General features: G+C 42.8%; 2 protein-coding genes across 3 annotated transcripts; both read left to right on the forward strand.

The window, feature by feature from the left end:
* Positions 1 to 10,176: 10,176 nt before the first annotated feature.
* On the forward strand, positions 10,177 to 20,238 carry LOC139412901 (sodium/potassium-transporting ATPase subunit alpha-1-like). Of its 2 annotated transcripts, XM_071159740.1 has the most exons (21): positions 10,177 to 10,337; positions 10,590 to 10,715; positions 11,433 to 11,492; positions 12,475 to 12,678; positions 12,817 to 12,930; positions 13,020 to 13,154; positions 13,689 to 13,806; positions 13,914 to 14,182; positions 14,280 to 14,723; positions 14,992 to 15,184; positions 15,891 to 16,066; positions 16,158 to 16,294; positions 16,449 to 16,599; positions 16,705 to 16,873; positions 16,975 to 17,129; positions 17,294 to 17,417; positions 17,570 to 17,715; positions 18,328 to 18,458; positions 19,346 to 19,447; positions 19,741 to 19,832; positions 20,023 to 20,238. In XM_071159740.1, exons 1-21 carry the CDS (start codon positions 10,326 to 10,328, stop codon positions 20,049 to 20,051), a joined length of 3,087 nt encoding a protein of 1,028 aa, XP_071015841.1. In that variant the 5' UTR covers positions 10,177 to 10,325; the 3' UTR covers positions 20,052 to 20,238. The 2 variants fall into 2 exon arrangements, with proteins under 2 accessions (XP_071015841.1, XP_071015840.1); XM_071159739.1 differs by lacking the exon at positions 10,177 to 10,337 and having other exon boundaries at positions 10,390 to 10,715.
* A 4,560-nt stretch (positions 20,239 to 24,798) lies between these two features.
* Positions 24,799 to 38,653, forward strand: LOC139412902 (sodium/potassium-transporting ATPase subunit alpha-1). The gene is made up of 22 exons (XM_071159741.1): positions 24,799 to 25,021; positions 30,460 to 30,576; positions 30,781 to 30,840; positions 31,772 to 31,975; positions 32,128 to 32,241; positions 32,339 to 32,473; positions 32,570 to 32,687; positions 32,991 to 33,259; positions 33,383 to 33,691; positions 34,140 to 34,274; positions 34,428 to 34,620; positions 34,768 to 34,943; positions 35,035 to 35,171; positions 35,390 to 35,540; positions 35,691 to 35,859; positions 35,950 to 36,104; positions 36,199 to 36,322; positions 37,024 to 37,169; positions 37,286 to 37,416; positions 37,513 to 37,614; positions 37,814 to 37,905; positions 38,396 to 38,653. The coding sequence occupies exons 1-22, from the start codon at positions 25,010 to 25,012 to the stop codon at positions 38,422 to 38,424; spliced, it is 3,078 nt and encodes a 1,025-aa protein (XP_071015842.1). The 5' UTR covers positions 24,799 to 25,009; the 3' UTR covers positions 38,425 to 38,653.
* Positions 38,654 to 72,089: the final 33,436 nt, after the last annotated feature.

Genomic DNA, 72,089 nt, shown 5'->3' on the forward strand with positions numbered 1-72,089 from the left:
CCATGAGTGCTGTGTGCATCTAATCAGCCCCAGCTTCTAACAAACAGGAAGTGTACCATGTCCAGGTGCCCTGTGTGTGTGGACATGAGGAACAATGATAAACAGTGCTCTGGGTGCTTCTTCCCTACAATGACATTTCCTGTTTAACATTCACTCGATGTCAACAGAAGTGACAACATTAGATCACTAATGCAATGCGTCAGATGTCTCCCGTGTGGTTCTGTGTTATACAGGGAGGGAGCAGAGGCACACATTTGATGATTAGAAACTGTACAGTACTCTGGCTGCATTCATCACCTCCCTCCGATTCATGTTCCTGAAAGACAAACAGGAAGACAGACTGAAAGACAGGAGTGAGTAAAGTGGACACACGGAAACACACGAGCAGCAATGTATCCCGAGATAAATGGCATAGGTAGCATGTGCATGACTGATTACATTAAAGGTGCTATACATTTAATTTCTCAGAATCTCCCTTACAGTTTGTGGAAGCTAGTTGAATTGCATCAGCACTAGGTTGCAATCTAAACAAATCTCCCCCGTAACATGGCAGAAACTTCCGGTTTTGGTCCTCCAGCTTCAAACAGCTATAAAAACTATATTGTTATTGAAAATATATTTCACAGATGGTACAATGATTCCCTGCACTATTCCGCGCTTGTTTTCTTACATAAACAGAAATCGAGCGAACGGTGTCGAATTTTACCAACCAGGAAATGACAGTGATTTATTTCTACATTGACCGTTTGCCCTACGTTGGCCACTTGCCCCAGTTTCCACTAGATAAAACAGCTTATTTTGCCAGTGGGAGAAGTCGACAGGCCTATATCATAGCCAATCACAACACTGAAGTGACACTGTCAAACACTATTATTCCAGTATTACTGCAGATATATTATGGACATTCTGAAATTACAATGCAAAAATTATTTTTTTGCTCACAAGCTATGTCAGCTAACCTGAGGTCAGAGTAGGCTAGCTAGGTAGCTACAGCAGCTATGGATAAGGGAAATGCTCAACACAACAAAGAATGACTATGATTAAATTAATGGAGCTTACTGTCTAATTAGCAAGTTGTGTTCACTAATATATATATATATATATATATATATATATCACAAAAGTGAGTACACCCCTCACATTTTTGTAAATATTTGAGTATATATTTTCATGTGACAACACTGAAGAAATGACACTTTGCTACAATGTAAAGTAGTGAGTGTACAGCTTGTATAACAGTGTAAATTTGCTGTCCCCTCAAAATAACTCAAACACACAGCCATTAATGTCTAAACCGCTGGCAACAAAAGTGAGTACACCCCTAAGTGAAAATGTCCAAATTGGGCCCAAAGTGTCAATATTTTGTGTGGCCACCATCATTTTCCAGCACTGCCTTAACCCTCTTGGGCATGGAGTTCATCAGAGCTTCACAGGTTGCCACTGGAGTCCTCTTCCACATGACATCACGGAGCTGATGGATGTTAGAGACCTTGCACTCCTCCACCTTCCGTTTGAGGATGCCCCACAGATGCTCAATAGGGTTTAGGTCTGGAGACATGCATGGCCAGTCCATCACCTTTACCCTCAGCTTCGTTAGCAAGGCAGTGGTCGTCTTGGAGGTGTGTTTGGGGTCGTTATCATGTTGGAATTCTGCCCTGCGGCCCAGTCTCCGAAGGGAGTGGGATCATGCTCTGCTTCAGTATGTCACAGTACATGTTGGCATTCATGGTTCCCTCAATGAACTGTAGCTCCCCAGTGCCGGCAGCACTCATGCAGCCCCAGACCATGACACTCCCACCACCATGCTTGACTGTAGTCAAGACACACTTGTCTTTGTACTCATCACCTGGTTGCCGCCACACACGCTTGACACCATCTGAACCAAATAAGTTTATCTTGGTCTCATCAGACCACAGGACATGGTTACAGTAATCCATGTCCTTAGTCTGCTTGTCTTCAGCAAGCTGTGTGCAGGCTTTCTTGTGCATCATCTTTAGAAGAGGCTTCCTTCTGGGACGACAGCCATGCAGACCAATTTGATGCGGTGTACGACGTATGGTCTGAGCACTGACCGGCTGACCCCCCACCCCTTCAACCTCTGCAACAATGCTGGCAGCACTCACGTGTCTATTTCCCAAAGACAACCTCTGGATATGACGCTGAGCACGTGCACTCAACTTCTTCAGGCGACCATGGCGAGGCCTGTTCTGAGTGGAACCTGTCCAGTTAAACCGCTGTATGGTCTTGGCCACCGTGCTGCAACTCAGTTTCAGGGTCTTGGCAAACTTCTTATAGCCCAGGCCATCTTTATGTAGAGCAACAATTATTTTTTTCAGATCCTCAGAGAGTTCTTTGCCATGAGGTGCCATGTTGAACTTCCAGTGACCAGTCAGTATGAGTGAGTGTGAGAGCGATGACACCAAACACACCTGCTCCCCATTCACACTTGAGACCTTGTAACACTAACGAGTCACATGACACCGGGGAGGTAAAATGGCTAATTGGGCCCAATTTGGACATTTTCACTTAGGGGTGTACACACTTTTGTTGCCAGCGGATTAGACATTAATGGCTGTGTGTTGAGTTATTTTGAGGGGACAGCAAATTTACACTATTATACAAGCTGTACACTCACTACTTTACATTGTAGCAAAGTGTCACATGAAAAGATATACTCAAATATTTACAAAAATGTGAGGGGTGTACTCACTTTTGTGATATACTGTGATATACACATACACAAAAGTATGTGGACACCGCTTCAGATTAGTGGATTTGGCTATTTCAGCCACACCCCTTGCTGACAAGCACACAGCCATGCAATCTCCATAAACAAACACTGGCAGTAAAATGGCCTTAATGAAGAGCTCAGTGACCTTCAACATGGCACCGTCATAGAGGAGGCCACCTTTCTAACAATTCAGTTAGTCAGATTTCTGCCCTGCTGGAGCTGCCCTGGTCATCTGTAAGTGGTGTTATTGTGAAGTGGAAACGTCTAGAAGCAACAACAGCTCAACCACGAAGTGGTAGGCCACACAAGCTCACAGAATGGGACTGCCGAGTGCTGAAGCGCGTAGCCCGTAAAATGTGTCTGTCCTCGTTTGCAACACTCATTTTGAAGTTCCAAACTGCCTCTGGAAGCAATGTCAGCACAATAATTGTTCGTCAGGAGCTTGCCTTTCTTTGATTGCTGAAAGCCAAACTTTTTCAATAAACATTAATCAAATACAACCCCAGACTGTTTGCTCATTGCTGTTGCTCTAAGAAGGCAACTGTGCCAATTTAATCTCAAAAAGGAAACAGTGAGTGGTTGTATTTGATTAACGTTTATTGGAAAAGTATGGATTTCAGAAAATGAAGAAAGGCACACCACTGCAGAGGACACTTTTGTAAAAGTTAAACGAGTATATTTATATAATGAATATGAGTTTGGAGGGCTAAAACGATTACATATCAAAGCATTACACCTGTCTCCTAAAGCTTCTATTATTCTGAAACTGTAACTAAATGCAAACTGGTTTTCCAGTAGTCTACTAAGAGAGGCACATCCAATGTTAAACAGAGGCTCTTTGCTCTTATAAAGATTAAAACTATCAATTTCCGGTGGATTGACAATGGAACCCTCTTTAAATTATCCCCCTTCTTAAAGGAGGAAGCCATGTTGGCTACATTTCCAATTTTATCCTCCAGAAGAGGCAGAATATATATTACTACAAATATCTGTATTTATTGAACCTTTATTTAACTAGGCAAGTCAGTTAGGAACTAATTCTTATTTACAATGATGGCCTAGGAACAGTGGGTTAACTGCCTTGTTCAGGGGCAGAACGGCAGATTTTTACCTTGTCAACTCTGGGATTTGATCTAGCAATCTTTCGGTTACTGGCCCACTAGGCTAACTGCCATCCCTAATATTAATATAATAATATGGCTAAACTCCTGATGTACTGATGGAGGATAAACCAGAGAGAATGTATATGAGTATTATGTTTATGAATGACATTGTTTACAACGATGGTAAAATGATGTCATACAAGCAATTCATCAAGGTGTATGGAGATGTGTGCTCAATACAAAATGATAACCAACCAAAAATGGAAGATGCAATTACTTAAAAGAGAAAGTAATGAATTAGTTTGTTTGCCTCCAATTAAAAATGTCTTAAAATGACCAACATAAATCGTAAAATGTATCAGTTTCACTTACAGTCAAGAGGTTTGACAACTATGCAGCATAAAATTAAAGATTTTCCTCGTCTCAATACCATGGCATCGGGTTTATGAACTGATACACAAAACAACAATTGATGCATCAATCCATTATTTTCAATTTAAGCTATTATACAAAAACAATGCTCAGTTTATGGGGCATTGAACAGTCAGACCAGTGCAGACTACCACGTGGAAACAGAATCAATAGAGCATCTCTTCTGGTACTGTCCATCGCTGGCTTGTTTTTGGAGTCCGGTCCAGGAATGGTTGTAAAAAATGTTAGTTTTGGAGATGGGGAGGTTCAAGTCACAAGTGAGACACCATGGTAGAATGGAGGGATGTATTGCAAGAGGAAACGGTAGAATGATGATTTACTGGGAAAGATGGGTTGATCTGAAGGTTGGAATTAATGAGGGTTGTAAATATAAACACACATGCACAGAATCAAGTTTAGGTTGGAGGTCCTCCAATCAGGAGTGAGGGTGGGGATGTTTTGTGTTTAGTTATGTATGTTTGGTGTTTTGGTTTCACACTGTGAGCGATGTGTGTGTGAACAGTGTGTGTGCTGGTCCTGTTGGTTAATGCGTGCGCTCACCCGGTCATCGGGCGTGACTTGGTCCATCCCGCCCTTGGAAAATCCCTTTTGGGCCGGGGGCGGGGGCTTCGGCCTGACGGCGTTTCGGGCGGGGGCGAGAGCACCTTTTGACCAGACCTCTGACGGTAGCGGCTATTCATATTGTTTTTGTGTTGTTGTTTTAATAAAACAGTGATATATTTCTTCACAATCGGCCAAACGTTACACTTTGAATATCTCTATTTTACTAGCCATGCACAATAACAAATGTGTTCTAAATCGTGTGTGAAATGTTTGCTACAGTTGTTTCTGAATTTAAAAGTAATCCAAGAAGTAATCATCTAGTTTTTCAAAAGCAGGTGTGTGTGTGTGTGAGGTCTCAGTGTTACCCAGGACTCAGTGATGATTAAAGAGAAAGACTTCTGCTGTCTGACTCCCCATGACATCCCCAGAGTGTTCCCCTGCTGTTCCATACACTCAGCAGGCCACCAAGTGTGTGTGTGCATGTGTGTGACTGTGTATGTGACTGTGTGTGTGTGTTTGTTTGTGTGCCCTCTCTGGATTTGGACAGAGGCTCTTTGTTTGTGGTGCCAAGTCTCAGCTCAGGCGAGGAGGCTGGCACTGGCAGAGCCCTGTTACACTCTCTCCTTTATTTCATTCTTTGTTTTTTACTTTCTGGACTAAACTTTCGGTCTTTCTCTTTCCTGTTTACTTCCCTTCTTTATGTTTTTCCACTTATTGCTTCTTCCGTTCTCTTTTAAACTTTCTTTAGTTATTTCCCTCCCTTTCCTGCCCCTTTGTGATGATGGATGTGATCCTGCGGTAGAAAAACATGAGAGGCGCTGAGCTTGGTCACATGACAGCTTCACCAGGAGACAGGGACACCCACCAGAGACCAGTAGACATGATTCAATAAAACCTGTAGTATCTCTCTTTCTTTCTGTCATTCTTTCTCTCTTCCTCGCATTCTCTCGTTTTCTCCACCATCTCTTTCTTCAGTCTCACTCTCTTTCTCTCACACCTGAGTCTCTCTCTCACCTCTCTTCCCTAACGAATGTCTCTCTACTCTACCCACATCCTTTAATTCCCCCTCCTCTTCCTCACTTGCTTCTGATCAAGACAGTAAACTGTATCTGGGTTGATCAGATGGAAAGATTGTGAATGGCCGATGGGATGATTGCTCAGACCTCTAGGCCAGGATATGAATGACCCTGGTTTAGGTATTTGACACAGGTACGAATGCATGGCGGTTAAACCTTGTGTAATCCACAATAATTCTACATAATCAAAGAGGCTGTTTATGTGCAGTTGTGTGTGTTTCCTTTCTCTCTCCCCCTCTCTCTCTAGTCAGTGAGTGTTGGAATTCCACAGGTGTTGAGGGATTATTACAGTTTCCTTGTTGAGATTCAATTGGCACAGTGGTCAATTTAGGGCAACAGAAATGAGTTCCCTCTCAAAACAAAACCTATTCACCATTGGGATATTAAACATATGAAAACAGGCCCCTGTGCTAATGCCCCAGAATCATACACTTCCGCTTTGATTGTCAGTTTTCCAAGAACTTACCTCTTTTGCAGTTATCTGGGTAGCAACAAATGGAACGGTGAGAACGGATGGGGCTCAAGCATTTCAAATACAGGTGCCAGTTACATTTTGTGTTTGTTTGTCCACAATCGTTTTTTTAATGCAGGGAGTGGTCACCTCTAAAAAGTGTAAACACTGGTCATGTTTGCTCTAAATAAGGACCACACACATAGACACACACAGTTTATCTCCATATTTATCTCCTCCCTTGTCTCTGTAGCCAGTTGCACCTATGGGCTGGTATGAGATGAGGTGAGCGATGCCATAAATACCTTTGTTTGGGATCTTTGCTTCCACCCCGGAGGACAAGAGACGGTGCACTTCACTGTTCACCCATCCATGCTGGCTGTGTTTGTCAAAGTTAGTCGAACTTTGGGTAAGCTAACTTTTGTTTGTTGTTCTGTGAATGTTTTACCGCTTGTTAAAGTATACGACAGCCATGTAAAACAATGATTTGTGTTTCAGTGACGGGTTCTGCGCAGGTTTGAAACGGGATCAACGCTGTCTGCGAGACGCAGCATTGACACCGTTTTGTTGGCTGTGTATGCCTGGAGAGTTAGCGATATGTGAATTCGTCTATAGTTGCCAATATATCTTGGCTAGTAGAAAGGGTTGGAAGCAATTGTTCAACTAACCAGGGCCTCGTTTCCCAGAGCCTTTGTAGCGTTAATATCATCGTTAGAACCTTCTTACGATGTAGCTTTAGTAGCCCAGGTGTTTCCCATAGCCATCGTTAGTTAAACAGCTCTGAAAAACCTTTGCACATCTCTGAGTGATCCAGACCAGTCGTAGAGCAGCCAAGGTGCACCGTTAGATGCTTTTTTTTGCCATTCCGCGTCACTGTATTCATAGAGGATCTCCGCTAAACATAGAATCAACATTCTATCTGTCTGACTGCGACTGCCGATAACTATAGAACCAAGTTGACTACAAATACAAAGTATCCAAAGTATTTGCAATTGTTACAAACAAGTGAAGGATAAATGAATGCTTCAAATGAAAACCGAGATGACTGCATTAAAAGATATATAGGCTGCACGGGCCTCTATAGGCTAGTTCAGTTATACTGAAATCTATTTCATGTTCAATCAATGGAGTTCTATTTTGCGACTAGGCTACTGTCTGTAAAAAAAAATGTTTTGCCTCAATGTGTTTCATGATGTGTGACAACATGTGCCCAATCTGTGATTTTGTGCATTATTATTAGGGAAGCATAATGAACCACCTCAATAACCTTCTTGCAGCCATAGGTGGTAATTTCTCTCTAGGAGCTGATCCGTTGTCACTATTGTGAAATAGTTCTAATGTTAAGGTAAGATTTGAATGGACAAAGCTGACCCGAGAGCAGCGCTGCCTTTCTTTTGATCCTATCAGTAACGACACATGGTCTAACGACGCACTTAGTGAACGTTGGCTACGTGCTTGTTTGGGGAAACACTTCAAAAGTTGGCTCATAAATAACGTAAATAAAGATGCATCTGGTTACATCGCAACTGGCAAACGAGGACCTGTTCTTGCCCATACTTTCTTCGTTCGGAAGAAAGGTGTATCTTATCAATGTCCATGTTCAGTTGCAGGTGGTTCTCCAAAAACCAGAGAAGATTCAGAAAGATAGTAAAAATCGAAGTTTCGTATCGAGAGAGAAATGCCTCATGTATGTGTTTGGATCTTTGTTTTGGTCGCACTGTGTGATGCGCTGTCATCTATTTTTACACGTGGCCATGGGCGCGTCGCATAGAAATGACTAGTTCCTGTAAAGATGTTGGGAAATGCAAGATGTCTGGCAGCAAATATAGCGAGGGAACTCCTCACTTGGTGCAAAACGTGGATTTTTACAAACCTTTTCAAATATTCTCTGGTTTTGGGAGAACCACGTGCAACTGAACACAGACATTTATAAGATAGACTTTACTTCCGAATCAAGAATGAAGAAAGTATTAGCAAAACGTTACTTATTGTTAGTTTGTGTCCCTTATATTAGGTAGGTAGGATAAAAAAAAAATTGAGTCTGCCCTAAGTGAATGAGCTGGTATTCAGGCAAAATATTTGGTGTTGCTTTGGCAGTCAAACTAGTTGAATTTTCTTTGTTATATGTTTTGTTTGTATATTTGTCTTATTTTGTTACCACTTCCCCAGAGCCTTCCAGGGATTGTTGTCTTTTTGGGGGTTATTTTGGTTAGAGAGCAGTGGCAAGTCTTAAGAATTCATGTGTGTGCTTTAGCATGCTAATTATCACAAGTGTGTTATCTTTCAAAGAATGTTTCATATTGAGTATGCTATCTAACAAATAATGTTTCATATTGAGTATGATATCTAACAAAGAATGTTTCATCAGGTATGCCGTCTTACAAATATTTTTTAATCACAAGTATATTATCTTACAATGATTGTGAATATACTCTATCTAAGTTTGCATGATATTCTCCTTGAAGTGTTTTACATGCAAGGTTTGAGTCTTGGAGATTTGGTAGTATTTCTTGCCCTGCTGCTAATCCATTGTTTGTGCCCACTATGTTAATAAACCTTGGCACTTTGGTTAACTATTGTTCATCTCAATCATTTGACAGACCTGTGCTTAACTTGTCCCGAGGACCTCCCATCGTGTATACATAAAGGTGGCGCAGTACAGTTTACATATCTCTAAAAACACACACTATCTTTCAGAAACTCTCACCTTTTCTGTCTACTCATCTCTCTTTTCTGTCTACTCATCTCTCTTTTCTATCTACCCATCTCTATTTTCTATCTATCCATCTATCATGTCATTATTTCCCTCTCTAAATCTCCATCTACACTCCACAAGGTATAACAGCTACTATGGAAGAATTGACATATTGCCGATTTAAGAGAGTATGGCTTACCAACTTTAAAGGTTTACACTTTTTTGTAAAATGAATCAAGTCTATTTGATTATGTTGGGTTTTTAATAAAGTATGAAAGTTTTTATGTTGCTATTATTTAAATAAACTGGTGTTACACACCCCCCACCCCCCCCTATCTCTCTTACCGCCCGCCTCTCCCCACAGACTGACAACCACAAACAGCCAGACGTTTACTAAACAGACACCCGCGGCACTACACTCTGCCTCCTGAAGTACAACCTCTCCCTGAGTGTGTCAAGGTTACGCACTCTTCCCCACGGCCTCCATCTTAACCTGTGGATTTACATGTGACAGCAAAGGTCAAGGAATGAATGTGCTGTGACGTTGTCCAGTTGGAAGGCAGATAAAATGGCCTCTGGGTCAAAGTCAGTATTGTTTGTTATAATTGCAACAACCAACACGCCACCGAACAAAGGCTCATGGCCTTGGTTTCTATACTGGCAACTTATGTTTCAAATGTGAGAATAAATGTACAAACACAGTTGTTTATGCTCGCTTCAACAGCTTTTCGTGATATTATTTAGCTTCAAAGGTGCAGGATTTCTTTCAAATCAACCAACAAGTGAGAAAGTAAGTGCAGCAGAGAGAAAGAAAATGATCTTTATTCATTCATTGTCCTCGTTCTTTTCCATTCCACTCCACACTGTTATTACTGTCAACTTCTTTTCCATTCCACTACACACTGTTATTACCGTCAACGTCAGACGGATTCTTTCTTTCAGGGGCCTTGTCGTCAAAATGACCAAGCTGTATAGGTGAAGGTTGAATAAATAAATAAATGACATTTCACAGATCCCCCCTCCTCCTCCCCAACCCCTCCCATCCTCAGCCCCCTCTCCACTCACCTGCCTCATTCCTCCTGTGTACCTCCCCTTGGGCAGGTAAACCAGTCGGGTATATAAATATATTCAAACCTCAGTTAGCTATCCAGGGAGCTCTGGGGTGACTCGAGACGTCGAGAAAGTGAGAGAGAGAAGTGTAAACGTGTAACAGGTGGAGTTTCTCAGGATAAGGAGCAAGTATATTCTCTTTACAAACCACTGGGATTGAGAGTCCTAGAACAGCAGTGCAAGGATGGGGCTTGGAGTAAGTCTGTATTTCACTTTTAAGTATCAGGATTTACTTATATTGTGTTCTTTCAACTTTAAAAAATATGTCATTTTTTTTGCAGTTCATATTAAAAGTTTAGCCCTCGGGTCATGGCTGCTTCTTAGTTTTTAAAATAAAGTTCTATATTTGATAAAGTTCTGAATGCACTGCTTATCTAAGCCCTCATTAGGAAAGAGGCACATCGATAGTTCACACTTTCTCATCGTTAACGTACCTTCTGATATACAGAAGGGGAAAGATGATTATAAGCTGGCGGCAACCTCCGAGGACAATGGAAATAAAAAAAGCAAAAAGGAGGTGAAGAAAGCAAAGGAGAAGAAGGACATGGACGATCTGAAAAAGGAAGTTGACCTGGTGAGGAAAACTGATTATTTATTAATTTACTAATTATATTCATCTAATGTAGTTGACATGAACAATGCACATTTATCCATATGCAATTTACACATCAAAGCACTGGAATTTGCTGTAAAAATGTTAATCCGTAGCCCCAGAGATGATTTAAATAGTGTGATATAGCATCAAAACTATTTTCAGGAAGAAAAGACTAAGATAAACAGTAAGCCTATTCATCTCTATGGATCAGAAAAGGTACAACACACAACGTTTCAAATGTGCATCAAGCTCATTAGCATTTTAATTGACTTACTATTACTCTGCAGTGAGCCTTGGGAGCAGTTTCAAAACCCCAATGGCCTGCGTTTAAACTTCAGAGGAACAGTAGCATATCTTTGGAAACGGCTTTTTTAAATACAAGGAGCAGAATAAAAACGTGTGTGCCCTGTGCAGAACTTTTTCAGTGTGAAATGTGAACCAGACAATTCCATCCATCATAAAGAAACACATGACTTATCTTTGGTTTATATTGAAACCGATGCAGCATAACCTCATCATACCTGGGATCATTTCAAATTGTCAGAGGAATGTGTTTCATAACTATGCATGTGCTGCATATACTTTCGCCATGGGGGAAAAGTTGAGAGAACTCCCTAGTTCAACTAGCAACTGTTTCTTTATTTCTCAATCTCTCTATCTCTCCCTCCCCCCTCTCTCTCCCTCTCTCTTATTTAGGATGACCACAAGTTGACCTTGGATGAACTTCATAGGAAATACGGCACAGACTTAGCCAGGGTGAGTGAGTGAATATGTGTGTGCCTCTGTTTTTTAAAACTGACAACCAGTTGTATCAGCTGCTCCTACGGATGATTTCTGACTGTAATTTGAAGCGCATTGAGGTCGTGGAGGTTACGGCACCAGGTCATATCGCAGGTAGAACTTCATCTGCCTTCTAAGTCATGATCACATCACTCTCTACCACTGAATCTTTGAACATGAAACACATCTATATCTTCCTAAAGTTTACACAGAGTTTGGAGTCAAATATATATTTTCCGATTGTGTGACTCCCATTACATTCTTTTCATTTTATTTTTTGAATCCTTTATTTAACCAGAGAGGTCACTTTGAGATGTACATCTCTTTTACAAGTGAGCCCTGGCCGTAAAAGCGGCATACATAGTAAACACAGCATAAAAACACAACATTAGACATGACAGTGAGTGGAAGTTAAAACGCTGCATAGAACACATGGATGAGACTTTCTCCATTTGTGTGACAGCAAGTCAGATACACATGAACAATTTTTAACAAGCCATAGGGTAGGTCTAATGCAGGGGACACAATATCTGCAATATCAGCTTTGTGTGGAGTACAATTAGGACAGGCCTAAACATTGTCTTGTGTGGAAAGGATAACAGTTAAACACTATTTTGGTGAATGCGCACAGATAATGATCTGTTGATATTTGATCCAGGGATTAAGCAGAATTTCCACAACAAGGGCCACATTCACACGGGAACATTGAAAGCACTATGTAGTGATGAGGGGCGGGGCGGGGCGGGGCGAGGTATGGTGGGGGAGGGGGGGGGGGGGGGGCTCGTTTGACAGATTTTCTTGCTGACAAAAGGGGAGGGGAAGGTTTTGAGTTCCATAGGTAATCACTCTACTGCCTTTTACTCTGCCTCTTGCTCTTCCCTCTTCCTGCTTTCCTCCCTCCTCCTTTCTCTTCACTCTACCTTTTCCCTCTCTCCTTTTCTCTCACCCCCCCATCCAGGGTCTAACCTCAGCTCGGGCTAAGGAGATCCTTCTTCGTGATGGCCCCAACACCCTGACCCCTCCTCCCACTACCCCTGAGTGGGTGAAGTTCTGCAGGCAGCTCTTTGGTGGGTTCTCTATGCTCCTATGGATTGGTGCAATGCTCTGCTTCCTGGCCTACGGAATCCAGGCCGCCTCCGAGGATGAGCCAGCTAATGATAATGTGAGAATTATAGAATTCTGAGCTAATTTGAGACTTAACAAAAACTACAATGCCTCTAGTGCATGAAAGGGTTTTCTAACTTAACTGTAACGTAATAGTCTCATAGTCTTTCTCCCTCTTCGTTTCTGTCCCTCACAGTTGTACCTGGGTGTTGTGCTCTCTGTTGTCGTCATTGTCACTGGCTGTTTCTCCTACTACCAAGAGGCCAAGAGCTCAAAGATCATGGACTCCTTCAAGAACCTGGTCCCACAGGTTAGACTTCTGCCTTTTCAAACACCTCTGAGAAGAACTTGATTGTATTGTCATGTCTACGGATTGTAATCCTGTCACCTGCCTTGTAGCAAGCCCTGGTTGTCCGTGACGGTGAGAAGAAGAACATCAACGCTGAAGAAGTGGTGGTTGGAGATCTGGTGGAGGTGAAAGGAGGAGATAGGATCCCAGCTGATTTGCGTATTGTCTCTGCCAGCGGCTGCAAGGTGAGTACTTTACAATCCAAGATCATGGGTCAGATATGTAGCCTAAGGGTTCCGCATACTTCGGTTTGGCTGGCCTACTCCCTTAAAAGACCTTTGCTTGAAAAAGTGACAATAGTACTGTTTGTCCATTTTGAGATGCCACAGCCAGTATACACTTTCTCAAAATAGGCAGAATGAATCTAAGATAATTCAAGAAATATGTCATAAATGTTGATGTTTTTGCTAAGGAGATCTTAGTTGCGCAATCTAAATAAGATGTTTGGTGCAGTATTTCTCTAGTGAAAAATGTGAATGAAAACAAATCGTCTATCGTTGAATGACAACAAACACTTAATTGAGCACTACTGTTGACCAATGATAGACGAAGGGGCAAAGACTTCGGCTCCTGAAGTTTTTTGTGTGTGCACCAACAGCCCCCAAAAAATGTTGTCATATTTTATGACAAACTGTCCTGAACTGTTTCGGATGGGATGCATGCGGACGCCTTTAGTGTCATTCAATGTTGTATTAATGCAATTCTCTTTCCCCACTCAGGTGGACAACTCCTCCCTCACTGGTGAATCTGAGCCCCAGACACGTACCCCGGATTTCTCCAATGACAACCCCCTGGAGACAAGGAACATTGCCTTCTTCTCTACCAACTGTGTTGAAGGTAAATACCTTCAGTAACTAGCCGTAGTGATTGAATAGTTCAAATAACTTGAAATGTATCACTTAGCCATTTTGTGATTCTAAACCATATTCTCCATGTTTTGTCAGGAACTGCCAGAGGTATCGTCATCAACACTGGTGACCACACTGTCATGGGTCGTATCGCCACCTTGGCCACGAGTCTGGAGGGTGGGAAGACGCCTATAGCCAAAGAGATTGAGCACTTTATCCACATCATCACCGGTGTGGCCGTCTTCCTGGGCGTGTCTTTCTTCGTCCTCTCCCTCATTCTGGGATATGGTTGGCTGGAAGCTGTCATCTTCCTCATCGGAATCATCGTTGCTAATGTGCCAGAGGGTCTCCTGGCTACTGTAACTGTGAGTACTGATGAAAAGTCATGTTTAACAAAAACTTCAGTCCTAACAACAAAACTTGTTGATTATGTAACTGTATAATATGTCTTTCTATCATCAGGTGTGTTTAACTCTGACTGCCAAGCGTATGGCCAAGAAGAACTGCCTGGTGAAGAATCTTGAAGCTGTTGAGACCCTTGGCTCCACCTCCACCATTTGCTCTGACAAGACCGGAACCCTGACTCAGAACAGAATGACCGTGGCTCACATGTGGTTCGACAACCAGATCCATGAGGCTGACACCACAGAGAATCAGAGTGGTACCTGCTTCGACAAAAGCTCTGCCACCTGGGCTTCCCTGGCTAGAGTCGCTGGCCTGTGCAACCGCGCCGTCTTCCTGGCAGAACAGAACAACGTACCTATCCTCAAGAGAGATGTGGCTGGTGATGCTTCAGAGTCTGCCCTGCTGAAGTGTATCGAGCTGTGCTGCGGGTCTGTCAAAGACATGAGAGAAAAGTACAGCAAGATCGCTGAGATTCCCTTCAACTCCACCAACAAATATCAGGTAACCACATGCACTCTCTGTGGTATCTGTGGGTTAACATGGGTTAAACTGAGTTGTAGAAGGTGGTGTGATAGACTCAAAATCAGGATGGATGGATGGCTTTTCTCAATCAGCTTGGAAATGCCACTTTGTATCGACATCCAATAAGTTGCCAGAACTTTCGTTTTCCTGGCACTGTAGGCTACTTACTGGTCATTTCCTGCTAATTTAAATTTAAACTCTCTTGATGGTGTCGTCTGATCAAAAACCAATTCATTTCGCCCCCTAGCTCTCCATTCATAAGAACATCGTGGCCGGAGAGTCCAATCACCTGCTGGTGATGAAGGGAGCCCCTGAGAGGATTCTGGACCGCTGCTCCACCATTTTGATCCAGGGCAAAGAACAGACTCTCAATGACGAGTTGAAGGAAGCCTTCCAGAACGCTTATGAAGAGCTGGGAGGGCTGGGAGAGAGAGTGCTGGGTAAGAGGGCACCAATATTGGACTGAATGAAAAGTCTAGAACAGTGGTATTCAGAATTTTTCAGTGGGGACCCCATTTCTTCAACCAGAATTTCTTGCGACCCCACCCCAAATCTAATGACATAACCTTAATGAGGCAATCTGGATTTGCTACATCTTTTATCCTCAATTTTTGGACTTATTGATAAGTACCAATTGATTCTTGAAGAATATAACTGAATAAATGCCTAATTAGTTAAACTGTCGTAAACCATCATAACCCGAAACATAAGCTTTTTTTTACTCCAATGTTTGTTAACAAAGTAAATGTAAAACAACACTGAATAGCCTCAAAATGTGGTTAAACTATGATTTTGATATCATGGATGGTCAATCCTTGCATCCATAGCTCTGTCTATGAGGGGTATAATTTCTCCAGCCCCATCCCTCAGCTTTTTACCGAACCAGCTGTGGGGAGCCCGCTTTGTTATTGTTTCAACTGCTGATTGCCACTTTAAATTTTAACATCAACAAATAACCTTCAATTCATTTTCAAAATTAAAAGAAACCAATAACAAAATTATCTTTCTTAAAACATTTTGTATATTGTCCCATCATAATCTGTACTCTTAATTTATTTATTTGTGACCGCAATCCAGTTCGACCCTGACTGGTCTAGAACATGAAGAATTTGTTGTGGCGTGTCTCTGACTCTGTGTCTTTTTCAGGTTTCTGTCATTTCCAGCTCCCTGATGACCAGTTCGCTGAGGGCTTCCAGTTTGATTGTGAAGAGGTGAACTTCCCAACTGAGAATCTGTGCTTCGTTGGCCTAATGTCCATGATTGACCCTCCCCGTGCTGCTGTGCCTGATGCTGTGGGAAAGTGCAGGAGTGCTGGAATCAAGGTATGGCAATGTAATACTTGACACTACTCTTCAGTCAATCCACATAGCAGCCACTGTGATCAGACCACTCCTCTTCCCTTCCTTCCCATAGGTTATCATGGTCACTGGTGATCATCCCATCACTGCGAAAGCCATTGCCAAGGGTGTGGGCATCATTTCTGAAGGAAATGAGACTGTTGAGGACATCGCTGCTCGTCTGAAAATCCCTGTTTCTGAGGTCAATCCAAGGTATGTTGCAATTTTTTGGGATCATTTCCGTGTACGTCATCACACCGTCTACACTTAAAGTGGAGTGACAGCAACATTTATTTAGCCTTTTTGGGGCATCATCAGAACAGACCCGTACAAGCCCCTATATTTAGCTTATATTTGTACCCTCCAGAGATGCCAAGGCCTGTGTTGTCCACGGTGGAGAGCTGAAGGACCTGTCAGCCGAACAGTTGGATGACATTTTGGCCCATCACACTGAGATTGTGTTTGCCAGAACATCTCCTCAGCAGAAGCTGATCATTGTGGAGGGTTGCCAGCGCCAGGTACTATTTTATTGAAATAATTCATGCTCATGAGTCAGTCAGGATGATTTCATCTCACTTCTGGAGTTTCTAACATCTGTAAACACCTCTCTTACTTATCCACAGGGTGCTATTGTAGCTGTGACAGGTGACGGTGTGAACGATTCTCCTGCTCTGAAGAAGGCTGACATCGGTGTTGCAATGGGTATCTCTGGATCTGACGTCTCCAAGCAGGCTGCAGACATGATCCTCCTGGATGACAACTTTGCCTCCATCGTGACTGGTGTTGAAGAGGGTAAGAGAAGCTCTGGCAACGACCATCAATCTGCTGGGTTTTTCCATCCTTCTCTCATCACCCTGACTATTCCTTCCCCCCCATCCTCTATTTCCCCTCAGGCCGTCTGATCTTTGACAACTTGAAGAAGTCCATCGCCTACACCCTGACCAGTAATATTCCAGAAATCTCACCCTTCCTCCTCTTCATCATCGCCAACATTCCACTGCCCCTAGGAACCGTCACCATCCTCTGTATTGACCTGGGAACTGATATGGTGGGTCTTTCAGATGTGGATACTCCTCCTTTGTGAACAATCTGATCATGTGTTCTGCTGCGTTATGAAGAACAATGTACATGATAATTTTAGAGTTTGTTTGGAAGGTCTTTGAACTAACTTCAAAGTTACCAACAACGATCTTTCCCATCATTACCTTCAAGGTCCCAGCTATCTCCCTGGCCTATGAAGAAGCTGAGAATGACATCATGAAGCGACAGCCCAGAAACCCCAAAACTGACAAACTGGTGAACGAGAGGCTCATTAGCATAGCCTACGGTCAAATTGGTAAGGAGTAAATTTGGCCCTTCTTCTGTTTTGCCTGCCTTTACCGTGTCTTGTTGCGTTGTATGTTGGCCAGTCAGTTTCATAGCAAATGAACAATCTGATCAATGTCTCTTCACTGACAAAAATACTCTCCTCATTTTTACTCTTCACAGGTATGATGCAGGCCACAGCCGGTTTCTTCACATACTTTGTTATCCTGGCTGAGAACGGGTTCTTGCCCATGGATTTGCTGGGTATGCGTGTGGACTGGGACAACAAGATAATGAACGACATGGAGGACAGCTACGGCCAGCAGTGGGTAAGTACACAAACACCACTCTGATTTTTGTTGTACTAACGGATTAGCATTGGCCTTGTTTTGATCTGATCTGAAGTTCTCGATAAGAGCTTTTTCAATCTCTCTCCCAATTTTTTTGTTTAGTTTATTCCAGCATACATGGCAGCTGAAAGCTGACTTGCGTATATATCTGGAAATTCAAGATAACAAAATAAATCAATAAATCTGATACAGTATCAAGAAAGTTGAGAAGTCATGGATGGGATCACGGATCAGGGTTGTTGCACAGCTTGCATTTCGGGTAGTCAGCAGAGGAAATATCGATGGTCTTGAGAAAGAAGGAGCATCTCAGTCACAGCCAGGGATTCATACATACAGGTCCGTAGCCTCAACAGTCCTCTCCGTTATTTTGGGCTTCGTCAATAGCTTGCTACTATTCCTCCAGAACTACCATTTGTGAATGCCACTGCTGCCGCCGGCACACAGGTTCACCACACATTTGGTAACAGAGTAGTCAGTAATCTTCACTACTGTAATGTACCAATGTAATAAACATATGTTCTCTCAATCTTCTTTTTTCCATATGTCTCTCTACACACTCTCTCTTTCTATGGTCTATGATGCATCCTTCAGACATATGAGCGCAGAAAGATTGTGGAGTTCACCTGCCACACAGCATTCTTCGCCAGTATTGTAGTTGTACAGTGGGCTGATTTGATCATCTGTAAGACCAGGAGGAACTCCATCCTTCAGCAGGGAATGAAGTGAGTACACACATTGATCTGTGTGGTCTTGGTCTAGGTCTGGGTCCTAAGAGTTTTTTTCTGAAGCTTGATCTTCACTGCTCTGGTCTTGACTTACACATCACCAGAATCAGAATCACCTTTATTCACCAAGTACATTTACACATACTCACAATTGTACTTGTGATATGGTGCTGCTAGCAATAGACAACATTAAAGGCCAGAATACAGACAGAGCAATTTACACAAAGTTTAAATACATTATATACAAAATTGATCAAATACACATATACAGTATAAATATATTGTAGAGAATTCAGGGGTAGCCCCGACCGGGACTTGAACCCAGGTCCAGCAACTGTCAAGCCAACACCTTAATAATTACACCAAACCGCTCGATGAGGTTGCTAGGTGTTGGGTTAAGGTCGCTACATTACCCCCTTCCTTTGGGAGAGTGTGTCCCCACGTTTCTCTATACCATGTCCCTGACATGTACACACCTCTCCGGTGACCTCATGGCCACCATCCCATTTCTGACACCAATGTAGCAAATTCAGGGGGTAGCCCCAACCGGGACTCGAAACCAGGTCCAGTGACTGTCAAGCCAACACCTATACCATTACACCAAGAGGCCAGAACCTCTAGACAAGGTCACTAAGTGTTGGATACTTGATGCAGTGTACATCACAGATTGCATAGTGCCGTGGTCACTACTGACCAGTTGGTGAGGGCCACAGGACGGGGAAATAAACTGTTCAGGTGGGGGGTGGTTTTGGTCATGATGAAGCTGAACTGTTTGCCAGAGGGGAGTTAATGTGCATACAGCCCTGCAACTGACTTCTAAATCAATATCCACCCTGTTGGTATCAAATCCATGATTTTTTCCCCTTTTTTTTCTCCCATCTCAGGAACCGTATTCTCATCTTCGGACTGTTTGAGGAAACTGCCCTGGCTGTCTTCCTGTCCTACTGTCCTGGAATGGATGTCGCCCTCAGAATGTACCCCCTCAAGTGAGTAGACCCTTCTGATTCTCTTCTGTATATCAGCTTGGAACAAAAGCTCACCCGTTTTAAAGGATGAGTGGTAAAATGGATGGATATTACAATGAGTGGAGGAGACTACTGTGGCCATAGGGACAGTTGGGGTTGACTAGTTAGCTGAAGTGTAATGGCATTTACTGCCCAACCAAGAGAGAAAATAACATTTGACATTTAGGGGCCCTGTAAGCGCATTACCTCGCTGTTTTACGCTCAACTTAATCTCTTTATTATTTTCTTCTCTCTTTCCTTCTCTCTTTCCTCAGGCCTTGCTGGTGGTTCTGTGCCTTACCCTACTCTCTGCTCATCTTCCTCTATGATGAGGGTAGGAGATACATCCTGCGACGAAACCCAGGAGGTAAGTTCTCAGGGACTATGGACGAAAACAAGCTGTTAAGATAGCGTCGATAATTTTACATCAAAGTTAATTGTCAATGGCATGCAGTATTGGGAAGGACAAATTATTTAATTTGACTCATGGAGATTTTCAGTGACGAGATGAAATCTAACTAATTGTGTTCTTCTCTCTGAATGTTCTCTTCTTTAAGGTTGGGTGGAACAGGAGACCTACTACTGACAAAAAGAGGCTATCCCCAAGATCACTCAATGTCACTCTGCTGCTACATCTCAACCAACAACATTACACTACATTTCAATATGCTACATTACCATTACATCCAATGAACACTGTGATGGTGCACTCAGCTGCATTGAGGAGTTCTTGATTGTGATAATGCAAATTGAAATAAACATCACTTCAACACTAATGCTTAAGACTGTATTCATGTTTTGTTGTCTGAATTATTTTGATTTATTGGTTTGGATTTAATTTAAGACATGTAGGCTTAAACTGTGTTGCATCTATGGGAGAAGCAGGAGGTATATCCAGCAGGTATATCTCATTGGTCACCCCCAAAGCCAATTCCTCCTTTGGTTGTCTTTCCTTCCAGTTCTCTGCTGCCAATGACTGGAATTAACTGCAAAAATCTCTGAAGCTGGAGACTCATATCTCCCTCACTAGCTTTAAGCACCAGCTGTCAGAGCAGCTCACAGATCACTGCACCTGTACATAGCCCATCTGTAAACAGCCCATCTACCTACCTACCTACCTCATCCCCATACAGTATTTATTTATTTATATTGCTCCTTTGCACCCCAGTATCTCTACTTGCACATTCATCTTCTGCACATCTACCATTCCAGTGTTTAATTGCTATATTCTAATTACTTCGCACATGGCCTATTTATTGCCTTAACTCCCTTATCTTACCTCATTTGCACTCACTGTATATAGACTTTTTGTTTTCTTTTGTTCTACTGTATTATTGACTATGTTTTGTTTATTCCATGTGCAACTCTGTGTTGTTGTATGTGTCGAATTGCTATGCTTTATCTTGGCCAGATCGCAGCTGCGAGAACTGAGAACTCAACTTGCCTACCTGGTTAAATAAAGGTGAAATATATATATATATATATATATATATATATATATATATATATATATTTTTTTTTTTACCAAATGGTGTCACCAAGCAGGCCAAAATTCCATACCACCAAAACAGGCTGACATTTCAGGTATTCTTTTCAAACAGCTCTTAAACTTAAATTCACAGTATTATTCCAACCTAAAACAAAGGAATAAAACTAAGGAATATCTAGTTTTTGACTGCACTGGACCTTTAAGCACTTGATAATTTAGGATTGCACATTTTATACTCTGTTGAAATTCTGAACACTGTTATCCTTATTGAACCGTAGGATTCCAAAATAGAACACCTAAAATAACATTCTAAAACTCCCTCCCTATGGTTATAGATAGAAAACACAAGGCTTGTGACACAGATGGATTAGTTGTTTTGTTTTGATGCTGACAACAGCAAGGTTGAGGGAGGGTATGTGAGGTAGGTTTATGATTATATATGATTACTAGGCCAGACAAACAATGAGAAAATGGAAATATGAAAACACTTGCAAACAAACGTGAAATCCATTGAAGTCAAGCCAAATATGGCTTCAAAACAATGAGTCATACGGAACACATGCACACAATGGTGAAAAGGTATTGGTATGCCAAAGCTATTAGTCAAGGATTCCATCTGGCCGTATTTGATTACCCTCTCTCCTCTGTTTGAGCCCCTATCCTCAATTATCTTAAGGGCCTGTCTGACTGAATGGTATTCACTAAAAACTCCAAACTGGATACAGGCTTTATTATCCAGTTATGAATGAGACATGGGTTCATGGAACGTTTAGTGCTTTCTTAAAGGGCAATTACGCCCCTTTTCAACTTCATATTCATTATCTCCAGCACCATACCAGAGTCTACATACTGTATGTGAAAACGGTACATTTATATGGTCTGCGGTTAAAAAGATAAGAAGAAAGGTCCTGGAAAATGCTCTGTGACATCACAGTGTAGGATTACAAGTAGTGGTTGGAACCCGAAATTATTTTCCAATCGTTTGGTTCTGAACAAAAAAAAAAGAATCCGTTCCACTGTTCCGACCAGCAAAATAAAGTTCTGAACCGGTTCAAACCCCCAAAAAGTAACGGTTTACAATTGATTTAAAAAAACATTTAGCTCAACATTAAATTACTTCACCAATCAGTGCGGATAGAGGAGCTTGCTATGGAGGGGGCAAGCTATAGTTATTTACATGCATTGGACAGACAAGTGTAGGGTGCGAGATGTGACTGAAATTTTGCGGTTTAGGAGAGAGCGAGAGAGGGTGGAGAAGGAAGCTTAGCTTGAATCGTTTATACCTACGGAGGAGCAGCTTCTATGAAGGAACGTTGAATGTCTTTGAACTTCCGAGAGTTAGCTTAACGTTGGACCAGAGCTAGCTAGCTAGCCAACAAGCTTGTGTGTGCAGAGTGGAACCAGAATTCAAATAAAAACATGTGAAAGCTGATAACTATAGTATCCTTAACTAGCATTGAAAAAGTGAATACATTCTTCTCTAATTAAAATCTCTCTTCCCAATTTCAGAATCACGCTTGTAATGTCAGTAGGCTACAATGGCCTATGCTTCAGAGGGGGAGGGGAAGGTATCCTACACACACACACACACACACACACACACACACACACACACTGGAATAAGTTTGAGGGACAGAGTGAGGGCTTTGCAGAGGTGCTTTGTTACATTTTTTGTAGGACTCAAAATATACAGTACAGTACAGCATTGTACTCCGATTTATACCTCAACATAGTGTGAAATAAAAATATAAACAATAGCCCAAATGTAGGCAAAATTTTCCAGGGGGGAATGAGGAGATTCAGGATCTTTTCCTCACGGCATCTTTCCCCCATGCGTTTCCATGACTTTCCATTGTTTTGGTCGAGTTCCATTGACCTCTCTACCACATCTATTGCGCACACAGTGAGCAGCCAGTTTAGTTGGTGCAAAGTCAGATAGTCTTGTGTTCCAAAACAGTTTGTTTTTAGTAGCTTGAATCGTTCCTGCTCACATCGAGGTAAAGTGCGGAAGAATTGAAGGAATGAATCCGAGCCTCGGGCTTATCAGCTGTGGAAGCCGAGGCTTCTAGCGAGGCGCGGATTTCATTGGCCTTGTTAGCTGTGATTTTAATTCTTCAATCGAAGTCGCGAAAGTGCTACTCCCCATAGTTGTTTCACCAAAGGTACCGACTGAAAATGAACCTATTATCACCTGCTGTTTGAGGTATACAGTGAAAAGGGAGCAACTTCAACCAAAACAATGGTGCTGTTCTATGAAAGAGAGCCTATATTTTTTGGCCTGTGTTTGCATATGGGTCAAATGCAAAGCTGACCTTAGATCAGTCTATAGGCTTACTCTGAGACCAACTTGTTGACTGGTTTTTCTTCCCCACTAGGGGGCATTATGCAGATAAAGAGAGAGGCGCTTCCTCTCGCTTGCTCTGTGGGGACAGGAACGTGATAGTTTCCATGGTAACTCATTTATAGGATCGGGCTCACAGCTTGTATATACAATTTGAGATATTTTTAGTTCCGTCTTTGAAAATGCACACACACACACACACACACACACACACACACACACTCTGTGCCTAAGTGTTCCGCTGTCTGTCCATCTGTCCACCAATTCTCTCCAAGTAAAATTCATGCAAACGCATTCAAGCAGCTTCTTGGGTACAGCAAGTCCTAGATGATACTGTACATCGGCATGAATCATTAAGCAAAGTCTTGTGTATAAAAAATATTAAATTCAATATCATTAGCATTTCAAATAGTTTTCTTTGACTTTAGTTGACCTGTCGGTGGTGGGGGAAAAGTCAGTGTCTGAGTGAATGTGTTTTCATTAGAGTTTGTATGTAATGCTCATTATTAACACAATTTTCGATTGTCTTATTGTAGGGTGAAGCCAAAGGGAAAAGTTGATATGTGGGTGGACAATAAAGATGTGTTGTTCTATATCATTCTATTATATCTAACACAGGTAGAATGCTACACTAATTACAGTGACCTATAGACATGTGGTTGAATCCTAGACATGTGGTTGAATCTGCTTCTGTCTGGTTCTGCAGTGAAATACCTGGTCCCGTATCCACAAAGCACCTCAGAGTAGGAGTGCTGATCTAGGATCTGTCCATATAATATTATTCTCTATGATCTAAAAGACAAACTGATCCTAGATCAGCACTCCTAAAGGAGTCCAAACTGAAGGGTGAAGTTAAGACATAAAACAGAACCTTGAGACGGGGTTAATGGTTAGGATCCCTAAGTTAAAGAGTTAATAATTTGTAGATGCAACAAGCTGCCAGGCTTCCATTAATTCTGAGAAGGTCACATTGTCCACAAAGTGTTCATGACAGGGTCAGGAGGGGAAGTTTACATCCTACAGGGTTTAACGGCCTGGTTCGTTCAAGTTTAAACCTCCTAAAGACCAGTGATGGAGTTTACACAAAAAGTATCCCTTTCCATAAATGAGGTTAAAATAAGGAATGAAGAGAGAGAGTGATTGAGAGAGAGACAGAAATAGAGTGTGTTTGTGTGTGTTTAAATTATTTTCATTCCTAAATCTATGTGGAAATTAAGAGAAAAGAGACAAACAAAACACGCAGAGTATTCTTAAAGACGATTGAGGATAGGTTTAAAGAGAATTGAGGATGGGTTAGTATCCATTATGAATATGAGTGGTGAGAGATATCATCATAATATGAATAAGGCTGCACAGAAGAGACCAAGTGACTTTCCTTCATAAATATTTGAAGTTACAGAGACTAAAGTCCATTGTCACGCAATGGATTCAATCTACTTTATGAAGGCCGATAATCGTAAAACATTCAATAATGGGGACTCCGCCCCTCCATTCTATGTTACCATGGCAAAAAGTGCAGACGTCACGATCGAAAGAAACACTGTATATAAGTATTGTACCTTTTAATGAAACGGGGAGCTTGGATGCGTGTCCGGTAGGAGTGACACGTGTGGATAAGGGCACATCCAGGGGCAATACATTTTTCAATTAGTTTTTAAGTAAATTGGGATTTGATTGTTCAATAAGTTTATTTTTCCTCCACAAAACTGCAAACATGGGACGTGGAGTAAGTGCGCTTTTTCTTTCCATCTTCACATTCCAGCTCCTCCATGAAATGCTACTGTAGCCTAATTTACGCAATTCATAATGGTAGGCAATTTGTCAAAAGTGGTATCAATTAAAAAAAGATAATACGGTCGAAGTTGTTTTCAAATGATCACATGTACGTAGATGGCCGCATTTTTCTTTCAAAATGCCTGCGATGGGAAAGTGACTTCCGCATTTTGTAGGCTGAACAAAAGTTGCTTTCATAACGTGTCTTGATCGAGTGTCAATTAGGGTTAAAAATGTGTTGTTTTTACATTGATACTGAAGATCCACAGGTTGGTTAGCTTGGATCTAGTCGCCAATGAGAAAAGCTTGTAAGCGCTACGATGATAGAATTGGCGGCGTAAGACAAGTTTGAAGATTGATACAATGTTTATTTTCATCCAAGTAAACTGCCGGGAAGGTGGCTACAAATATAGCGTGGTCTGTTTAAATTCGAGTTGCGGGAAGTGGAGGCAGACATGCTATATTGTGACTTGTGTTACTTTGAGATACACGGCCATACAGAGCCTGTAGCCCACTTCTGAATATAAGTGATGGTCTTTGTTTCAATGAGTATTGCATGGTGACTTGTAACCCGCTTGACTGAATTTTGTTCCCCAATGAGAAATATAGGTAATATTCAGATTCGTAATCAATTGGTTAAATGTAGTTGCGACTGTAGGCTGTTGCGAAAGTCTGTTCTTCATAAATTGAATAATAACCCTAGTCCACCCCATTCACAATATCAACCATGCGCCAAAGTCGTCGGTGTTTATTTGTTTTTGTCATGCTCGTTGAATATAGTTTTTATGTAGATGGCCTAATTTGGAATAATGCACTTTGGTTGCTTAAAATGATAGTTCTGGATTTGAGCAGGATGCCCTTATCTAGTTCCCCAGAGTTAACTAGCGTTAGCGCAATGACTTGAAGTATATGGGAACACGCTAACACTAGTTAGCATTGGCTCACGAAAATACCTTTAATAACTTTCGTAATACTGGACGCAGAGACCCAACAATGGTGTCCACGAGGTCATCTGATTCTGGGGAAAATACAGAACGGTTCCTTGATAACATTTGAGCACCTGCAAAATCGATTAAAAAAAAAAAATTAATGTATTCCACATAAAGCTTAATTGTTGTATATGGATTTGGCATATGGTTGTGTATGACATTTCTTGTGTAGCCCACATTCTGCGAATGTTCAGATAGGCCTACAATGTGTCTTTGGGAAGACCTACATCAACTACAGCCCCCTCATGTATTAATGAAAGTAATCGCTTTTCCAAAAAACAATCGTTTTTATTAAATTTGATACAAATCGGTCCAAGACAAATTAAATCTCCTAGTTGCTCCAATGCTGTTCAATACACTAGATTTGTTGTATATTCATCTCATATCGAGGCATATTGTTCTAGACTTGTAGAATTAAGTGTCTTTTTTTTATGGGCAATCCTTAGTCAATAGGGTTTTTGTCATCACACCTGTCTAAATAACTACCTGATGGGGATGGAAAATGTATCAATTATTGGGGTGATTTTTATTTGATGTTTTATATATATTTTACAGCTACCTACCTGTGACTCCTGTATTTGGGTACTGTATGGCAGACTGGTAGGATATCGGGGAGGTTAATAGCATCATATAAAATGCTCGCCACTCCCTGCTGGGCAACGGATCACACGGGCACAGTGATAAAATGCATTCACAGCTACAGTAAGAGAGGGGTGATTAGAGAGACAGATTGGTTGTATGATGTGAATGCAGAGCAGCAAACCTCCATGTTTTGGATTCTTTCCCTGTATTGTGGTGAACACTGCTCTGCCCCCACCCCTTCTGTCCTCTTCTCCGCGCTCCGGTCCAGTACACGCGCAATAGGCACAGATGCTTGGACAGCCGGACTAATGATTTCCAGGAGACTGCAGAGAGGGATGAGAGGTACAGGGAGAGAATGAGGGTGACATAGGGCTGGCGGGAGCAAAGGGTTGGTTAGAGTGGTGAGGTATATGAGACCGCTCTGAAGGTGAGGCACCAGTTGCTGCATTGTCATCATTCTTCATAGGCTCCTGTTCAGAGGGAGCTAGCAGAATTTTTCTGAACTGGTTGAATGGCAGATTGTTTCCATCTCTCAAAATAAACTGTGATCTGAAAACAAGGCTGTTTTCCTGTAATGTTATTAGGGCGCATTCTTTCTTTGTTTTTCCACTTCTTTTCTCGACATCTTTCATCAAGGGGGGGTCATTGTTTTCAAGATTCCACCACTGAGTGTGATGGAAAGTGGCTTGTGGAAAATCTCCACTGTAAACAAATGAGGCCTAGAATATGTCCAAAACAAGGCCTTTTTATATGGTGAAGTAATTTGGGAATTATTTTATTTCTCTCCAGTGTTCCATCTCTGAGCTACTATCAGGTTGTGGCCTCAGCTGACCATTCTTTCCCCCCAGGGGTCCACTGTGGAACCAAGAGACCTGCTCTCTAGCGCTCTTCAAAACATTTTTTTTTGTTGCTCTCTCCTGAGGATTTCACATTCTTTCCGCTCGACAGTCACTATGTATTAGGCATCCCCTTTGTCACACGCCACCCCATCTCTGTGACAGAGAACACATCTCACCCCCACTGCCCCTTTCTCTCTCCTGCTCGATCTCCCTCTGCTCGTTTGGCTTAGCTGCCTGAACATTATGGAGAGTTCCACACATTATTACACCTTCTGTTTCCTCCACTGTAATTTCGATTTGTTCCAACTGCAGAGGGAATTGTAAAAAAAAACGTTTGTCCCATAGGCCTATTCCCAATCGGCATTTCGCAATAGCCACGTGCATTCTGTTCTAACCTACATTTCAGACTAGCGCAATAAAGGAAGTTGCATCCCATTGATTCGTATTCTGCTTTTAACTGTGGTTCCTGGGGTCTTAAGGAGAAAAACTGGCATTCCACCATCTTTTGTTCTGTGGGAAAACCGTCTCTTCCAGTGGACGTGGTGGGAGTTTTAAATGCGTTTCTTGTGAATAAATGAACTTTTTTCTGAACTGAAGAGAGGGAGAGAAAAGGGGGAGGAGAGTAACATGTGACTCGGTCCATTCAGATATCTGAGAGGTGTGGTTATGTCGCCTGTAGCAACGGGGCAAAGTCCCAGGGCGAGGAGGAGCCAATATGCTTGAGTGAGCAGCTTTTGTATTTGGCACATGTACAGAACCAGGAATGGTGTTCACAGGAATTCGACCCTGGCTGTAAAATATGCACCCGCTCGACCGTCTCTTATGAACTTTTGTTGATCTGGCGGTGGTGGTGTTTTAGCGTAAAAGTGAGCGGCCCCTCATCTCACTGAGGCTCTGTTCTGTCTATTGCTGTTGTTTTTATGAGGACAGTTGTTCTTTCAAACTTTCTGTCCTCTTGGAAAGAGATGTCTTGCCAGCTTCACCCCCTTCTCCACCCACCCTATGTTCTTGCACTCTCTTTCACACATAGTTGTTTCTCTTTCTGTCCCTGACTAATTACACTCACTCCCATATGCAATGTTCATGAGAACACCGATTACGCAGTTGAATATACTACTCTAAACTATGGGAGAAATGGTATGCAGACCCAAGCCATGTTTACCACAGTGGTGTTGCTCCCACTCCCAGATCAAACCATTACAGTAATCCCATATAAGAATGCGGTAAGCCTGGTATCTTAAGTGTTTTGCTAAGAGGGTCTGAATAAATTCCATGACTGTACAGTTTGTCCAAAATAAAGTCACTCTAAAGATCTATTTCTCTGCCCCATTTTTCATTATTGTTTTTACGTGGTTCTCTATAGAGGTACATACAAAGCCTCATTGTTCTCAGACTTGTAGTGGGACAACTGTTGTTTTTGCATGATTGGTCTTGTGAGAGATTCCACACAATTGCTGACATCCACACTTTTTTTCCTGTTTTCAGTGCAGTAGCTTCCTGTTTCGTTTGAGAGACAGCTGAGTAATACTTCCAAAACAGCATCCTCCCTTCCTTGCTTCATTGTGGTAATAACGGATGTGTACACTATTGGGAAAGTAAAAGGGATATTTCTAAATAGTATTAGTAGGGGGGTGCATTTTCAAGAAGGGCAAGTCTGTGTGCCTGTCAACTAATAAAAAGACCACAGGGGACTGCGACAACAGATTCCTTGAGGGCCCGGAAGACTCCAGCAGGACTTGTCGTTCCACCTCTACCCTTTACTGTTCCAACAGCAACAAAAAAAACTGGTAGGACCCCTAATGTTGGATTCAGTTGTAACCAAACAACAAAGTTTAATTATCAGTCAAGCCCCTGTGACTTGGGGATCACATTCTGAACCAGGAACTGTCTTGCTTAGAGTCAAGCAGCTTTTGTGTAACCTCATAGTGTCAAATCAAGAGAAGCATGTAGAGCTCTCTCCCCCACAGCCAAAACACTTCTGAACACCAGTAGAACCTGAATCATTTATGATCGCTAACTGCCTTACCGATGTTTATCTGGTACTGTGCGTTATCCTGTTACCGCAGTGTCCCAACACCCTCCCCTTTTCAGCCGTCTAGCTGACACGCATTCTTCAACAGGTCTTTGTCCTCTTCCCAAAAGTGACCGATTTGATCATGGAGAAAGGGAAGAGTGAATGAACAATGTGTTTGCAGAAGGTGAGGTGCCAGGGTTATTTTGGACTTTCACAATGAGATGACTCCAGAGGAAGAAAGTTCTGTGTGTACTCAAGACCTCAAGGCCTAATATTCTGACATTACTGAATTGCAGTGGAGTATGTTGAAATGACCCTCAGCCCCACCCCTCCCACAGCTCTCCTTATTGACGCAGTTGTGCAAAGTGACGGTCTGTGACATGATTGTTCATTAAGCATTCCTCATGAACTTCAGACAGATGCCATTTTCAAACATCTGAGTTTCTTCTGCTGAGTAGTGAAAGTAATTGTGCTATCTAGCACAGGTCGTAGACTCTAAAAGGTGAAAGCCTACTGGGTGATAGTCCAAAAGGGACAGCCACAACTATCTTTGTACTGGTTGCACCATACCTGTCTAGGTCACGTTTGTTTTGTAAATGATAACTGGGCTTACGTTCAGTAGAACAATGCTACATCAATAACCCACAAGTTGTTGGGTGACTTCTGGTAAGTCATTTGTAACGGAAGAATTAGCATTTTTATCCTTTGTTCAAATGAGTGCTTCTCTAATTGACTCAATGAATTACCTTTTCAAGAGTTGGGCCCCCAGACTTGGGTTTTATTAATGCCTCGGAAACACTATGGGAAACTATACTATAAGCAGATTCCGTATCAGGGGCTTGAGTTGGGTGATGATTTTATTTTTTCGGGCAGAGCTCTAAAGGGCCTCTTTCTACCTATTCTATTATGTGTTTGTGTATATATATTTCTTATCGCTCCTAACTATCTTTTCTTGCCCTCTCTGTAGGAAGGACGGGAACAGTATGAGCTGGCGGCGACCTCTGAGCAGGGAGGCAAGAAGAAGAATGCCAAGGCCATGAAGAAGGAGAGGGACATGGATGAGTTGAAAAAGGAAGTTGATCTGGTGAGTCGGCTTCTCACTTTCATTCTCTTTCAGGACCTGGGAAGTTCATCTTTAAATCACAAGTCTTGGTCACTCGTGTGTTGATGTCACTGACTTGGTGTCAAGCTTGGCGCTGCATGTAATGTACTGTATGTTTATCTCGATGGTGCAGAAGTGCAGTGCAATACGATTGTGAGTGACATGTTCCTAATCTCTGTCCCATAGGATGACCATAAACTGACCCTGGATGAGCTCAACCGCAAATACGGCACCGACCTTAGTAAGGTAAGTCTGGAGCTTCACTGATTTTCATTTCAGTTGGCAATTCATTCATCTCCTCTGCACTGTTTTCTGTTAACAAATTAGTTACTTATCGAACACAGCTGGAGGGCAATTCAGTTCGGTTCTCCTCAATTCGAATAGTTTCAATTATTGAATAGAAAAATTAAGTCAAGTGATGGACTTCAAAGTTCTGCTCAAGTTATGGGTTTCGGACTCTTGGGATCTCTTCCAATTATTAAACCGTGGAAGAAGGGGGTTATCATAGGCTTGGATGTGACAAATAAACAAGGCAATTGGAGGAGGCAATACGAGAGATGCTTTATCCCTCTTTTACATCCATGAAAATGGACTCTTGATCATGATTTGGAGATCAAGGGGAATAGTAGATTACCGCCTCCAAACCTAGCAGCGCAGCCGAGTGGTCCTTTTGAATAATTCACAAGCAGCAGGCTCATAGCACCTCAGCCCAGATTTAGGATGCGCTCAATCCCAGCAGAGGAGATGGCACTGTTTTCATTGTTTGCAGCGAGTTGCCTGGCAACTGTCAGCACCTCGACTCTCTCCAGAGCCCCATTGACTTGTTTCTCTGTTCTCTGCCTTATGTGAAATTAGAGTTATGACTTGGCCCTGCAGTGTCTCTGTCTGCCACTGACAGACCTCGCAGAGAGATATTATTGTGTTGACAATTTACTTCCTCTCTCCTTATCACGTGCCGTGAAATAGAATCTCAAGAATGGGGAAGGGTGGGGTACCTAGATATGCCCGAATATAGCAATATACTTGATTTTAAAAAGCAAGGGTCGATAATGGTATACCCTTAAAAGATTGGGTGGGAGGGAAGCACCCATTCTTTTAAAATTAAGTATCCTCCTACAGCATCTTAATTTGAGGTCTCGACATGTAAAGTAACACAACCAATTTTGTATTTCCTCAGGGGTTATCCAGTGCTAAGGCTGCCGAGAACCTTGCCCGTGATGGCCCCAATTCCCTGACCCCTCCTCCCACTACCCCTGAGTGGGTGAAGTTCTGCAAGCAGATGTTTGGCGGGTTCTCCATGCTGCTGTGGACTGGCGCTCTCCTCTGCTTCCTGGCCTACGGAATCCAGGCAGCCATGGAGGATGAGCCGGCCAATGATAACGTAAGATTCCAAGATGAAGACTGTTGATTTGATTGACATTGTGATGGAATTGAAAGCAGATGATGCTTGGGTTTTGTAGTTCTTTTGTACTGGTGTTTGTGCGGGGGAGGTTAACTTAATTCTAACACGTTCTGCATCTTTGTCCCACACAGTTGTACCTGGGTGTCGTACTCTCTGCTGTTGTCATTGTTACTGGCTGTTTCTCATACTACCAAGAGGCCAAGAGCTCAAAGATCATGGACTCCTTTAAGAACCTGGTCCCACAGGTACTGGCTGTTTTAGAAACACTTCTTTTGAAGGTGTTTTTTCCCCCTTTTATTGTTACATTTAAAGATGAATCTGGTTGTGTCCTCTACCTTGTAGCAAGCCCTGGTTGTCCGTGACGGTGAGAAGATGAACATCAACGCTCAACAAGTGGTGGTTGGAGATCTGGTGGAGGTGAAAGGTGGAGATAGGATTCCCGCCGATTTGAGAATCATCTCTGCCAGCGGTTGCAAAGTGGGTACTTTAAAATCCCCTTGTTCAAAATACGTCACGTTCCGCCCATGTCCGTGCCATTCATTATTGTATTAATCTAATTCCCTCCCCACTCAGGTGGACAACTCCTCCCTCACTGGTGAATCGGAGCCCCAGACACGTACTCCGGACTACTCCAATGACAACCCCCTGGAGACAAGGAACATTGCCTTCTTCTCTACCAACTGTGTTGAAGGTGCTTTAACAGAGCAGAGTTGCTCAGATGAGAAACAAACCAAATAAAAATACATTCTGCCCAGGGACCACAGATAACAAATTAGGAATCTAGCTAAATCTGGTACAAGGGCGTGTTGTACATGGTCCCTGGCAAATAAATAAAAGAAAACAAACCATGACTGGGCTATCTTTGATGAAGTCCTGTTGCTGTATAAAGTATGTCCACCATTTCTGAGGTTGAATCACTGTCAACTGTGCTGTTAAACAGTAGTCAATATGATGTCCTGATTGTTAAATGAAATCTGCACGTTATTTCCTGCAGGAACTGCCAGAGGTATTGTCATCAACACTGGTGACCGCACTGTTATGGGTCGTATTGCTACCCTCGCCTCTGGCCTGGAAGTCGGACGTACCCCGATCTCTATTGAAATTGAGCACTTTATCCACATCATCACCGGTGTGGCCGTCTTCCTGGGCATGTCTTTCTTTGTCCTGTCCCTCATCCTCGGATACTCTTGGCTGGAAGCTGTCATCTTCCTCATCGGAATCATTGTCGCTAACGTGCCTGAGGGTCTCCTGGCCACTGTAACTGTGAGTACGGTCTTTCGGGAGTGCTTTCCCCCCCCCCAAACACTTCAGATATGGCTCCAAAAACCAGTACATTGCCAATTTGTTTCGACAGACATGTTGAGTGACTTTTGGCTTTCTCCGTAGGTGTGTTTAACTCTGACTGCCAAACGTATGGCCAAGAAGAACTGCCTGGTGAAGAATCTCGAAGCTGTTGAGACCTTGGGCTCCACCTCCACCATTTGCTCTGACAAGACCGGAACCCTGACTCAGAACAGAATGACCGTGGCTCACATGTGGTTCGACAACCAGATCCATGAGGCTGACACCACAGAGAACCAGAGCGGTACCTCCTTCGACAGGAGCTCTGCCACCTGGGCTGCCCTGGCTAGAGTCGCTGGCCTGTGTAACCGTGCCGTCTTCCTGGCAGAACAGAGCGGTATTCCTATCCTTAAAGTAAGTGTCTCATTTCCCCAGAGTGAATTGACAACCGTATACACATGGAGCTATCGACAGGAGTTCAGCATGTAATGCCTCTAAAAAGGCTCAACAGGGTTGTCTTTCACCTTATGTAATTCCTCCCCTGTCAACCGAATGCCTCATATTGCCTCAGCCCTCGCAATCCCCTGGAATATAACCTCTCCCTCCGTTAATCATCTCACCTTGGAATAGCTGTGATTACCACACTTAATTTCACCCCTTATTTTCAGTTTCTCTTTGTCACGGTCTTTGTCTTCTACCAGGCTCAATCTACAAAGATGTCCTTTTCATTCAGTCTGTTTAAATTGATGGAGGTTATTTTAATGTTTTAATGGGCCACATGGAAGTGCTAGTGTGTGAAAGAGAGTGTGCGCCAGCGGCGTACCACGTCCACTTCATCTGCCTACTCGTTTCCCTCTCACAGAGAGATGTGGCTGGTGATGCCTCAGAGTCTGCCCTGCTGAAATGTATTGAGCTGTGCTGTGGGTCTGTGCAAGGCATGAGAGACCAGTACACCAAGGTTGCTGAAATCCCATTCAACTCCACCAACAAATACCAGGTAGGGCAATGGCACCCTGCCACATGAAATAAGGGCAAATAAGTTTTCAATAAGTCTTTGAAAACCCTTCCCTTTGGCACAGAGATCAATATGGTTATGCCTATTCTGGTAATCTGTTTTCAAAATGGCTGCTCCTATAATTTTATCCCTTAGCTCTCCGTTCACCTAAACAAGAATGAGGGTGAGTCCAAGCATCTGCTGGTGATGAAGGGAGCCCCTGAGAGGATCCTGGACCGCTGCTCCACCATTTTGATCCAGGGCAAAGAACAGCCTCTGGATGATGAGATGAAGGACTCTTTCCAGAACGCCTACATGGAACTGGGTGGTCTGGGAGAGCGAGTGCTGGGTAATAGTCATTTATTTCAGTCATCACTAGCCAATACTACTGTATTTTTGTTATTCCATCTGTTGTCAAATGATCCAATGTGAGGTGTAAAATTGTGCTTTTGCACCTTTTTTCAATTCACATTTTCACAATTTTGTATCCGTTTAGGGTTCTGTCATTTCCAGCTCCCTGATGACCAGTTCGCTGAGGGCTTCCAGTTTGATTGTGAAGAGGTGAACTTCCCAACTGAGAATCTGTGCTTCGTTGGCCTAATGTCCATGATAGACCCTCCCCGTGCTGCTGTGCCTGATGCTGTAGGAAAGTGCAGGAGTGCTGGAATCAAGGTATGGCAATGTAATACTTGACACTACTCTTCAGTCAATCCACATAGCAGCCACTGTGATCAGACCACTCCTCTTCCCTTCCTTCCCTTAGGTTATCATGGTCACTGGTGATCATCCTATCACTGCTAAGGCCATTGCCAAGGGTGTGGGAATCATATCTGAAGGAAACGAGACTGTTGAGGACATTGCTGCTCGTCTGAACATTCCAGTCAATGAAGTTGACCCTAGGTATGTTGCATTAAAAATTTTTTTTTTTTTTAAAGTTATGTTATTGGAAACAACAGTAAAACCCTTGCAGTTTCTACATTTTTCATTTTTAAAGTCCTTTTTCAAAGATTTTATTCAAGCTTGAATGTCAGGTCCTTCTCATGAGTGCTTATAGACATTATAGAAATGTCTTCATATCAATGGGATTTTCCATAAATAAAGGGTACATTTTTTCCCAGGGATGCCAAGGCCTGTGTGGTCCATGGCGGTGACCTCAAGGACCTGAGCGCTGAACAGTTGGACGACATCCTGAAATATCACACAGAGATTGTGTTTGCCAGAACCTCTCCTCAGCAGAAGCTGATTATCGTGGAGGGCTGCCAGCGCCAGGTAATATTCAGCTCAACTTAAAGACACTAGGCTTATCTCACGAGAGGTAAACAGAGTGACTGTAGCGTAGATAAATTCCTTTCAAATTAAAAATGTGTTTACCAGTTTTCTCTCTCCATAGACTCAAACACCTCTCCTTCTTATCGACAGGGTGCTATTGTGGCTGTGACAGGTGATGGTGTGAACGATTCTCCTGCTCTGAAGAAGGCTGACATCGGTGTTGCTATGGGGATCTCTGGATCTGACGTCTCCAAGCAGGCTGCAGACATGATCCTCCTGGATGACAACTTTGCCTCCATCGTGACTGGTGTTGAAGAAGGTAGAAGCAGCATTTCAGTGGATTTAGAATGTTTGGGGTTCCTTCTATTCTGCATTATTTTCACTAACGTTATGCATGTACCTTTCCTAGGCCGTCTGATTTTTGACAACTTGAAGAAGTCCATCGCCTACACCCTGACCAGTAATATTCCAGAAATCACACCCTTCCTCTTCTTCATCATCGCCAACATTCCACTGCCCCTAGGGACCGTCACCATCCTCTGTATCGACTTGGGAACTGACATGGTGAGGAATTTGTATATTTAAGATTTTTCTTTTCTAAATCTCTGGTAACTGTTCAGTTTTATTCTAATTGTTGAAATCGTCCTCAACTTTCCAGGTCCCCGCCATCTCCCTGGCCTACGAAGCTGCTGAGAGTGACATCATGAAGAGACAGCCCAGAAACTCCAAAACAGACAAACTGGTGAATGAAAGACTTATCAGCATAGCCTACGGTCAAATCGGTAAGACCGCTTTTCACAAAGCCTTACTTGCGCAAAACAAAGTATTTTCATTCTTAGATGAAAGATTAACATCTCATACACCTCAAACTGGATTCTAGACTCTTAAGTTGACTGGGTGGTTTTGGGATCAGCTGAAAGTGGGGTATGCGCCAGAAATAGCCTCCCTGGTGATAAGAGAAGGGGTCTCTGAGTGATTATGGGATGTTTCACACTTTGGTGATGGAGCCAAAAATAGGTTTAAACCAGAGGTTTCCACGTGAGCGGGACTTTCCTTAAGAGGAAACACTGATATGGACAGGATTCACATACTGCGGTTGCATCATATCATGGGTCGCGAACCTCTCCCACCAACGTGATACTCCTTGGGAATCACTGTAGGGCGGCAGGTAGCCTAGCGGTTAGTGTTGGCCCAGTAACTGAAAGGTCGCTGGTTCGAATACCCGAGCCAACAGGGTGAAAATCTTTGCTCCGTGCCTTGAGCAAGGCAGTTCACCTTAATAAGCTCCAGGAGCACCCTACTACTATGGCTGACCCTGTAAAACAACACATTCTCCTGCACCTGTCCGGTGATGTGACAATCAAACTTTAAAACATTTTTTTATGGAGATTGATGCAACATAGAAAAACCAACAGACAGAATGACATGGATAGAATCTGATACAAATTCACCCATCTGATCCTGTCTCCCCATCTCTCCATAGGTATGATCCAGGCTTTGGCTGGGTTCTTCACATACTTTGTGATCCTTGCTGAGAATGGGTTCTTACCCTCCAGACTGCTAGGTATTCGTGTGGACTGGGACAACAAATTTTGCAACGACCTGGAGGATAGCTATGGCCAGCAGTGGGTGCGTATGCAGACACCAATGTGGTTTTCACAAGCCTTGTTGATTGGTCTGATTCTAGATGATTAGCTGACTGTGTTTTGACGGTTTCTCCCTCTGTTGCTGACTGTTTCCCTCAGACTTATGAACAGAGAAAGATTGTGGAGTTCACCTGCCACACAGCATTCTTCGCCAGTATCGTGGTTGTACAGTGGGCTGATTTGATCATCTGTAAGACCAGGAGGAACTCAGTCTTCCAACAAGGAATGAGGTGAGTTCAGTGGCCATTTTGAAGAGCATCGGCTGTTGTTAGTTTTTGTTGTCAAAGAAATGACTTGATTTTAAATGCTGCTTCTGTCCTCCTCAGGAACAAGATTCTCATCTTTGGCCTGTTTGAGGAGACCGCCCTGGCCGCCTTCCTGTCCTACTGTCCTGGAATGGGCATCGCCCTCAGAATGTACCCACTCAAGTAAGTAAAGACCTTTCAGTTAGGTACACTTCATCTCTTAATAAAATCATTTGTAGTACCAAAAATACTTAACTCTTGGAGGACTTCTATTAAGCTTAGCTATGTGTTGCTTAAAATGTTAACGTCTGTTCTTGGTGTATTCTGGTCTGGAGTCATTTCAGATCTGTTGTTTTATGTTTTGTTTTTGTTTTCTCCTTAGACCCAGCTGGTGGTTCTGCGCCTTCCCATACTCTCTCCTCATCTTTATTTATGATGAAATCCGAAAACTGATCATCCGACGCAGCCCAGGAGGTGAGGCTAAATCCCTTTTAGTTATTACTGTGACTATCTGCTGTACTTGTTCATACAAGTTCTCAGTTTGGCTCTCAAAACCACAAGATTTTCCCTCGTTCTCAGGAGGATAATAAAGGCTACCTAAATATGCAGCCTTACTATCTGGCAAACAAGCGAAGTCTGTAAATCTTTAAGCAGCAGCAAATTTTTCAGATGTGCAAGACAGTGGACACAGACACGTTTGGGAGTCTAGTACACTCCATTGACGACTGCTAATGTAAAAATGGCTTTATAAAATACATTTGATGTGAGTAAACCGGTATGCTATCAGAGACTAAGTTGATGTGAAAGACGTCGGTCACTTGACTGTCTTCCTCAGTGATCGTCTGAACCACACACGGATAGTTAACACGATCATTGTTTATGTATGCTACAGCCTTCCTTAGTCCACCTGTTTTACCAGAGGTAATTGATCTCTAAATCCTGTTTTCCATCTTCTCTGTTTTAGGTTGGGTGGAGAGGGAGACGTACTACTAGAAAGCATCCAGTTTGCATCGCTCAAGTTCTTGCATGGTTGTCTTGCTGCTCGGAATTTTAAATTCTGTAAAATGTGGATGTGTTTTTATATAGGGAATGCGTGATACTAAAACACTGAGATCGAGATGATGAACCAAGACATTTGACATTGTGTGCCTTGTTTCTGGAACAGGACCAATTTTATACATGTTTTTAACAGTAATATAAATAAACTTTCAGTCAGCTCCCACTTTGGTGTGTATGATTTGTGCATGTGTGCTTGCACGTTTCCTCATTGCAACTTGGAGACTTTCCAGAATAAACACAGCATCAACAGATCTTCAGGTCCTTCTTTTCCTATCCTTCCTGGAGTCTCTCTACTCTCTCTGTTTTAACCATGAGCACTGCTTTCAGTGTGCAGTCAACGAACACCAGCTAGTTGTTCACTGTCATTGTAGTACAGAATGTAGACTGTATTTCATCTCACCTTTTGACCCATTCACATCACACTTTATCCATCTACTGCCCAACATTAAACACTACACACACTAGCAAGCCTGTGTCAGAGCAACCGTCTATCAGAAGCACAAGGCAAGACTTATCAACTGGCAGCACTTGAGTATAAAAACCCTGCTGACAACATTGTGGCTTAATATGTATATTTCATTCAAACCCACTGTATAATGCTTACAGTAGCAATGCTCTCCTGTGGGTGGGTGTTCTAAAATAAAGTAGCTATGGGAATGCCTAATCCAATATCCTACCCTTGAGGTTTGGGAATGAAGCTAAACATAAAAAAAAAAATATCCACCCACAAGTGGTGAACCCCTAGTACCACTGACGGCATGTCCAAAAGAAGGAGAACTCCTGATTTCTCTGTGAACATCCCTCCTACGTAAACACACTGCAGGTAGCCTAATGGTTAGAGCGTTGGACTAGTAATCAGAAGGTTGCAAGATCGAATCCCCGAACTGACAAGGTAAGAATCTGTCATTCTGCCCCTGAACAAGGCCGTCATTGAAAATAAGAATTTGTTCTTTACTGACTTGCCTAGTTTAAATAAGAATTAACCGCTAGTTCAAGTTCCTGCCATAGAAATTGTGAAAGGAACAACCACTTCTGCAGCATTGTCAACTAAGAACATGTAGATCTACTTACTGCAGGCTACATTGTCGACAGCTGCAACCAGACTTATCGAAATAAGAAGCTAAGCTACCTACTGTTCAGAACTTTTCATTGATAACCCCCCACTCAGACTGAGCACACTACAATTGAACCTAGCTTGCTAAAGTAGGCATTTCACATCCCGTCTGTCTGTGGAGTGGAAGACGCTTGAGACGACAGTGCACACAACATCCCATCCACAAGGAAAGAAATCTGTCACAAGCTCACAATCCCCAAGCTTGGGGTGTCAGTGCACAGTCCAGTTTTGTCCGTCCCTACCGGACTTCATCTCTGGGAGAAGATGGTGGATAAATGAAGATGTCTTACTCAGGCTTTAACATAGATTTTTTTTGTCACAGTCCAGTCTTAAGGGGTGACTCTCCCATAGACATCAATATGATAGCAGCTGGGTCTGCTTAGTTCATTGACTGTTTATGAACTAGAAACAATTTGGGAGTGGGATGTCTGTCTTCCGTCTCTGGTCAGGCTGCGTGACAACCTGTGGGTTGACAGTGCTGCGTAATCTCCACACCTCCCTTACTCTCATAGGACGGCCTATGTGGCTTCCAGTTAAAGGGATAGTTCATTCTCCAAAGCCAAAGTTTGTCATGCCTCAAATGTGGCCTATAGTCGAGCTCCATATCCCACGGCATCTGTTGTGTAAATGTCTCAGGATTCAAATGAATAGGAAAGATTTGTACCACTGAGGTGAACTATCCTTTAATGTAAGGTGAAAAAAACATTATTCTTACGGAAAGAAGTTCTATCTCCCAGGGGTGCTTCTGGCAGGTCTTTAGCAGGTCTGGAAAGAGGCCAAAAATGAGAGGGGTGAGAAGAGTGAGGCTAGAAATAGGTAAAACAGACATGGCTAGAAATTCCACTTGATTTAACACAGACCTACCAAAATGTCAGCCAACTACATTCTTGCACTGAAAAACATACTCAATTATAAACTTCCACACGGAACTCTGCATTCAATGAATGAGAATGGCCATTCTAGATCAGCCCCATTTCAGTTCTATGGTAGTTAAGGCTCGTATGTACAGTAGGCATGGAAACAAACCGACTTGGTTTCCACCGTGTGGAATTTGAGGTTTCTATAGTGATTTGGCCAGATTCAGCCCTATTCAAGATTATTTCCATTCATGGTGTAGGCCTATCGAAGGGTAGAATGTTTAAACAACACTGTGAGAGAAGGAATGTGGTTTCATTCATATCTTCATCTGCAAATATCATCATGAAAAACATTAGAATGAGTACAATAGTTTAAAAATATATATTGTTAAATAGTGTAGTCTAGTGGTTACATAGTCACTGAAGGTCATAGTCTGAAACTTTTCTGTTATCAATAGCATGTCATTGGTAGTTCCTATCGCTTCCTGATTTTCATTGTCAGGAACCAATACACGCAGTCAAAGGCTAGCTTTTTCAAGCAGAAATTCGCATTGTGTAGCTCTAACTCCAAAAAGTTTTGGGACACTGTAAAGTCCATGGAGAACAAGAGCACCTCCTCCCAACTGCCCACTGCACTGAGGCTAGGTAACACGGTCACCACTGATAAATCCATGATAATCCAAAATTTCAATAAGCATTTCTCAATGGCTGGCCATGCCTTCCTCCTGGCTACCCAAGCATCCCCAGCTTCTCCTTCACCCAAATCCAGACAAAATATGTTCTGAAAGAGCTGCAAAACCTGGACCCGTACAAATCAGCTGGGCCAGACAATCTGGACCCTCTCTTTCTAAAACGATCTGCCGCCATTGTTGCACCCCTATTACCAGCCTGTTCAACCTCTCTTTCGTATCGTCCGAGATCCCTAAAGATTGGAAAGCTGCCGCGGTCATCTCCCTCTTCAAAGGGGGTGACACCCTAGACCCAAACTGTTACAGACCTATGTCCATCCTGCCCTGCCTATCTAAAGTCTTCGAAAGCCAAGTTAATCATTTCGAATCCCACCGTACCTTCTCCGCTGTGCAATCCGGTTTCGGAGCCGGTCACGGGTGCACCTCAGCCACGCTCAAGGTACTAAATGATATCATAACCGCCATCAATAAAAGACCGTACTGTGCAGCCGTCTTCATCGACCTGGCCAAGGCTTTCGACTCTGTCAATCACCGTATTCTTATCGGCAGACTCAAAAGCCTTGGTTTTTCGAATGACTGCCTCGCCTGGTTCACCAACTACTTTGCAGACAGAGTTCAGTCTGTCAAATCGGAGGGCATGTGTCAAATCCGGACCTCTGGCAGTCTCTATAGGGGTACCACAGGGTCCAATTCTTGGGCCGACTCTGTATATATCAATGATGTTGCTCTTGCTGCGGGCGATTCCCTAATCCACCTCTACGCAGACGACACCATTCTGTATACTTCTGGCCCTTGCTTGGACACTGTGCTAACTAACCTCCAAACGAGCTTCAATGCCATACAACACTCCTTCCGTGGTCTCTTAAACGCTAGTAAAATCAAATGCATGCTTTTCAACCGTTCGCTGCTCGCACCCACCCGCCCGACTAGCATAACCACCCTGGACGGTTCCGAAATAGAATATGTGGACAACTATAAATACCTAGGTGTCTGGTTAGACTGTAAACTCTCCTTCCAGACTCATATTAAACATCTCCAATCCAAAATCAAATCTAGAATCGGCTTTCTATTTTGCAACAAAGCCTACTTCACTCACGCCGCCAAACTTACCCTAGTAAAACTGACTATCCTACCGATCCTCGACTTCGGCGATGTCATCTACAAAATAGCTTCCAATACTCTACTCAGCAAACTGGATGCAGTCTATCACAGTGCCAACCGTTTTGTTACCAAATCACCTTATACCACCCACCACTGAGACCTGTATGCTCTAGTCGGCTGGCCCTCGCAACATATTCGATAGACCCACTGGCTCCAGGTCCTCTATAAGTCTATGCTAGGTAAACCTCCACCTTATCTCAGTTCACTGGTCACGATAACAACACGCACCCGTAGCACACGTTCCAGCAGGTATATCTCACTGATCATCCCCAAAGCCAACACCTAATTTGGCCGCCTTTCCTTCCAGTTCTCTGCTGCCAGTGACTGGAACGAATTGCAAAAGATCGCTGAAGTTGGACACTTTTATTTCCCTCACCAACTTTAAACATCAACTATCTGAGCAGCTAACCGATCGCTGCAGCTGAATATTGTCCATCTGTAAATAGTCCACCCAATCTACCTACCTCATACCCATACTGCTTTTATTTACTTTACTTTTCTGCTCTTTTCCACACCAGTATCTCTACTTGCACATCATCATCTGCTAATTTATCATTCCAGTGTTAATCTGCTAAATTGCAATTATTCGCTCCTATGGCCTATTTATTGCCTACCTCCTCATGCCTTTTGCACACACTGTATATAGACTTTATTTTTTCTACTGTGTCATTGACTTGTTTATTGTGTTATTGGCTTGTTTATTGTTTACTCCATGTGTAACTCTGTGTTGTTGTCTGTGTCACACTGCTTTGCTTTATCTTGGCCAGGTCGCAGTTGTAAATGAGAACTTGTTCTTAACTAGCCTAAACTTTTAAGGTCAGGAAAGGCCAGATAGGAGCACCTATTACATTCAAGCACCAACTTACATATCGGCTAGACAGGTCAGGTCAGGTCATAAGGTCATAAGCAATCATATGGTATCTCTTTTAGTATCGCTTTGATCCAAGCACCAACACCTCACTATGCGGTGTGCTTAGTTTACTGCACCAAGGTGTGTGCTGTTAGAAAATGGTGTCTGTCTGGTTCTCTCTTAACGTTTCAGCTTCATTTTAATGAGTGCAGATCGGAGCAGTGGGCCATATCTCCTCCCTACAGCCCACTAACGACGCTGGCTCCACAGTAAAGACCTCTGGAGAGTGGCGGGCGAACGAGTGAAACACATTCACAAACATGATGTAGCACCCTGGGCAACCACAGAAAAGGTACCAGTGCTCATCAGAGCTCTCTCAGTATTTTCTGCCTCATTTAGGCTTTTAAAAAAAGCAATAGATACTCAGTCTGGAGAGGGACTGCTACTTCCTCCTCTGTGTTAGGCCTACATTTCTCCTTAGACTGAACAGCCAAATGGAACTCAGTCAGTCAATGGAACTGCACATTGGTACAGTTGGCTTCCCATGAGTACTGGGCCTAATCTCTTTCTGACCCTTCTGCATCAAATTCTAAATCACAGCCCTGCCTGCCTGCTCTTCCATCATCTACAGGGGTTCCGGGTCTCCAGAACCCCCCAGTCAGAGATTCCGTCGTTGCCCCTGTTGAAATATGCAGCCGTATCCTGTAGTTTGCGTGTCGAGGCAGCAGGTGATAATCAATGGCTACTGGATAGGAAAGGCGGCTTTAGCCTCTCTAATCACTGTTAGACTTCTGGGCAGCAGAAAGAGGGTTAAAATAAACCTCTTCTAATATAAATATCCTTTACATGCCTCTATCTCTAGTCTGCCTGACTAATTTTATTTATTTATTTTATTTATTTGTAAAGGCAAAAAAAAGGCCAATGTAGCGAAGTAAATGCAATATAGCTGTCATGGCCGTTGCTGGAAGTAGACCAAAGCGCAACGAGGTGAGCGTACATTTTATTTTTATTTTTATTTTTAAAATGTCGCCAACAAAACAAGAAACAACAGGGCTAAGAGCCACAAACAAAGTTAACTTCCCACACTGAAAGGAGGGAAAGGGCTACCTAAGTATGGTTCCCAATCAGAGACAACGATTGACAGCTGTCCCTGATTGAGAACCATACGTGGCCAAAACATAAAAATACAAAATCATAGAAAACAAAAACATTGAATGCCCACCCCAAATCACACCCTGACCAAACCAAATAGAGACATAAAAAGGCTCTCTAAGGTCAGGGCGTGACAATAGCAAGTAAAACACTGGAATGGTAGATTTGCAGTGGAAGAATGTGCAAAGTAGAGATAGAAATAATGGGGTGCAAAGGTGCAAAATAAATAAATACAGTAGGGGCAGAGGTAGTTGTTTGGGCTAAATTATAGATAGGCTATGTACAGGTGCAGTTATCTGTGAGCTGCTCTGACAGCTGGTGCTTAAAGCTAGTGAGGGAGATAAGTGTTTCCAGTTTCAGAGATTTTTGTAGTTCGATCCAGTCATTGGCAGCAGAGAACTGGAAGGAGAGGCGGCCAAAGGAAGAATTGGTTTTGGGGATGACCAGAGAGATATACCTGCTGGAGCGCGTGCTACAGGTGGGTGCTGCTATGGTGACCAGCGAGCTGAGATAAGGGAGGACTTTACCTAGCAGGGTCTTGTAGATGACCTGGAGCCAGTGAGTTTGAAATAGGAAGCCAATTCTAGATTTAACTTTGGATTGGAGATGTTTGATGTGAGTCTGGAAGGAGAGTTTACAGTCTAATCAGACACCTAGGTATTTGTAGTTGTCCACATATTCTAAGTCAGAACTGTCCAGAGTAGTGATGTTGGATGGGCGGGCAGGTGCAGCGATCGGTTGAAGAGCATGCATTTAGTTTTACTTGTGTTTAAGAGCAATTGGAGGCCACGGAAGGAGAGTTGTATGGTATTGAAGCTCGTCTGGAAGGTTGGTAACACAGTGTCCAAAGAAGGGCCAGAAGTATACAGAATGGTGTCGTCTGCGTAGAGGTGGATCAGAGACTCACCAGCAGCAAGAGCGACATCATTGATATATACAGAGAAGAGAGTCTGTCCAAGAATTGAACCCTGTGGCACCCCCATTGAGACTGCCAGAGGCCCGGACAACAGGCCCTCCGATTTGACACAATGAACTCTTTCAGAGAAGTAGTTGGTGAACCAGGCGAGGCAATCATTTGAGAAACCAAGGCTATCGAGTCTGCCAATGAGGATGTGGTGATTGACAGAGTCGAAAGCCTTGGCCAGGTCAATGAATACAGCTGCACAGTATTGTTTGTTATTGATGGAGGTTAAGATATCGTTTAGGACCTTGAGCGTGGCTGAGGTGCACCCATGATCAGCTCTGAAACCAGATTGCATAGCGGAGAAGGTATGGTGGGATTCGAAATGGTTGGTAATCTGTTTGTTGACTTGGCTTTCGAAGACCTTAGAAAGGCAGGGTAGGATAGATATAGGGCTGTAGCAGTTTGGGTCAAACTTTGAAGAGGGGGATGACCGCAGCTGCTTTCCAATCTTTGGGAATCTCAGACGACACAAAAGAGAGGTTGAACAGGCCAGTAATAGGTTTTGCAACAATTTCGGCAGATAATTTTAAAAAGAAAGGGTCCAGATTGTCTAGCCCGGCTGATTTGTAGGGGTACAGATTTTTCAGCTTTTTCAGAACATCAGCTGACTGGATTTGGGAGAAGGAGAAATGGGGAAGGCTTGGGCGAGTTGCTGTGGGGTGTGCAGTGCTGTTGACCGGAGTAGGGGTAGCCAGGTGGAAAGCATGGCCAGCCGTAGAAAAATGCTTATTGAATGCCACTAATACCACCATGACTATCACAAAATTATGATACTATTATGACTATGATATGATTATGATACTATTATGATTATGATACTGTTATGACTATGATGCTATTATGACTATGATATGATTATGATACTATTATGACTATGATATGATTATGATACTATTATGACTATGATATGATACTATTATGACTATGATTATGACTATGACTATGATATGATTATGACATGATTGACTATGATATGATTATTACTATGACATGATTATCATCAAATCCAATCTGATTTGGATTTTATGAAATGATTACGATATGATTATGGCATGATTATGATATGATTATGACTTTGACATGATTGACTATGATATGATATGACTACGATATGACTATGAGATGATTAGGTCTATGTTATGATTATGACATGATTGACTATGATATGATTATGACTATGATATGATTATGACTATGACATGATTATGGCATGATTATGACTATGATATGATTATGACATGATTGACTATGATATGATTATGGCATGATTGACTATGATATGATTATGACATGATTGACTATGATATGATTATGACATGATTGACTATGATATGATTCTGACATGATTGACTATGATATGATTATGATATGATTATGATATGATTATGACATGATTGACTATGATATGATTATGACTATGATATGACTATGATATGATTATGACATGATTGACTATGATATGACTATGATATGATTATGACATGATTGACTACGATATGATTATGACTATGATATGACTATGATATGATTATGACTATGATATGATTAGGATTATGATATGACTATGATATGATTATGACATGATTGACTATGATATGACTATGATATGATTATGACATGATTGACTATGATATGATTATGACTATGATATGACTATGATATGATTATGACATGATTGACTATGATATGACTATGATATGATTATGACATGATTGACTATGATATGATTATGACTATGATATGATTAGGACTATGATATGACTATGATATGATTATGACATGATTGACTATGATATGACTATGATATGATTATGACAAGATTGACTATGATATGATTATGACTATGATATGATTAGGACTATGATATGACTATGATATGATAATGACATGATTGACTATGATATGACTATGATATGATTATGACATGATTGACTATGATATGATTATGACTATGATATGACTATGATATGATTATGACATGATTGACTATGATATGACTATGATATGATTATGACATGATTGACTATGATATGACTATGATATGATTATGACATGATTGACTATGATATGACTATGATATGATTATGACATGATTGACTATGATATGATTATGACTATGATATGACTATGAGATGATTAGGACTATGATATGATTGATATGAAGTCAATCCAGACTACAAGTGTTACTGAAAACTGTCAGAACCCAATCCAATAACTGCATGGTCTGGCTGTCCCTCTGTAGCCTGGCCCATCTGATTATGTTCATCCAGACCCCTCAGCTGGCTCTGTTAAAGAGCTGTGTCTGGTGCTGGGCCTCGCTGTGGATAAGATGAACTGTCTACTGTCCTTATATAGCCCGCTGCCATGCTGCACAGACAGCCACCCTTATTCCATGTATAGTGGAGCAGGTTCAGTTTGCGTGATTAGTCGCCTTACTTGGAAAATTAAGATTAGTCATAGCTCCCAAAGCTAATGCCGAGGCTTTAACTCAATGGGCTAATGCAGTCTTGAGTCAACAATCTGAAGTTCAATACCCATTTGTTTCCTGAGACACGCTAGTAGATTTTCTTTACGGTTTTGCGGTTGCAGTGCTGCGTTAATTGTTTGTTATTGTTACAGCTGTAAGTGGTCTTCTAACAGATACTACGTGGCTACATACAGTAGGGCAAAAAAAAGTATTTAGTCAGCCACCAATTGTGCAAGTTCTCCCACTTAAAAAGATGAGAGAGGCCTGTAATTTTCATCATAGGTACAAGTCAACTATGACATACAAAATGAGAGAAAAAAATCCAGAAAATCACATTGTAGGATTTTTATTGAATTTTTTGCAAATTATGGTGGAAAATAAGTATTTGGTCACCTACAAACAAGCAAGATTTCTGGCTCTCACAGACCTGTAACTTCTTCTTTAAGAGGCTCCTCTGTCCTCGACTCGTTACCTGTATTAATGGCACCTGTTTGAACTTGTTATCAGTATAAAAGACACCTGTCCACAACCTCAAACAGTCACACTCCAAACTTCACTATGGCCAAGACCAAAGAGCTCTGGAAAGACACCAGAAACAAAATTGTAGACCTGCACCAGGCTGGGAAGACTGAATCTGCAGTAGGTAAGGAGCTTGGTTTGAATAAATCAACTGTGGGAGCAATTATTAGGAAATGGAAGACATACAAGACCACTGATAATCTCCCTCGATCTGGGGCCCCACGCAAGATCTCCCCCCGTGGGGTCAAAATGATCACAAGAACGGTGAGCAAAAATCCCAGAACCACACGGCGGGACCTAGTGAATGACCTGCAGAGAGCTGGGACCAAAGTAACAAAGCCTACCATCAGTAACACACTACGCCGCCAGGGACTCAAATCCTGCAGTGCCAGACGTGTCCTCCTGCTTAAGCCAGTACATGTCCAGGCCCATCTGAAGTTTGCTAGAGAGCATTTGGATGATCCAGAAGAATATTGGGAGAATGTCATATGGTCAGATGAAACCAAAATATAACTTTTTGGTAAAAACTCAACTCGTCGTGTTTGGAGGACAAAGAATGCATCCAAAGAACACCATACCTACTGTGAAGCATGGGGGTGGAAACATCATGCTGTTTTTCTGCAAAGAGACAAGGACGACTGATCCGTGTAAAGGAAAGAATGACTGGGGTCATGTATCGTGAGATTTTGAGTGAAAACCTCCTTCCATCAGCAAGGGTATTGAAGATGAAACGTGGCTGGGTCTTTCAGCATGACAATGATCCAAAACACACCGCCCGGGCAACGAAGGAGTGGCTTCGTAAGAAGCATTTCAAGGTCCTGGAGTGGCCTAGCCAGTCTCCAGATCTCAACCCAATAGAAAATCTTTGGAGGGAGTTGAAAGTCCATGTTGCCCAGCAACAGCCCCAAAACATCACTGCTCTAGAGGAGATCTGCATGGAGAAATGGGCCAAAATACCAGCAACAGTGTGTGAAAACCTTGTGAAGACTTACAGAAAACGTTTGACCTTTTTTCATTTCTCAAATTACAGGCCTCTCTCATCATGTTGTTAAATACTTTTTTTGCCCCACTGTATAATGTACAACACAGGAGTCTGGTGGAACAATCATTGGGGAGGACCGGCTCGTGGCAATGGCTGGAGCAGAATCCGTGGAATGGTATCAAATACATCAAACACATGGTTTCCAGGTGTTTGACGCCATTCCATTTGCTCTGTTCTGGACATTATTATGAGCCGTTCTCCCCTCAACAGCCTCCTGTCACGTACAAAGCTTTTTATTTGACAAGTGCAAGAAGCCAGCCCTCAGGTTTTTAGCTGTAACACAGCTCTGAGCCATAAGGTAACTATAGATGAAAGTGTAGTGAGACAATAAGTGGCTGTAGCTAACAACACTGTCTCCTGTTGCAGTCGACCTACAGACTCAGTGTCCATAGTTTTTTCTAAAAGGCTCAAATGAGGCAGAACATGATGAGGGAGCTCTGATGAGCACTGGTCCCTGTTCTGTCGTTACCCAGGGGGCTATCTCCAAAACCTGTATGTGTACGTGTGTCTTTCGATGGGATTGGGATAAAAGCGGATGCCAAATTTAGATTAGACCATGTGTGCAACTGACCAATAAAGAGATCTTAATCTTACAGGCAGTGTGTTTGTGGATGTGTTTCTCTCTCTTTCTCCCTCAACTCTTCAGAGCTTTCTTTATTGTGGAGACAGTGGTGCTAATGGGCTGTAGTGTGCCTTCAGGGAGGAGATTGGGTTTACTGCTCTCGTCTCTACACTCGTAAATGAAAATGGAGCTGAAACCTTAAAGAGAAACTGACACAGTTTCTGTGCCAAACGAGCACCATTGACAATCTCTCTAAGGGTGTTTTAAGTACACAGTACAAAGGGAAGTGGATGGTAAATGTTGTTGTGCCCCAAATAAGCTCCAACATAGAAAGTGTTCAAGGGCCCTGTTTGAATACTTTAAAAACTCATCCTTCGTTCCCAACTTCCTTCCTTGAAGTTATCACTAATTGGATAGGTGAAAGCAATGACTAACTGGACAGGTGAAAGCAAGAGTTCCACTACATAGCTTTCATCCATCCAGTCATGTCAGATCAATCATTCATTCAAAGAAGGGGGAAGGAAGGATGCATTTTAAAGTAGGCCTATTCCAATGGGACATGTTTACAGTATGTAAACTGGGGCGACCAGATTTCTTGCTATGGTATGCCTCAAAGAATCAACACAATCCCTGTCAGGCTCTGGACTCGGGCATAGCCTTCATCAGAGCAGGATTTTGGCTATCTCCCTGGATCAGACTTTAAGACAGAGAGACATAATTAATCCACATCCATCCCACTGCAACACAGCAGGCGTTCCTCCCTAGAGGGACAGAACCAGTCAATGATGTAGCACAGGAACTAATAAGTAGATGATCGCAGTCCTCCAGACCGTATTAAATAGGATGTGAAAAATGTCAGGAAGGAAAGAAATAGGCCCAGAAGAACGAAGGGGAGATGGAAAGGAGAGGAGGATGCCAGCCCAAAAGGCTGGAGGGTCTTACATTTCCTGCAGCTGAGAGGTTTGGAGAAATGATTAAATTAACGCTAGCTTGTTTTTTCACCCACTGCAGCTAATTACCTGGCCTGCACAGTCCATTTAAATGTCTAATTTCAGATAGCGTGTAGTGTCTATCTGTAGAGACACTGGTGGGAGTGATGAATAGGATCTCGGTACGAGTTGTTCATCTTAACTACACAGACGTCATCCTTGCTGGCCCAAACATTTTCCAATGTGCTCGCCAAAGCTCTTGGTCAAGCAGGCCTTTCATTGAAAAAACGGAGCCACAGCACAGCTCTGCTTCCAAAGGTGGCAGGCAAGCTTCTGTTGGTTGTTTCCTGGCTAAACGTAGCTTTAGCCGACTGGCAATGGCAGCGGAACCATGGCAAAGAGGAGCTGCACCAAAACAATGGAGCTCTTGTGGAGCTCGGACCAGCGGCAGTAGGGGGAACAGGGTTCACTTCTCCCGGACTGGAAGCGTTTGTCTTTCTGGAGCTGTTCATTATTGCAGTGCTGGTCTCGTTCTCCCACCAAGAGGCCTTGCATGCGAGCGGGGCTTCTCTCTGTGACTAGCAATGAGCTGAGCAAACAACAAGGAAATCTTCTGTAGTTGCTCAGCAGATTGTGCACCATTGTGGATCATCACAGACAATGTATTCACCCTGGGTGGCTATTAACAAACATGTCTGACGTATTTCATGTAATTGATATGGTAATAGACATGCAATATGTTGTTACAGCCATTATAACCGATTTGACAAGGCTTGTGATTGTTAGCAGCACAAACCTATCAAAGGATTAGACGGTTTTGAAAGTGGGTCTTCTGTTCACATTATCATCTTTTGCTTCCTGAGTTTCTTGGAGCTATCACTGTGGTTTCCTGGTAGTAACCTTCCTTAGATTGTATGAGGGGAGATGAAATTAGATTTCTGGATTTTGCCAGGGGATAACAGGTCTATTGGCAAGGGACCCATCTGAAAGGTAGCAACTGATTTGATAGAAATGGGTTTCAAAGACAAGGGGTGTATTCTGTGTGAGATACTGCCATTACTTCTAAAGTCTATGAATACAAAACACACATTTCCAACGTTTTGATAAGCAGAACAATTTGGATAAATTATCAATTGGAATTAGACAGGCCAGCTTACTAGTATTATTAGGAAAAGTTGAGAAATTGTTGTTTAACTATTGTTTTGACCATTTATAAAACAAGGGTGTCAAATTAAATAGATTAGCTCTGGCTAGCCACCTAGCTATTCTGGGAAAGTATCTAGCTAGCTAAACTTCGGGCTAGAAGGTCGAGGGTTCGAGACCTGCTCCCTGCCTGTTTCATTACTATATAATTGTGCGTACGCTGATTGGACTGTTCTAGGCTACACTTAATTGTCTCACTCACAGCCGCTGTTGATGGGATAATGGCGGTAGCACGTCGCACTCACTAACCCTAACCCTAAATTAAAACGCTCTACTTTCGCAACCAACTGCCATTTCCACAAATCCATTACATTTCGTAGTAATAGCAGTGATACCGTTGTAGTGAGGATGTTTTTGTTGTATTTACAACTCGATGTGAGTCACCTGTGTCACCTGAATCGCCCAAGCTCCCCGACTCGCCTTGGCAGGAATCCTCTGAGGCCTGCAGCTGGGTTTACTAAGGACCGAACCTGTGAAGAGAGGGAAAGAGAGATGGATAGCTAATGTAATCAACAGCTGGACAGAACGCAAGTCATGGAAGCAGCTGACCACATACAAAGAATGGAGAATAAAAACAGAAATTCAAGTAGGCCTAAGTAATAACAACATCACATGGATAGAATAGAATATAGCCTTTTCTATGGAAAATCGCCTATCATATCATCTCACAAGTAGGCTTTACATAAAGACAAGTAATCCCACATCATAAAAATAATCACACCTTATTGAAGTAGGCTAGCTCATTGTATTGCTTAGCCTACTAATTGTTCATTATAGGCTGTATAGTAGGCCTACCTGAGGATAAATATGATACAAGAACCAGAAAAATGCAATCTACAAGGGCCATTAGAAAGCAAAAAGTTCCCTAGGCAAAATGTCACCCCAATGATAATGGGATAACTTTACTTTAGACGTTTGAAAAGACCGCAATGTGCTTCTAGCTAAAGCAAATCAGTATTTCATTGATGCTGCGTTGTCAAAATAAGGATTGCGTGGAGTCAAACAGGTCATTTATTTGGATGTGTTCCTTCCTTGCCCCAGTAAATGGAAAAGACACAATACAAATCGACACACACACACCCACAGAAACACGGGAGTGACACACACCCTCTATGTAGGTGACTGTGTGAGGGAGTAGCGTGATGGGATGGATCACTGTATTCAAATGGAGGCTCAAAATGGCACTGAGCCAGAGGTGCAGGCAGCAGGCAGGTAAACCAGCCCCCGGAGTCCACTCATACTACACACTCTACTCACACGTAGACACCACACACACACTGGTGCTCATTTCTCATAGATTAAGGAAATGTTGATAGCGCAGTGGCTACTGCTCGGGGGGATGGGAGGAGGAACTCTCACCTCGTTTGTATTATACAGCAGTGTTCCTATTAGTTATGCTATAGTGATGATATATATAGCCCTTACACTGTCAGTGAGGCAACTCCACATGTATCAGTCACGATGTTGCACTCTGCTGATTCAACACAAGACATCATGTTACGTATTCCAGGTGAATGGGTTTTAACCGTGTTGTTGTAGAGGCTTTAAGTAATCAGTGTTTTCTCAAGGCACATATTTTTGTTGATTTAGAGAAGCACCTCTGGAGCCTCTGACCTGTGTGCTAGTAGGTGGTTCTTGAGAGTGTTCTGAAATCGAAATCCCGATCCTCCACCAGCTAAAGGATGGTTGTATAGGGATGCGGATACATTTCTGTGTTTGTGAAGAGGGCAGCTGAATCTGGAGGAGGAGGGCCAGCTTTTTCACTCTATTTCTTTGCGCGCGTGTGTCTGCGAATGTGTGTAGCTGTGTGTGTGTGTAGCTGTGTGTGTGTGTGCACGTGCATGTTTCCATTGCCTTAATAACCCTCCCCGAACAGTAGTGCCCGTCACCAGCCAGTGGTCTTGCAGGCATAAATCAGGTTGGTTTAAGAGACCTCGCTTTATGCTTCCTAGAGCCTAGGAGCAGACATGGTGTTGAATGCAGTGCTATTTTAGAGAGCTATGTTAGAGAGCGGGTCCCGCAGAGACTTTCCCTTTTGGTCTGTGTTTGGTAATTATCACGTCCACCATCTGTTACTATCAAGCATATGATAAGGTGGAGAGAGAGAGAGAGTATCTGGACCATAGCTGAGAGATTGTGGCAGTGGAACTGTTTTATGTTCTACAGACAGTGAGTGGGGAGTGTGTGTGTATTTGTGAGGGGGAAGGGGGAGAGGGGAGTGTCTGTGAGTGCGTGTGTGTGTGAGCGTGCACGCATTTGTGCTTGGGGTGTTGTGAACGTGTAGGAGAGAGAGCGAGTAGGGAGAGAAAGAAATATAGTTATTTTCATCTCTGTATGAGCTGCCCAGGGAGCTCACAGAGTCTCACCTTGTCTGGCTGGGTGTATAGATGAGGAATAACAGGGAAATACAAGGACACATAAAATAACTGATATTCTGTATTGATGTCTCAGCTCACACACTCATGAGACAATACAAGACAATAAAATAGAATACCATAGATCAATCTCCTCAGGCACCATAAGAAGAGCTTATCAATAGTATCATCACATCCCATCCTCCACATACTGTTGAAGCTACTATATAGACCTTTGTTTATACCAGGCCATCTGATGTGTGTGTGTGTGTTGTTGTGTGCCCAGTGTGGTGATGGGAGGTATAGTTTTGGACAGGGTCGCTAGTTAACGGCATGCCAGCACGGCAGGAGCTGGGACTGTGTGTGGCCTATACCCAACTGGCAGACTGAATCTGTTTTAAAATTAAATGAGAAAATAAACAAAGAAATGTGCCTCCCAGTTCTCATATTATGTTACTTTGTTGAGTCTGGCAGCCATTGAGAATTCATTTCGTATTTTGCTATTAAAGTTGTAACATGTTTAATGATATAGTATGCAAGGCCATTTTTAGTATTTTGGACCATTGCCAGATATAAATGCAGCATTTGCATTGATACTAAAAACATTATAATGGGCCATATACACAGTAATACTGCATTATCCATGCTGACTTTAAGTAAAGTGCTACCAAATTGATTTCCTACCAATACACAAGGACCTCCTGTGGATCTGAGCGCCTGTGAGCACCGCCCACATAGCAGCAGGATACAACAGAGCCACAACAGCTCTGAATCCCAGTCTGATCCACCCTAGACTCCATGCTCTACTTCCATAGAGATGTGTATTCATTTCTATGTGTGCCAGAGTCATGAATAATACATTATTGGTGGAAGAAGGGCTCTGACTAAAGCTCATCACTAAGCTAAGGACCATTGGACTAAACACCTCCCTCTTCAACTGGATCCTGGGCTTCCAGACAGGCCGCCTCCAGATGGTAATGGTAGGCAACAACACGTCTGCTACGCTGATCCACAACACTGGGGCACCTCAGATGTGCATGCTTAGTCCCCTCCTGTACTCTCTGTTCACCCATGACTGCGTGGCCAAACATGACTCCAACAGCATTATTAAGTTTGCTGACGACACAATAGTGGTAGGCCGACAACGATGAGACGGCCTATAGGGTGGAGGTCAGAGACCTGGCAGTCTGGTGCCAGGACAACAACCTCTCCCTCAACGTGAGCAAGACAAAGGACCTGATCGTGGACTACAGGAAAAGGCGGGACGAACAGGCCCCCAAGTACATCAGCAGGGCTGTAGTGTAGCGGCTTGAGAGTGTCAAGTTCCTTGGTGTCCACATCAACAACAAACTATCATGGTCCAAACACACCAAAACAGTTGTGAAGAGGGCACGACAACACCTTTTCCCCTCAGGAGACTGAAAAGATTTGGCATGGGTCAACAGATCCTCAAAAAGTTATACAGCTGCACCATCGAGAGCATCCTGACCAGTTGCATCACCGCCTGGTATGGTAAATGCTTGATATCTGACCGTAAGGCGCTACAGATGGTAGTGCGAATGGCCCAGAACATCACTGGGGCCAAGCTTCCTGCTATCCAGGACCTATATAATAGGCAGTGTCAGAGGAAAGCCCCAAAAAGTGTCAAAGACTTCAGTCACACAAGTCATAGACTGTTTTCTCTGCTACCACACGGCAAACGGTACCGGAGCGCCAAGTCTAGGACCAAAAAGGCACCTTCACAGCTTCTACCCCCAAGCCAGCTTCTACCCCCCAGCTTCTACCCCACTGCTGAACAATTAACCAAATGGCCACCGGATTATTTACATTGACACCCCCCCCTCTCTCCATTTGTTTTTTACACTGCTGCTCCTCACTGTTTATTATCTATGCATAGTCACTTCACCCCTACTTACATGTACAAATGACCTCAACTAACCTGTACCCGCGCACACTACTCAGTACCCCATGTATATAGCCTTGTTATTGTTATTTTATTGTGTTACTTTTGATTATTTTATACTTTTGTTTATTTGGTATATATTTTCTTAACTCTTTCTTGAACTGCACTTTTGGTTAAGGGCTTGTAAGTAAGCATTTCGCGGTAAAGTCTACACATGTTGTATTCGGCGCATGTGACAAATAAAGTTGGATTTGATTTTAATAAAATGCTAGGTGGCACCCATGACAACAACAGAGAGAGGGAGAGGGAGAGAGAGCGACAGAGAGAGAGAGAGAGAGAGGGAAAGAGAGGGGGAGAGATAGAGAGAGAACAAGATAAATATGGATTTAGAGAACAATAATTGGGTGACCGATAATGGAAAGAGAAAAATAAAACTAATGGGGAAACATAGAAAGTAAAAAGATTGAGAAAAGTGACAAAAAGAGGGTAAAAACCAGAGAAACAGCACAGTGCATCAGCCTGCACACACAGAGAGGAAAAACATCATTAACATACAGAAACAAGGAAATACCAATCTGTATGTAGACTGGTATTATGGTGTGTTGCTTTGCTTTCTCCCTCTGATGAAAGCATCCGTTAAAACATTCTCTCTTTCTCCGTCTGTCTCTCTGTCGGCGGCACCACTGTCTTAAATCCTCTTGATGTCCAATGTGGAGGCACAATAAAACACCCTTAGACTCCTCACTAATGGGAATAATACAATAACTCTGGCTGATGTCTGGACTGGAAAAGCTGGGCTGACAGGGCTCTGGTACTGGTTCTGATTGGATTGTTTTGCGATAATTCTTTGTGAGTGTTTGTGTCTGTGTGTGTGTGTGCATGTGCGTGTGTGTGTATGTGTGTGTGTGTGTGCGTGCATGTGTGCGTGCAAAGAGAGAAATGGGAAAGGAGACAGAGTGAGAAGAGGGGGTAAATCAACTTAGCAAATTTTAATCATCAATATTACATGACTTTGTTATGAGACATTTTTAGCAGTTTGACAGAGAGATGAAGAGAGAGGGGGAAAGACAGAAAGAGAGAGAGACAAGGACAGAGAACAGCTACATAAAGAATACTCAGGTAATCCAATCTGACAATTTCACTTTGCCAACATTTACACAGTTACGTTGCATTGTACACCTGTTCCCCCATCTCACTATTGTATGGTTATGACATCGTTGTGGCAACGTTAGAGTTTGGTTGCTGCTCGTTTCATGTAATGTGCTTGGATAGTTCCCTGCTGGCTCAGTGGCACCACTGATGGTTATGACATCGTTGTGGCAACGTTAGAGTTTGGTTGCTGCTCGTTTCATGCAATGTGTTAGGATAGCTCCCAGCTGGCTCAGTGGCTGATGGCTCTGACACTCAACCCAACACCGCTCAGCTCGGTTCAGCAGGTGTTAGGATCCATCATGTGCTGATGATGTGTGCAATACTGAAACAGATTGGTTTTTAATGACAAATACCTTTTTTTTCCCTCCAAGAACGGCTGAGTGAATATCTCTTTGCACATTCAAATTAGACAATTTAATCTCCTGAATTCATCCACTGCAGGATAGTAACTGTAGGCTATAGTTTTCTTATTGTATTGCTCCCTGAGACGTTTCTCATTTAATAGGCATCTCATCTATCTTTTGACTGATATTCCTTTTTTGTTCAGCTGTTGTTCTTGCTGTTCTGTGACAGTCTCCAGGCTTCATTGGCTGAGTTTACACAGCTAGCATAATTCTGATCTTTTTGCCAGTAATTGGTATTTTGACCAATCACATCAGATCTTTTCAGAGCGGATCTGATTGGTCAAAAGACCAATTAGTGAAAAAAATATGAGAATTGAGCTGCCTGTCTAAACGCAGCCATGAATATCTCAATTGATATATCTTTGTTCTTGTGGTATTGGCTGCAGTACATTGGCTGCAGTACATTGGCTGCAGTATGTTGGCTGCGGTATTTTGGCAATAGTATATTTCCTGCAGGTTCTGCTGACAGTCCGATTTCTGGGCTCTGTTTAGCATCGCTGAAATACTGTAAATTATTTTAAAACAAAATTATTTTGAATTGGGATTGGCTCTGTGGATACAAAACACTTGTGGAACAGTGAAGTGGAAATCGAAACAGTGAAGTGGGAATTGTTGCATACCATTGTGCAGTATTGCATTCTTAAACTCAGATACATCCCAAAACTGAATAGATTACAAATTGCTTCTATCATACAGTCATAGTTGGCTCTGATTGGGTAATTACCCTGGGCTGTTTGCTGCTAGGCCAGTCCACTCACCTCGCTCCAAACCGGCGCCACACAGAGTTTGATCCCTACCCAGTCATCCCTGACAATCCCCTTCTTTCCTCACTAAATGAAAATTCTCTCTCTCTCTCTCTCTCTCTCTCTCTCTCTCTCTCTCTCTCTCTCTCTCTCTCTCTCTCTCTCTCTCTCTCTCTATACAGTGCCTTGCGAAAGTATTCGGCCCCCTTGAACTTTGCGACCTTTTGCCACATTTCAGGCTTCAAACATAAAGATATAAAACTGTATTTTTTTGTGAAGAATAAACAACAAGTGGGACACAATCATGAAGTGGAACAACATTTATTGGATATTTCAAACTTTTTTAACAAAAAAATAAAAAATTGGGCGTGCAAAATTATTCAGCCCCTTTACTTTCAGTGCAGCAAACTCTCTCCAGAAGTTCAGTGAGGATCTCTGAATGATCCAATGTTGACCTAAGAGAGAGCATCATGAAGAACAAGGAACACACCAGGCAGGTCCGAGATACTGTTGTGAAGAAGTTTAAAGCCGGATTTGGATACAAAAAGATTTCCCAAGCTTTAAACATCCCAAGGAGCACTGTGCAAGCGATAATATTGAAATGGAAGGAGTATCAGACCACTGCAAATCTACCAAGACTTGGCCGTCCCTCTAAACTTTCAGCTCATACAAGGAGAAGACTGATCAGAGATGCAGCCAAGAGGCCCATGATCACTCTGGATGAACTGCAGAGATCTACAGCTGAGGTGGGAGACTCTGTCCATAGGACAACAATCAGTCGTATATTGCACAAATCTGGCCTTTATGGAAGAGTGGCAAGAAGAAAGCCATTTCTTAAAGATATCCATAAAAAGTGTTGTTTAAAGTTTGCCACAAGCCACCTGGGAGACACACCAAACATGTGGAAGAAGGTGCTCTGGTCAGATGAAACCAAAATTGAACTTTTTGGCAACAATGCAAAACGTTATTTTGGCGTAAAAGCAACACAGCTCATCACCCTGAACACACCATCCCCACTGTCAAACATGGTGGTGGCAGCATCATGGTTTGGGCCTGCTTTTCTTCAGCAGGGACAGGGAAGATGGTTAAAATTGATGGGAAGATGGATGGAGCCAAATACAGGACCATTCTGGAAGAAAACCTGATGGAGTCTGCAAAAGACCTGAGACTGGGACGGAGATTTGTCTTCCAACAAGACAATGATCCAAAACATAAAGCAAAATCTACAATGGAATGGTTCAAAAATAAACATATCCAGGTGTTAGAATGGCCAAGTCAAAGTCCAGACCTGAATCCAATCGAGAATCTGTGGAAAGAACTGAAAACTGCTGTTCACAAATGCTCTCCATCCAACCTCACTGAGCTCGAGCTGTTTTGCAAGGAGGAATGGGAAAAAATGTCAGTCTCTCGATGTGCAAAACTGATAGAGACATACCCCAAGCGACTTACAGCTGTAATCGCAGCAAAAGGTGGCGCTACAAAGTATTAACTTAAGGGGGCTGAATAATTTTGCACGCCCAATTTTTCAGTTTTTGATTTGTTAAAAAAGTTTGAAATATCCAATAAATGTCGTTCCACTTCATGATTGTGTCCCACTTGTTGTTGATTCTTCACAAAAAAATACAGTTTTATATCTTTATGTTTGAAGCCTGAAATGTGGCAAAAGGTCGCAAAGTTCAAGGGGGCCGAATACTTTCGCAAGGCACTGTATATATATATATATATATATATATATATATATTTAGCAGTGTCAGTCGGTGACGTTTATGACGAGGGAGGACCATTCTTTTTGTTCATGAGCAGACCATTTTTTTTGTTCATGAGCATGGTCTTATTTCTATTATGATGACTGTCATTCATCATTGGATGACTGTCATTCATGTTCCATTCACCCAGTTCAATGTACCATTGATAGGTTGAGGCTACTACATGATACTCTAATTGTCCCTATACCCATCATGAGGTTGCTACAACTTAGCCTATGAATGAAAGTTTACAACGTCTACTACCGTTCAAAAGTTTGGGGTCACTTAGATATGGCCTTGTTGTGCATTAAAATAACATCAAATTGATCGGAAATACTGTCTAGACATTGTTCATATTGTAAATTACTCTTGTAGCTGGAAACAACTGATTTTTAATGGAATATCTACATAGGCATATGGAGGCCCATTATCAACAACCATCACTCCTGTGTTCCAATGGCACGTTGTGTTAACTAATCCAAGTTTATAATTTTAAAAGGCTAACTGATCATTAGAAAACCCTTTTGCAATTATGTTAGCACAGCTGAAAACTTTTGTCCTTATTAAAGAAGCAATTAAACTGTCCTTCTTTAGACTAGTTGAGTATCTGAAGCATCAGCATTTGTAGGTTCGATTACAGGCTCAAAATGGCCAGAATCAAATAACTTTCTTCTGAAACTTGTCAGTCTATTCTTGTTCTGAGCAATGAAGGTTATTCCATGCGAGAAATTGCCAGGTAACTGAAAATCTCATACAACGCTGTGTATTACTCCCTTCACAGAACAGGGCAAACTGGCTCTAACCATAATAGAAAGAGGAGTCTAGTTTGAGAAACAGACGCCTCACAATTCCTCAACTGGCAGCTTCATTAAATAGTACCCGCAAAACACCAGTCTCAACATCAACAGTGAAGAGGCGACTCCGGGATGCTGGCCTTCTAGGCAGAGTTGCAAAGAAAAAGCCATATCTCTGTCCAGTGTCTGTGTTCTTTTGCCCATCTTAATCTTTTTATTGGCCAATCTGAGACAAGAGTAACCTCTTCACTGTTCCACTATTGTCTTTCTCTCTCTTTGAGTCAACTACTCACCACATTTTATGCACTGCAGTGTTAGCTAGCTGTAGCTTATACTTTCAGTAATATATTCATTCTCTGATCCTTTGATTGGGTGTACAACATGTCAGTTCATGCTGCAAGAGCTCTGATAGGTTGGAGGATATCCTCCGGAAGTTGTCATAATTACTGTGTAAGTCTATGGAAGGGGGTGAGAACCATGAGCCTCCTAGGTTCTGTATTGAAGTCAATGTACCCAGAGGTGGACAGAAGCTAGCTGTCCTCCGGCTACACCATGGTGCTACCCTACAGAGTGCTGTTGAGGTTACTGTAGACCTTCATTGCAAAACAGTGTGTTTTAATCAGTTTGGAGACATGAATATACAGTATTTAGTATAGTTTTTCAATGTTTTACCATTTTATTTATATGAAATTCGGTCCTCCCCATCCTCCGCTGAGGATCCTCCACTGATATATATATATATATATATATATATATATATATATACACACACTGTATATATCTCATTCACTCTCTCTCTCTCTCCCTCCCTCTCTCTCGCTCTTTCTCCCTCCCTCCCTCTCTCTCTCTCTTTCTTTCTTTCTTTCTTTCTTTCTTTCTTTCTTTCTTTCTTTCTTTCTTTCTTTCTTTCTTTCTTTCTTTCTTTCTTTCTCTCTCTCTCTCTCTCTCTCTCTCTCTCTCTCGCTCCCCCCACCCGAAGGCAAACTGGATTGAAGCACAGCAGCAGCCCAGGAGAGTGTGTTATTGGGTGATCCCAGTGTGCTGGTGTGTTATCATATAGGGCCAACGCACCAGTAGTCTAGGGTGCTTCTCAATAGTCCACAGTGGCTTCCTCTCCTTGTGTCCTCATCTCCTTTCCTTCTGCGTGAACATAAAGGGACCCTTTTGCAACTATTGTGATATACCCATTGTCTCCCATCTCCACCTACACCTCTACTGTGGAAATGAGACGCCTTGCCCTCCTGCTCTTCTGGAAATGAGACGCCTTGCCCTCTCGCTCCTCTGGAAATGAGTACAAACCAGACACTATTTCTCCGGGGTGGAGGACAAGCCCACGCCTCTGTTCGCCTCTATTCTCTGTAAATGGTGAGGAATGCATCATCAGCTCAATCAATATTATATTTAGACCCCATCAGTTGGATAAGCATGGTGATGAGGAAGAACATTTCAAATTATTGAAAAGAAGAAAGATGGAGATTAAAGAGGAAGCAGACAGAGAGAGAAGAAACGAGGGAATGTAACGAGCTGAAAGTGAGAGGCAGAATGAGATGGAGTGGATGAGGGATGTAAGAAAAGGCATGCAAGGCATTGATATAGAAATTATATAGAGCCTTAACCCCCCTATCTCCTGTATTGTATTCCTGAGATGGCACAGGTGTCCTCGCCCTGTGGATGAAAGGATCAGATAATGGACCCTGAAGGCTACAGCTGAGCCCTTCCACACCACCGTACCCACCACTGGCTCATTTCAGAAGGAATCACAAGGATGTGTTTGACCAAACTGGGGGTTTTCCACTGAGGAGATGATCAGTATTCACTGATTCATAATGTAAATCACCTGAATTATCTGGTGCTGTTCGCTGAGGGTAATCAATAGCTACTTCGTCAGAAAAGATTGGGCTGTGGAGGTTTATTGCCATGTGTAAAGCACAGTTGCACACACACACATACACACACACACAGCTCACACATGCAAGTACGCAGGCACACACACACACACACACACACACACACACACACACACACACACACACACACACACACACACACACACACACACACACACACACTGAGACTCCTCGTATTAGGAATTATGATGATGTGTGTTGGGTACTGTACCTGTATTGTTAGGATTCCCACATTTTTCAACAATTACTATCATTAGTGCTAATGGCTGTTTTGGTGGGAGTAGAGAGACAGGGTGGGTGGGGAACAACCTCCATGTCAAGAGGATACCATAAAGTTAATGTGGCTTCTCTATGTAACATAAGACTGACACTGAGGCTGGGTATATCTGGCCGTTGTTGTCTTTGAGTTTTAAACAACGATCATGGGTAAGAGGGATAACTCAGAATCTAAAGTCTGGTTTTCAGAGTGAGGTAGACTCAATGGATTACCTTTACTTTAAAAAAACAGTTGACTGGGAGATGTATGAATTGTAATATCTTTCCTGCTGAAATAAAATATGATACAAAATAAATGTGAACTAATAATGAATGGATTCAGAAAGGTGGGGATGGGGGGGACTCTTACGTTTCCATCCTCATTCACTTGATCAAGAAGGAAATATTTCCAGTTTCCTCTTGGAGGAACATGGCTGAATGTCTTTTCTAGATCAGAGTTATTCTTCATTTCATCATGCACCTTCATTCAACTGTGAGATATCAACAGTATACTTTTTAATTTCACAAGCTCACTCACTTGTAGGTTTCCCTCAGGTCTCTCTAAAGAGAAGCAAATATTATAGCTTCCATCAATAATGGTCCCGATAGGCCTTTTATCGTCTCCTATTTCCCTAAAAACATGTTATTGTCCAACAAACAGCATATTAAATAGCCAATCAACTGAATCTTGCGGATGGTAATGTTTTCCCCACTTGAACCAACCCCTCGGGTCCCTTCCCTCCATCTACCATCCACTAACTCTCAAATAGACACGCAACTTTCAGACATTAGAGCAGTGCAACAGGGGAAGCAGCGGGGCGTTGTTGTACGTCGTGTGTTTTGTCGATAGAAGTCTAGCTTGGAGGGCTAGGGGTTCCCCGGAGAGTTGTTGGAAGGCATCAGGAGACAGAGAAACAGTGCAGCTGCTGCAAGTCTGGTGATGTATGAACTCATCAACTCATCACCGCCCCTGTACTCAATTACTAATATAGCTGTAATCAAGCCTATAACTGCTAACTCTGCTTCCACTCTCAACCCTCCATCCCCATCGCTGTCTCTGGAACATAGTCGTTAGCCAGTCGTTAACCATCCTTAATGATCCAGCAACACTGGCCCTGCAACATGTGGTGAATCTAGCTGCAGCTGATATGCAAGTAGTAGCAGTAAAGCCATGAAGTCCATCTGAGTCCAACGCAGAACTGTCCTGTTGCTAACATGCTGAGCTAGCCATAATAAAGGCCTTTATTGCAAACCCAATGGCCCATTTCCCATCCCATTGCCAACTGAACTAATCATTCACTTTTGTTAATGATCCAGCAGACTTGGTACCTGATACAGTTTGGCCAAGATTACAGTACCATGTTTTTCCTTCTCCAGTCTCCACCCACTCAGGGCCTAGAATCCGGGGCCATGTTTTCCAGTGAGCTGAGTGGCTCCAGAACCAGGGAGAGTGTAGCTAAAACACCGATATGTGTAGCTGAGCTAAGGCTGTTATGGACATTAAAGATTAATAATTAAATACTCAAAGTGTTCAGATACTGCAGACTCTTAGCTGAACGCTTATCAGAGAAAGGTCGAGCTGGCCCGAGCTCCATGTAAGAACCATTATATTGCACCCACAGGGAAAGAAGTGATACTTGTTCTTCCTCATTTTATTTGAGTCCTGTCAACCATACTGTTTCTTGAGTTTTGATGAGAGCTTTGAGCGACATCTATCTAGAAAGACCTTCATTATATGATAACATTATATGATCAGATTACTCGCTCCAGTACTGCTGAATTCACCACCCCACTCACACACACAAACACTCACACAATACATATCATATTGTAGCAGTTGAGTGCCAACCATGGTACACTGTTGACGCCCCACTATGATTTCTGTCGCCCTGATGCAAGGGTCGCTGTACCCGTTAGTGCAATTAGCTAACATGTCCCTTTGCTGATCTACAACCTGTTGATAGATGGTGGCAAGTTGCAACATGGCTGGCGAGGAGAGGGAGGGATGGAGGTAGCCTTTAATATGCAGTGTAAAAAAGGACAAACTGTTCCAACTCCATCAATGAGTTGGAACAGTTTGTATATGGACATAACTGAAGGTATCTTAGCTCCTAGCAACCAGCCATTATTATATGTTTTGTGTAGAAAGTAGTTGAGCGAGTTCCACCTTCATATCATTGCCAGGCCTATAGCCATAGACAGGGCTGGGAAGTTGGAACTGGACCAAGGAAAGGGTTAACCATTTGGTGAGGGAGATTGCGTTCTAAATGACCTGACCTTGGCAACACTAACAAGAAAGCTCTGTGGAGTTTGGACCCTCTCCTTCTTGACTCCCTCTTTTTTCTCTCACTCTCTTTCTCTCCTTTTCTCCTTTGCCTCTCACGGTCTCTCTCTCTCACTCTCTTTTTCTCCTTTTCTCCTTTGTCTCTCACGGTCTCTCACAGTCTCTCTGTCTCTGTCTCTCTCTATCTTTCTCTCTCTCACTCTCTCTCACGGTCTCTCACAGTCTCTCTGTCTCTGTCTCTCTCTCTCTCTCTCTCTCTCACTCTCTCTCTCTCTCTCTCTCTCTCTCTCTCTCTCTCTCGCGCTCACATTCTTCCTCCTACTCTCCCCTACAGCCTAATACCATTCATATAAATGAGCATTGTAGAAGACACTTTCTTATCTTCATTCCTCCTCTCTCTCTCTCTCTCTCTCTCTCTCTCTCTCTTTCTCTCTCCCCAGCCCATCTACCTCCCACACTCTCTATCTCCTACATATGTACATTCTCACTGAGAGTCAAACTTCTATCTCTGTGGCTTACTCTCTAGAACTTTCAATCACTTGTTGCTTGTCATAGTGTTCTCTGAGCAACCTGCCCGTTCAATTTAGCTGCACCGATGTGAAACATCTCCTCTTCATCCTCCTCACTGTGTTTCTACAGTCCGGCCGGCCCCTGTGTTGGCATGCCTTTGCAGTTGACCCTGACCTTTGTCACATGGCTGTGAACAATGGGAGGGCTCTCTCAGATTCCTGGGGCCTAGTCATGTTGCATAATCACACAGCCCACGGCCCTCAGCCAGATCAGAACTCTATACATACAGTACATTCTATGAGAGATGAATACTACTGTATGAGGTGTCTATAGGTGATAGCTAGATACATACAGCACATTCTGTGCCAGAAAGTAGTCTATGAGGCTAGGCAACAACACAACCATCACGCGACCCTTAATACGGTGGCCCCTCAGGGTTGCATGCTTAGTCCCCTCCTGTACTCCCTGTTCACCCATGACTGCGTGGCCGCGCACGATTTCAACACCATCATTACATTTGCTGACAACACGACGGTGGTTGGCCTGATCACCGAAGACGATGAGACAGCCTATAGGGTGGCGGTCAGGGACCTGGCAGTGTGGTGCCAGGACAACAACCTCTCGCTCAACGTCAGCAAGACAAAGGAGCTGATCGTGGACTACAGGAAATGGAGGGCCGAGCACACCTCATCGACGGGGCTGTAGTGGATGGGGTTGAGAGCTTCAAGTTCCTCGGTGTCCACATCACTACGGAATTATCATGGTCCTCTCACACCAAGACAGTCGTGAAGAAGGCACAACAATGCCTCTTCCCCCTCAGGAGGCTGAAAAGATTTGGCATGGCCCCTCAGATCCTCAAACACTTCTACTGTTTCACCATTGAGAGCATCTTGACTGGCTGCATCATTGCTTGGTATGGCAACTGCTTGGCATCCGACCGTAAGGTGCTACAGAGGGTAGGACATACGGCCCAGGACATCACTGGTGCCAAGCTTCCTACCATCCAGGACCTCTATACCAGGCGGTGTCAGAAGAAGGCGCTAAAAATGGTCTAAGACTCCTGCACCCTAGTCACAGACTGTTCTCTCTGCTACCACACGGCAAGCGGTAGCGATGCACCAAGTCTGCAACAAACAGGACCCTGAACAGCTTCTACCCCCAAGCCATAAGACTGCTAAATAGTTACTCCGGGTGGCTATTGGTTAACTATTTAACTATCTGCATTGACCCTTTTTGTACTAACTCTTTTGACTCATCACATACTCTGCTGTTACTGTTTATCTATTATGTAGCCTAGTCACTTTACCCCTACCTATATGTACATATCTACCTCAATTACGTCGTACCCCTGCACATTGACTCTGTACTGGTACCCTGTGTACAGTGGGGAGAACAAGTATTTGACACACTGCCGCTTTTGCAGGTTTTCCTACTTACAAAGCACGTAGAGGTCTGTACTTTTTATCATAGGTACACTTCAACTGTGAGAGACAGAATCTGCCAATTAATTACTTAAAAATCATACAATGTGATTTTCTGGATTTTTGTTTTAGATTCCATCTCTCACAGTTAAAGTGTTCCTATGATAAAAAATTACAGACCTCTATGTGCTTTGTAAGTAGGAAAACCTGAAAAATCGGCAGTGTGTCAAATACTTGTTCTCCCCACTGTATATAGCCAAGTTACCGTTACACATTGTGTATTTTTTCCTTGTGTTATTATTTGTATTTTCTTTCTTTCTGCATTGTTGGGAAGAGCCCATAAGTAAGCGTTTCACTGTTAGTGTACACCTGTTTACCAAGCATGTGTGTGTGTTTATACTCTTCTCTCCGTCTCTCTCTCTCTCTCTCTCTCTCTCTCTCACACACACACACACACACACACACACACACACACACACACACACACACACACACACACACACACACACACACACACACACACACACACACACACACACACACAATGAAAGCTTAATTAATGACTTGGTATGAAAAATGTGCATATCAATGATTAATTTACTGATATCTGGATTACATTTCCACACCGTCTGGGATAATCATTTCACCACTCATCATAAAGCTCATAAATCTCCAATACATCAACAGCTCCAATACCATTCACCCAAACCATAGTCCCCCTATATCACCATGGCAGGTACAGCCCATCGCTCAGTGACCATGGTCCCCCTATATCACCATGGCAGGTACAGCCCATCACTCAGTGACCATGGTCCCCCTATATCACCATGGCAGGTACAGCCCATCGCTCAGTGACCATGGTCCCCCTATATCACCATGGCAGGTACAGCCCATCACTCAGTGACCATGGTCCCCCTATATCACCATGGCAGGTACAGCCCATCGCTCAGTGACCATGGTCAGATGTGAACTCCACTGATACACAGAATAAAAACACCAGCTTTTAACAGCATACATATCATGTTGAGGAGGTGGGGGGAACCTGACAGTTTTGGAAAGAGAATTCCTTGCATTCATTGATCTAGCTCCACTTAGAAGGGGCAGGTAGAATGCAGAATTCTGTGAGTAGGGTAGAATTCTGAGAATAACATTAAAAATCTCCCTCTACAAAGGGTTGTAATAGGAGGTATGTCTCTCCCATGCTGGTTTTAGATCAGCTCACTAGTGGGCTGCGGAATAATCTAAAGATGCTCACGCTGTTACCATGGAGGCGCTATGGTAATAAGGAAATAAGAGATGTCATTAAGACAGTTTAATATCTCTATATACTTTAAATACATACAAAACAGTTTGAAGAAACTGTTGAGGAAGTAACAGTTTGAGTGGATAAGCAAGTTAAAATGCAGTGTCCGGGTTAAACATTTTGAGTGGATAAGCAAGTTAAAATGCAGTGTCCGGGTTAAACATTTTGAGTGGATAAGCAAGTTAAAATGCAGTGTCCGGGTTAAACATTTTGAGTGGATAAGCAAGTTAAAATGCAGTGTCCGGGTTAAACATTTTGAATGGATAAGCAAGTTAAAATGCAGTGTCCGGGTTAAACATTTTGAGTGGATAAGCAAGTTAAAATGCAGTGTCCGGGTTAAACATTTTGAGTGGATAAGCAAGTTAAAATGCAGTGTCCGGGTTAAACATTTTGAGTGGATAAGCAAGTTAAAATGCAGTGTCCGGGTTAAACATTTTGAGTGGATAAGCAAGTTAAAATGCAGTGTCCGGGTTAAACATTTTGAGTGGATAAGCAAGTTAAAATGCAGTGTCCGGGTTAAACATTTTGAGTGGATAAGCAAGTTAAAATGCAGTGTCCGGGTTAAACATTTTGAGTGGATAAGCAAGTTAAAATGCAGTGTCCGGGTTAAACATTTTGAGTGGATAAGCAAGTTAAAATGCAGTGTCCGGGTTAAACATTTTGAGTGGATAAGTAAGTTAAAATGCAGTGTCCGGGTTAAACATTTTGAGTGGATAAGCAAGTTAAAATGCAGTGTCCGGGTTAAACATTTTAAGACAGAGTGGACGTGGCAGTCATTCATGTGGAACTGTGATGTCGACACCAGTGTCGATTTTGTGGTGTCAACAGCCGAAAATGATGAGTTGGTCAATGGCTCATAGCTGTCATACTGATTCCTATAATGAGAAAGGGAAGAGGGATTAGACATCAACTCCCACTGAGTGACACAAATGGATCAGTTGGCTCCCATGTGTACTTCCTGCTTTCTTACAGGACATAATCTTTCCATAATCCTTGTTTATGTCTCTAGAGTCTCGACTGATTCCAGTAAATCCTATGACCATTACAAAACATTACAGTATGCAATATTAATGTGTAGATTTAATCTATTTGTGCTTTTTGTATGGGGTAAATAAACATGTTTATTTCTGTGATGTGTTTGACATGCTACTCCCAGTCACTGTGCTACTGATGGGTGCAGCCAGCAGTGCAAAAGCTTTGCTTAGTACTGCCTCCTCCTGGTAGAAACAAGAAATACACTTCTGTCTCTGTTTCTCATCCTTCTCACTCTCTCTCTCTCTGCTTCTTGGCATTACTAATGATACAACTGTGCAGTTTGGGCTCTCCCATTCCTGAATATCTCCCCTCTATCTCTCTTTATTGTTGCTGCTCTAGAGAGCCACCAGATGCAATGGTTGTGTGAGTGGGCAGCACTTTGTGCTCTTTGGCAGGGCTTTACATGCATGCACGCAGGCACGCGCGCGCACAAACACACACACAGACAGCATGTACTCACACACTTGGCACGCATGGTTCTGTGAGTGGACAGAGCTGTCAGGGCTTCAAGCACACACACACACACACACACACACACACACACACACACACACACACACACACACACACACACACACACACACAGTGCTTGTTCTGCTATTTCAGTCTTATCATCAAGTTATCTTTATTGTAGTCTCATCCACCAGCCGTCTCTCTCTGTCTCTCTGTCTCTCTGTCTCTCTCTCTCTGTCTCTCTGTCTCTCTCTCCGTTTCTCTCTCTCTCTGTCTCTCTGTCTCTCTGTCTCTCTCTCTTCGTTTCTCTCTCTCTCTGTCTCTCTGTCTCTCTCTCCGTTTCTCTCTCTCTATCTCTCTGTCACCAGTAATTCCAGCCTGGGTACGAGGTTATTTATTGTAGCAGGGTCAGGGGAACTACGTACCATAAAAGTAGCCAACCTGCCGATCCCTCTGCCATAGTTATACATTAATAAAGACCATTACTACCAGGTCATAAACAATGTCACAGAGATGAAAGATATTCACCCTGAAGTCAGTTACCTTAGAACATTAGGTCAATGTGTGAGGCTGTGAAGCATACAGCATGTCCATGGGCTTGATCTTACAGTGTAACTTGTGGTACAATAGTAGGCTATACTGTCTGTTGGACCAGAACTCATCTGGTATATATTCATCTATTAACAAGTCCATATTACATATTATTAGGCCTTCAAATGAAAAACATTCAGTTGAATAACTGAGTCTGAGCTGTCTACAGTCAAGTAAGAGAGAAGGATCTGTTCCATTTAACAATGAATTCTACTCCGAAATGAACATTCCGTTAGCAGGGTTCTGTTCCGTGATTCTGCCAGTTTGAAAAGATCACTATAAGGACTCGGACACTAGTCCTGCAATAGCACAACAATTGCACAAATTGTGGTTGGTTGTTCATCAACTTAGACAGGAAAGGTTCAGAAAAACCTTGTTCTTTAGTCTAGGATTAAGGATGTCATAAACGAGTGGACTCTGGGACACTGTGTCGTTTAGCTTTGAAGGGTAAATGAGCTGGGTCAGCAAGGGCAGACAAGGGCAGAAGGAGTTACTTTTAAAAGTGAACGAGAGGTGTGGTGAAACCAAAGTTGTTGTTTATTCATCGATAGCCGACAGCAGGAAACGGATCCTCAAGGTGAGTGTCATTCAAGGGTAGAGACTTGAACTCACATGCAGGCATTGTGGGTACACACAAACACGCACACAAGTAGACATAATCTAACAGCACAAACTGGCCACAACGGTGTCCATAGTGCTTTTGGCTGTACATCCAGAAGGGGGCATCTGTGAGTAACTGAGTGCTGCGAAAAACAACTCTGTAGTTACTACTGTAGATGGCCATGCTAGAAAGAACTAAAGTTACGATTTTGTCCGAACTAATGTGTAACTACGTACATTTTTGGTACTCAATTTAGAGTTAGGGTTAAGGTTTGGGTAATGGTTAAGGTTAGGGGTAGCGGTGAAAGGGACTATGTGGTTGTAATGTTCCGTCGTTTCTACCGTGATCAGATAGTAACAACTAAGCCACACCCTTCCTCATTTTATGATGCAGTGATCGTGTGAGTCGACTAGGGGGTGCAATAGAGACCCCTTTGTTCAACTGTCACAAAGTACACCACAGATAAAGGAGTCAGATGTCTCACCGGATGTATAAATTTGAAGCATCCATTTAGAACCTCCACTCACTACGTTTTGTAGACTTGACCATTTGCCACAGTTTCAAATGTTTTTGTTGTTTAGGAATGCAAAAATCACACTTTAAAAGCACAAAACACACTTTAGAGAAAAGGAATT

Source organism: Oncorhynchus clarkii, chromosome 7 (genome assembly GCF_045791955.1).
Source record: "Oncorhynchus clarkii lewisi isolate Uvic-CL-2024 chromosome 7, UVic_Ocla_1.0, whole genome shotgun sequence".
Taxonomy (NCBI): Eukaryota; Metazoa; Chordata; class Actinopteri; order Salmoniformes; family Salmonidae; genus Oncorhynchus; species Oncorhynchus clarkii.

Coding starts and splice junctions, on each gene's coding strand:
- LOC139412902 (XM_071159741.1), top strand. Junction 33,260..33,382: donor GTCTCCTGGCCACTGTAACT/GTGAGTACGGTC, acceptor CTTTCTCCGTAG/GTGTGTTTAACTCTGACTGC. Junction 34,944..35,034: donor GCAGGAGTGCTGGAATCAAG/GTATGGCAATGT, acceptor TCCTTCCCTTAG/GTTATCATGGTCACTGGTGA.
- LOC139412901 (XM_071159739.1), top strand. CDS start 10,503: ATGCACTGCTTATCTAAGCCCTCATTAGGAAAGAGGCACATCGATAGT. Junction 12,679..12,816: donor ATGAGCCAGCTAATGATAAT/GTGAGAATTATA, acceptor TGTCCCTCACAG/TTGTACCTGGGTGTTGTGCT. Junction 17,130..17,293: donor TTGACCTGGGAACTGATATG/GTGGGTCTTTCA, acceptor ATTACCTTCAAG/GTCCCAGCTATCTCCCTGGC.